Below are 72,089 nucleotides of genomic sequence, written 5' to 3'. Positions count from 1 at the left end.
AGAGAAGCGGGAGGTTATAAATATGATTCAAAGGGGACCTTTTGTGCCCACAGCATGGGACTTCCTAGTAACCTTGACAAGGTTATACCGGTAATTACAAATACAGTTAGGTCCAGAATTGTTTGGTAAATGAAAGCTTTCTGAAGTATCTTGCCTATTTAATTAGTTAATTTGGCAGGTATGGTCCCTTCCCTTCCAGTTGGCATTTGAAAGCTGTGGAACCTGAGGGGAAGTGAAGAGGACTAGTCTAAACTAAGATCACAGTTGAACTTTCACTGTTTATTTGTGCAAAAACTTTTCTTGGTTGACAGAAATGACAGTTCATTTGCCTGTTTTAACCTGACTGTTTTCAATCAAAAGCTGATTTCACTAACTTGCAGAAACTCCCTCTGAACACAGAGGCTCAATGTTTTACTACCACTGTCAGAAAAGTGTATATTTGTTCAAAAATGATCTCTTTTAAAGTCTAGACTGAGGTAGTGATAAGAATCGACAAGGCTCCAAACAGGCAAAGCCTCCAGGCAAACAAAAATAAATGATAAAGAGCTGGAAAAAAAGGAAGGCTGAGTTTCAGGCATCCATCTCCAAGGACTTCTAACAGTGCAGATTAGTTTGGCAGTTGCTAGCTTAACTGTGTTATTGGTGAATCTCACTTTCCCCAAATCTAATGTATTGTAGATTGATCTTTTTTCTTAAATTATATTGAGCACATATAATCATCACAATCCTTAAAACAAAAAAGGTCTTGGTGAAATATACATATCTTTATGACGCTTCTGTTTTCATTTCTCTGTTTGTTCATTGACAGGCATTTCTTCCTGTTAAAGGGAAGTTTTTTATTTCCAAGTTGCCTGGTGCTTCTTCAGGACGGGGGATGGTATCGAAGAAATGTTTGATGCAATCTTTTTTTTTTCCTTGATTCACTCCTACCTACTCCAACGCACCTGTTTCACCAAGTCTTTTTTAGGTGTGCATCAGCCTCCATACCTTTACTGATGCAATCTTTTACAAAGCAATACATATTATTTTATTAACTTTGTGTTAACTGTACTGTTGAAGTGCCTTTAGATGACTTTTATCATGATTTTGCACAATATAAATAAGGCTTGATTGAATTTTGTGCAACATTGCGCAATCGAGGAGCATAATATCCGCATGCCTGTCTGAGCCTAGCTCCAGTCCTCATCCATAAAGGCTTCTCCATCTGCCATTGAAGTTTTAGGTCAAGTCTGTGTATGAATGTGCCTGCCTATGCATATGTGGGTTGAGGAGGCTGGCCTACTGCCCTCTGTAATCCTGTTGAGCACCTGGACAATGGGGGAACAGCTGGCTTGGTCTTCCTGCACTCTCAGCATGAAGTGGAGGAGAGGACGTTGTGTATTGCAGAAACCTGAAATAAGTAGGGCTTTAATAAAATTTTGTTATCTTTGAAGGGATTTTGCGTGCGTCCGCTGTGCCTATGTGACTCCAGTGCATTTGTCTTACTTATACTGTATGCCTCCTCCCCCCTGCTGGTGGCCAAAGGAAGCACGTCAGCCCCTGGTGCTCAATCCATCCTCGACGCGCAATACTAGCACAGATGTTGTGGAAAGTTTAAGGGGCCCACTTGTGCCATTAGTACAGCAGCAAGGCCTGGGAGCAACAGGGGAAGACTCCTAATCACTTTTATTGTAGCTTGGCTATAGGGTTAACACAACGGGGTCAAACCTGGAGCCCAGCGACACTCCAGTGTTAATGTAAGTGTGAGCACACAGGGGGAATCTGTGTCGCTTCTGTAGCCTGGAGCTACAGCATGGATAGTAATGTCTCTCTGTCTTTTTTATGCACACATATACACACACTCCATGGTCAGGGTGAAACCTGAGTCTCAGCTGTGTGGCAGCGGTTTAGATGCTGTGATCAAATGACTGCATTACTGTACCGGACCTTAAGGAGAATTTTAGTTTCATACAATAAAGCGTATTTCCTTTCAGTCTGGCAGTTGTGGTAATAAGTATTACGTTTTACAGCCAGATCTAGTAGATGGAAGAGGCTAAACTTCTCTGTATAACGACAGACACATGGATACAGTAACAATGTTTTTTGCGATAAAGTGAAATTACCCTAAGAAGAGACACCATCTATATGTAAAAACAATATTTATGACCTTTTGAACTGGAATAAAACCTTTACGCTTCATAGGTTGGTTTGGAGCCGGTATTGTGTATTCATGCTGCTCAATAGTCAAAGTGAAGCCGCTGCAGGAAATGTGAACCTGTGTCCCGGTGCCTGAGGACAACTCCACCCTTCTGGGCTACGTGACCCTGCATGGCTGACACGGTGTGAGGTCAGCTGGTCAGACGCCAGGATGGCTGCTAGCTGATCGAGTACAGAGCCTGTCACGGTTTCATGTTCCCCGTGCTCATGCTGCAGGTTCTTACATATATTGAATGATCAACTCAACTGTCTGTCTGGTCGCAGAGGTTCAAGAGGGTTCATGATACTGTATTTGCCTCTTTTAACACCTTTTGTGGGATAAACCCCTTTTTTAAGGAGTTGCCCTGGTTTGCCTTTGTGTGCTGGCTCTCTGAAGAAGACCAAACCAAGTCTAGGCTTTAAAACAGACTTGCATATCTAACAAATCACTAAATAAGGGATTTTTTTTTTTTTTTGTACAGCTGGCATTCTGCAGTTCAGGAACAAAAGATCTCCTTGTGTTTTGCTGAATGTATCCCAGTTTAGCTGCTTTGTCTTTTTCTTACTTGTGCAGATTAGCCACCTTTTGTTTCTCTCATAAAATGTTCATAATTCAATAATTGAAAGAGTGGGATCACTCAGTCTCTCTCTCTTGTTTTAAATAGCCTAGACATTCATTTTGCTTCGACAATTAGGACCGGGAGACAATGAGTGGAAGAGCAGCAGTCATTATGAGAGCTGGATCTGAGCGCTGGCCTCCTGCAAAGTAATTAGACAATAATGAATAGTTAAAATGTGATTACTTGAACAAAAAACAAAAAAAAAAAACAGAAAAGGACGCAGCTTTTCAATTACCATCATGGACCATTATTTGTCCACGGTATTATGCTTCATGCTATAAGCAGTCCTGTAATTGTGTTTTTAGCGATGTGAATGGTTCAGACTGTTAAATAATGGATTAGTTATGGCTATTAAGCGCCCCGGGTGGGTCGCCTCTAGGTTCAAGCCAGTGGCTGAGAGAGGTCCAGCTGCCTGAACTAGCTGAAATATTGCTATTTTATGTTGATCTTTCTTTACATTCAATTACGCCTGTCAATTTTAACAGTCCCTTTAACAGCTAATTGAGGATCTAATCTAATAACCCTTTACTATGAGCTAAAAAAAACTGGACAAGACAGTCATTGCCTTGGGGTAACTGTCAAGTTAGTACATAAACAAAAGCTTAACTGTGTTGCATTTCTTAAATATTGAGTATTATGCCAACATCTGTCTGTTTTCTGTGAGTGGTTTGAAATAATTTAGCCTATCCCATGTGTTAGTCCCTAGGTGAGAGATTTTATCTTAATATTTGACAGAGATTGTAAAGTACTTGAGTTGCTTTTAAAAGCATGATGAGATGGTTAAAAGTGATGCATTTTGAGTAAAGACGAATATAATTGCTTAAGGAGTTTTAAATGTTTATCTGAAAATTGGAATGGGTCAACTGACCAGAGTTTAGTTCAAAGACTGCTTGAAAACAACTGGACAAAACCCTATTCTGTGTGTCCCTACCACAGAAGCGTGCTTTTGAGGGATCTTTTTCATCTCTCTGCACTCTCATGTTGGAAGAAAATGACAACCCCAACCCCGGTTAATCCAAAAATGGGAAAAAGGCAGAAAGACCAAACCTGGAGCAAATTAGCTATTTTAGCTTGGCATAGTTCATGATAAACTACGAGGCTAACTAGATCTAATCAAATCTTTCTGAACATCCTAATTTCAGATGACTACTGAAACAATATCCAGTACGAGCACTGACAGAGCTGAAACAAACACTAGCCCCCAGCTTAGGCCCTTTGTTGGCTTGGCAAAGTAGTCACTTCTGGCCTTAGTGACCTAGGTGACCAAGAAACGTTGGCTAGTGGTCCAGTTGGTGAACTTGGAAAGGGTCTGATATGGTTCTAGGTGAAGGTCCCCTTGGCCGACGGACCAGGCTGGCCCAAGAGGAAGAAGCTAATCAGGTTGAAACGGTTTAGCTGGAGTCCTCTGGTTAGCCTGGGGTAGCAGCCTTCAGCCAAGGGTTGCTGAGCTTGTTGTTGACTTATCGTTTCTCTTTAATAATAAAATATGGACACTGGGAAACTAATACATGCCCATTTGGACTTGAATCAATCCATAAAAACATGCTATGTTCTGTGTTTTCAGGTCAAAAGTGATACCTTCAGCTCACGAGATCCATATAAGAAGCAATATGGAAAGGCTACAGGAATCTTGGGTCTTAAACACCAAAATACAACAGGTAATTGTCACAGTTTTGGTATTTTTCGTTTCCTGTTTTATTTTAAAACCCCATTCCCGTCTTTCCTGTGTCTTGTCAACCCTTCTGTGTATATCTTGTCTTTCCCTTGCTCCCTGCTGATCCGTACTGTTTCGTCCCTCCATGTGTCAGGTCATGGTTTTGGATTTTGTCAACGTTAATGCTACTGTTTTGTTTTTTGCAATCCTGCTAAGCAGCGCTTTGGTTTTGTTAGAATTAAAATAAATCACTATTTTTGAAACTCCTGGTCTCCTGCATCTGGGGCCTATCCACCACATCCTTGACAGTAATAATGAACATGAAAACCTTTGACAGTGTTGGCTTTTAGTTTCCAACCGTGGTAATAACTAATGTGCCGCAAGTAGCACAGCTTTGTTTCAAACATTTCAACTGGCTTAAAAAAACAGGGGGGGGAAAGGCACTCCATGAAGGACACTCTCAGATCCCCACATCAAGAAGATATGAGCCCTGGAGCTGTTTTCTGTCAAAGATTAAAAGATGCCCTTCGTCATTATCTTCACTTTCTGTCTACATCTACGTTCTCTCAGGCAACTTTGTGGGAGAAAGAGAGAATGAGAAGTTTGCACAGGTAATCTATTTATTGGCAGTATTCTGAAGGCCTTTGAGCACAGCCATGATTATCGTTCCTGATTAGGTGTGCACCACTACCCACACAGCACTCTCCTCCCGTCGTCATGCACGCTGTCGCCTTCTAACAGCTCGGTAAACCATTGACACAGCTGTCATTGGTCGAAATACCCGAGTGCTCTTCTTGAAAAATTGACACCTCACCATACGGTTCAGAACTTACAGAGAAGTGTCGGAAGTGGCCCATTTTCTTTCACTCATAGCCCTATAGGAAATGATGCTAATTTGAGGTTACACATTGCCATTGAAGTGCAGCACTTTCCTTCTCCAGGACGTTATTTCTGATTAACCTTTGATGGACTAAAAGATCCTGCTGACAGACATAACCATGAAATATAAAATGACCAGTGCAGTCGTTTAAAATCACCTTAGCCGTCCTTACCCTCCTGTTACCCCACCTGTCATAAAATCTATTGAGCATGCAATCTTACAGGTATGACACCACGTTGCTGCTGTTATTGCCGGTGCTGCATTCACACATCAAAGATGAAGTCATATTTTGTTTAAGAAAACCTGTCATTTATTTTCCCCTGGGTCGAAATTCCACATTTCTGCATGTAATGCAAGTATTTTCAGTTTTTACACGAGCATGGGCCCGTCCAGCATCTCATCATACGAGATCAACAGGACAGGTTGATGAAATGTAAGTGGAGGCAAATTCTTGGTGTGATGGAAAGCAGAGGACACGAATGAAAAGAATTTACATAAAGATGAGGCACCGTTTATAAATATTTACCTGAATCCAAAATGCTGCTCATATGTTGGGTTTAATATTACATCCCTACACGGAGGCCCCAGATGGGCTCAAAATGGGCTGCAAAATGAGTCCCTCATGAGTTTTTCTGCAGCTTCTATGGTTACCCCCTACTTGTGTTTTCACATGCAATCTGAGTGGGATCCACCTGGTGTTTTAGGTGGGATCCAACTGGTTAATTCTCTTACGTGCAGTACTCGAGTTGAGGGGGGATGAGGGGGGATGGCATCCCCCCCTGAAATAAAAACGGTGTAACTCATCCCCCTGAAATAAAAACGGTCAAAATCATCCCCTCTGTAAAACTGCCATCCCCCTTTCCATCCCTTATGTCATTTCATCAATGAATATGGTTTTACTGCTATTTCAACATTTAGAGTCATCACCAGAAAAATAACTTATTTGACAATTTTCACCTGTTTCAAGTACATTTTCACTTGAAATAAGTAGAAAAATGTTCCAGTGGGACAAGATTTATCTTCTTATTCCAAGCAAAAAAATCTTGTTCCACTGGCAGATTTGTCTGCTAATTCTAAGTGAAAATCTACTTGAAACAGGTGAAAATTGTTGTTTTTTCTAGTGATGAGTCTTGTTTTAAGTTCACCATCCCCCCTAATTTGTTTTTTACAACTCGAGTACTGCTTACGTGCGTATATGTTCCTAACACTATATGGGAGCCAACACACTTTTTTTCCCCTTTTTAGGCCATCTTCTTCACTTCTATCCCTAAGGGTCCCATATATTTAGCCCATATAGGTTTCCAACTGCGGATTCGTAATACTGAAACCACTTAATTCTGATGGGGCTTCTCTTTTATTTACCATGTTGTTAATTTGTTTTGTTGTGACTTGTGACATTTAGTTATATTGATGGACACCATGGAAGAAGGGCCATCCAAACCAGCATATCTTAGTGTATCTTGCTGTTCAAGTTGTTCTTTGCAACGCTTAAGAGCTCTTTTGATTCATTAACATTCTAACTGCATGGACTTGAATAAGGATGCCACCAAACCTTGCAGCATGTCTCAGAGGAACATGGTACGATCTTTGTCTTTGATCAGAGTGTACTCGATTTTATCTTTAAGGTATCAAAACGTCGTCAGGTTTGTAAATCGGCAGCACCATGTTTCACTGTTGCCTAGTTGCTCTGTGGAATCAGTCCCCCCCTCTTTTCAGCCATAAATCCAAAACACGTGTGCTTCTCATCCCACCTCAAGCCTCTGGCCTTGTTTCCCTTTCGGCAAAATTGGTTTAAAGATGCAGTTTATCCTCTGACACCACAGCTTGACATCATTTTCTTGCAAGGTGATTAGAGTACTATTTTCTTTATCGTCACAAATACTGTAAATGCTGAAGCTGCTGTTTTATCTAAGTGAATAAAATCTGATGTATTGCTCTTTTGATAGTGGGTTCGGCCGATAGTCTGCCTGACTACCTATTTCTGCAAAGCACATCAAGAAAACCATCACACTTTGACTCTTGAAAGGGCTCTCATGGTTCAAAATAACAGTTTGACTTCTGACACTCACTTATGATGATGCCATACATCACACTGTTACATTGGTGCACGGAAAGCGAAGCCCTGCTGAGAAATACAGCAAGACGCACATTTCAGACCAATATAGGGGCAGAATCCTTTTATTCATGCTGATGGGCACAAATTTTGCTTTACTAGCACAACTTTCAAGTAATACATTGCAGCAGGGGATTTCCTTTATGCCTGCAGCCTGATGGTGCCCTGTATAGAATGGGGGGGGGGGGTTGCTTAAATATAAGTGATAACTATATCTTTGGCTTATACAAAAGAGTCTACATGGTTAGTTTATTTGAATATGAAGGCTGACTGACATTTGTTTATTATCTATTTTTCATTTTACAGGTAACAACCCTTTAAATATAGAAATGAAAACATTTGAACACCACTTTGTGTGTGTATGGTCTGTATGTGTGATAGTGGACAGTCATGGACTGTCAGCAAATCTGAGCTTACGGAGGATCACGGTGGCAGTCGAGCCAGAGTCTGGTAATATTTGTAATCCCACACCCAGACTGCAGATATCAGCACTCGAGAAACTAGCAAACGCTTTCAGAAAGGAAGGGACACAAAAAGCCAACATGAAATAGCCAAAGAAAAGAACCCTGAGGAAGCTGATGACGTCACCCCAAAGAGTGGACGGCAGAGGTCGGCGGAGAGGGCAGTGACCTCATCACAGAGCAAGACGAGACAAGAGGGACTCAAAAGAAGAGTTAAGTGTTATCAGGGAGGCTGTATCTGGACCTGCTCTGACACCCTTGACTGAACTGTCCTGATCCCTGAACCTCAGTGACTGCTGATGGAGAGGATGACGCATCTGCGCTCTTGGTTTTAGCCGTGGCAGCTATTCATCATTCAGACGCAGCTTCCTGACTCAAGATTCTTGCCCTATTATAGTACCAGACGTGTCAAGTAACGAAGTACAAATACTTCGTTACCTTACTTAAGTAGAAATTTTGGTTATCTATACTTCACTGGAGTAATTATTTTTCAGATGACTTTTTACTTTTACTCCTTACATTTTCACGCAATTATCTGTACTTTTTACTCCTTACATTTTAAAAACAGCCGCGTTACTCTATTTCATTTCGGCCTTTAAAAAAAACTATCCAGTTAAATTGCGCCGTCCGGATAGAGTGAATTTGGTTGTGGTTGTTTCAGATGTTCTTGTCCAGTTTTGTTCTTACATCCGTTCCCTCAGATTCCTGCAACTAAACTTGGATGTACATTCCAATAAAGGTTAGGATAAATGATTACATGCCTCTGAAGTTTGACTTTTTGCACCATTACAATACTTATAGGCAACTAGTCATCATATCTCCTGCTCTCTGAAACACATGTTAATGCTCAATAGTACACATATATGGTTCTTTAATATATTTGCATTATACTAAGATGCATTCATTTTCAATGGCTTTTGTCCTTCATGGCTTTTTCCCCCCTTACATTTTACATACATTTTACTTTTATACTTTAAGTAGTTTTAAAACCAGTTATTTTATACTTTTACTTGAGTAAAAAACTTGAGTTGATACTTCAACTTCAACTTCTACAGGAGTATTTTTAAACTCTAGTATCTATACTTCTACCTGAGTAATGAATGTGAATACTTTTGACACCTCTGTATAGTACACTGCATGCTGTTTGCCAGTTTGAAAATGTGCATGTCAGAGAATAATTGTTTAAGCTGCGTTAACTGTACTGGCACAGAGGCTGTCCATCTAACGGGGAACCTTGACAAAACTTTGGCGTTTTCTTTAACAGCAGATTCATAACAGCTTACATAAAAAACCCACATGATGATATGATGGGTAATCACCATGGTCTACGCTTGTTGTGCCAATCTGCAAAAGAGTGTAAGTCTGGCCAGAAAACAGTAGCCTGTGCTAAATCTAAAAACAAACTCCATCCAGCTGGCTCATCTATCACCCTTTCTGCTAGCCAGTAGTTGCTTCCCATGGAGCTTCTGCCATCGCTGCGTTTACTGTTTCACTCATTGATTACCGGCCCCCAGACAACAAATAACGCTCGCACCTTCTGCAGTTTTCTTTGGTCCATATTTGTCCTTGACTGATGGCGTAAACCCAGGGTGAATGTGACTGCCAGCACTCGGCTACATATCCACCAGACGTGACCCAAATCTTCATTGTCTTTGGACCTTTAGGAAACGTCTCTCCCCCGCAACATTTGGTGCAGCCCTTGTGACAGCCAGCTTGTGGCCCCTGCGACACAGGCTCATGACCTCTGGGCATGTCTGGCCCAGATAACGCTCGCCAGCAACGTATCTGAACCACAAGTGTCAAACGTAGTCCCGTTTGGGATGCCATTATTCTCCTTGGTTAAAAAAAATGCGACACTGGGATGCTCTCCCATAAGGTCTGTCTGTATCAACACATTCACTCAGTAAACACTTCTTCTAACCTTATTAAATTAATAAAAGCTCAGTGGAGTAAATGGATAAGTAGTAGTAACAGAATAATATATGAATAATTTGAATATGTGTATAGATAAATTATTGTGTCTCTGATCAGATCAGCTTTGTGTAATTTTAGAGCATTTAATGTACTAAATACTAAATAATAAGAGGATATTTTTCAGTCTGCTAGCTCTTGTTTTAAGACAGATGGCATCGGCCTGAAGGTAATGGGTCAGAAAAGTGAGTGTTCAGGATGGGAAGTGTCCTGAGAGATTTTTGGAGCTCTTGGCGATTCTGGAGTTTGCAACTTCTAATGGGGGAAGATCACAGCCAATGATGTGTTTGTGCTGCATTAAACACTTTATATAGAGCTGGGGGTTGATTACAATCTTTTTTTAATGCTCAATAACACCGTAGCACAGTGCTTGAGAAGCTCTCAGTGGAGCGGTAAAAGAGCGCAAGCATTTTTTTCTGATTTACTAATTTTGAATCTTCATTTATTTAGAGTAGCCTCGGGAAGCGCAGACAGCGCTGCCAGTCTACAGGCGAGTCTGTCAGAGGCCAGACATCCCAGAACTGTGATGATGTGAACTCTGTCCACCTGGTTCCTGTTGATTGACACAGAAAAGGGAGTCAGCGCTACACACCCTGAAGTCTGCATCACAATGAGGCCGACTCATCCCCCCTCGTGATTCATCCGACCATCATAGTGTAGTCAGCTAACTTTATAATGGTGTTTGGGAGAGTGGAGTCATGGGTTTGCACTGAGCGTAGCGATGGGACCAGCACATAGTCCTGAGAGGGAGCTGGAGCTGAGTATGAGGGTGGAAGATGGGTGGAGCTCCAGCTTGTTATGTTATGAATCTTTATTTCGGCTTGTACAGAACAAGATGAAAAGGAAGAAAAAAAAAACAACAACATTTCTTTTGCCGAAAAGGTGTAGGCTGAAGCCGTAGCTTATAGTGCCTACCCTTTTTTCTTATGATCAGCAAAAATATGAGACATTAACTTTTACTCAGTGGAAACAAACAATACATAAAGAAGAAAAAAAATAAGTAAGACAAAATATAAAATTGACATTTCACATCCTAGAATGTTTTTGATAGTATACTTTATAATTATAGTGTTTTATATTTATTTACAATATTTTCTTTAAACAATTTCTTAAACTTGACGATAGAGCGACACATTTTTAGGTTGTTATTACAACTATTCCAAATTTCTCTAGCCTTAACTGATGTACATCTCTTTTTAATATTAGTTCTTGCTGCAGTCGTCTCAAACATGAGTTTCCCCCTCAGGTCATAGCGGGTTTCCTTTATCTGGAACAGGTCCTGAATGCAGTTTGGAAGCAGTTTCTACTGGGCTTTAAAGGCAAATAAAACAGTTTTCTGCTCTACTATATCATGGAATTTTAAGGTATTATATTTAATAAAAAGATTATTTGTTGGTTCATAATAGTCGGTTTTATTAATTATCCTTAAAGCTCTTTTCTGTAATAGAAAAATAGGGTTAGTATTTGTTTTATAGGTGTTACCCCATATCTCCACACAATAAGTCATGTATGAAACAATGAGTGAGTTATACATTAAAACTATTTGACTATTAAGGCCCAGCTGGTGATGAAGTCCACGATCCAGCAGCAGATGTGAAAGCAGAGACTGTCGTCAGGGAAGTTTTTGATTAGGATCTCCGGGATGGTGGTGTCCAATGCCAAACTGTAATCAATGAAACTCGTATAGTTTCCACGATATTCCTGGCGGCTCAGCGCTGTGTGGAGAGCTGTTGCAGTCTGACGTGGATCTGTACTCCCGATATGGAAGTTGGTCTGTGCTTTAATAGCACTCTCTCAAAACACTGACTATGTTCTGGGTCTTAACTGGCTTTAGCGAGCTGGTTTTGCTATCACCTAATATCTGACTGTAGTTTTGAATGTTTCAAACCATTTTCATAAAGGAAAACATCTCTTAAGGCAGTGTCTCCCAACCTGGGGTCCGGGCCCCCCCTGGGGGGGCGCAAAATTTTGTCTGCTTTGAAATTATGCAATTGTAAAAATTATATTTGCGAATGAGTCATTCATAAGACATTGTTAGGAATAATTTATGAATGTCTTGAATATTTTTTGTGTTTTTTTATACACTGGTGACAAACACAGGAAATGATTTAATTCCTTATTATTATATAATTACTCAACATTTAATCCACTCCGGCAGGTTGTTAAAGGAACAATGTTAAAAAATGTTGGTCTCATATTAAAAGAAACATTTTATCAGAAATATTTTTATGTCCTTTTGTGTCCTTTTGTGCGTATTTTATACATTGGTGACATTGGAGAAAAACAAAGTCATATGCATACAGATTAAACCAAAGAGAAACGTATCAAAAAAACTAAATTAATGTTCATTTTTTCAATTAAAGACTCTTTTGGTGCTAGTACGGGCCGGGGGGCCTGGCTGGTCTTAGACACAAGTAGGGGGGCTCCAAGGAAAAAAGGTTGGGAACCACTGTCTTAAGGGACAAAAAAAATAATGAGCATCCTGTCCTTCTGACCATTAGATCATAAGCTTTGTGCCAATATGTAGCCTGATCTCGACCATTACTGAAGTTAATACAATCAGTTGACTTTTTGTTTTTATGAATTATTGACCCTACCTAATAAGAAATCATTCTGAATTCTGAAACTAAAAAAATGTAAATCATTTTCTCCAAGCATGTTTGTTTGGATCTTTGGATAATATCAAGGAGATGGTTGTAATAAATGCCATCACTGCTCTTCTCGTGTATCGTAGTCCTATTTCAGCCTCTTCCATCCTTCCTCCTCCTCATCTTTCCATCGCTCTCGTCCCCTCCGTCCCCCTCACCCCCGTAGAGATGGGCTAGTATGGAGCTGGGAGCTAATTTGAAGCCAATCAATATCAGTCTGTGTTTCTTCCTGTGTGTCAGCCAGGTCCGATGCCCTTGTCCAACTGCAGCCAGAGAGAGGAAGCATCTGTTAGGGGACCATCGCCCTCTGACCGCGCGTCCATGGCACCCACCTAACGCCGCTCGTCCAAAAGGCTCTCCGTCTGGATCCAAGTGAAACTGACTTCCATGCCAAATCCAGTTGTCAATGCGCGCGGACAAATCGCCCTCTCGCTAACTGGATTTAACTGAGGCCGTTGCATTTTAAATCCTGTTTGAGGTTTTGTTGGTTTTGGATCGAAATATATAGGAGATGTGGGTTGTTTTTGCAGAATATGTACACACGGATACCAAACAGCTGCTCTCTTGAGCATACAAACACACATGCAGGCGTGTCCTTCACCTGCCTCGCACGCGGCCACGCCGATGTTCACTCAATGAATCTTCACAAGTTAAGATGAGTGCCTTCACACCCACCCCACCTCCCTCCTTTTTCTCCCTCCTTCCATCCTTCACTTAAACAGCCAATGAGGGTGCTGTGTATTCATGAGCTGGAGTGGGAGCAGGCATGTGTAGGCAGCCTGCCACAGGAGGAGGTGTGTCTCTACGAGCCAAGACTGTGTACGGACGAGAGAGTGCTCACACTGAGAGAGGAGGTGGTGGAGTACAGAGTGTGTGTATGGAGGCATGCAAGTGAGAGCAAGGGGAAGGAGTGACAGCAAAGAGGGAAAGAGGAGCCAGGTGCATTTTTACTTAGCTGATTATTGTCTGATACCGTCACTAGAAACCCACACACAGTGACAACCTCCACTAAAATACTGTGCTGAGACACGTGTGGCTGTAAGTGTGTGTGTGTGTGTGTGCGTGTGTGTGTCCTGCTCAGAGCGACAGAGGGGGATCTCTGAGGATACACGGATGAGAACGAGGAGCAGGGGAGCCAAGGAAGAGGAGCCCGAGTGTGTACCGCCCTGGGGGGAGCTCTCACGCACCGCAGACAGCGCACACACTCCAGCGGGCGCTCGGCACCGTTTCCCTGACAACTAGAATGGGCTGCAATTTGTGCACCTTGCAGAAACGAGAGGAACACTACAAACTGCTCTATGAGATTGCACAGGTAAGACTCGAGGGTGGAGGGAGTAGTACCTATGTAATAACAGCATAGGTGAGGGTGTAGATCCGGGTTTGGGAAGGTCTGGATTTCCCTCCAGTGAGCCAGGAGGTCAGAAGGGAGACGGTACATCAGAAAATCAGGAAGGAGCTGAGCAAAGTCAGAGAAAATGCAGGACATGAGAGAAATGTAGAAAAATTTGTTATTTCCAAGCTGCCAAGCACCAAGCCTGTGTGTGTATGTGTGTGTGTATGTGTGTATGTGTGTGTTCCTCCCATCAAAGTGAGTGGAGCTAGTTATTTTTCCTCGGTGGCAGGAGATGTGAGAGGAAGTTCAGCTCCCGTTCCTGCGCCGGCTCCAGGGGAATTCATCACATCTCCTCTGCTCGATGCCGTAGAAGCAGAGCAGTTCAAAGGACAGCCAGCAAATGCGTTCTGCTGTTTTCCTTTGTGTTGTTTGTCAGGCGTGGACTTACTGACCTGGAACAGGATCCAATCCAGCACCTGAAATTTTGATGCTTTTCAATCAATTTCCTTTTTTTTTTTTCCATTTGTGTTTGAAGACTTTATTGACCTTAGAGGAAAGTTAGAAACGTGCTGTTATTATTGGCATTTAAACGTCACGCGGTGAACAAATAACTTTTTTTTTTCTCTTTTGTCCAAAACATTTAACATACGTCTTCTTTGGCTTTTCTCTGAAAATCATCAGCAGTGATGTTTTCACAGGTTTCAAACTTTAAACGCGATAATTACAGGGTACACTTTTATGACAGCAGTGTGGTGACGTGTGAGGCTAAATGTGAGGAAACACGTGCGCTGGGTTTTTCTCTGTTGTTGTTGGCGGACATCAGGCTTGGATTCATTCATCATTCAGTATCTTCCACTATTACAGACAGCAGTGAAACTGGATATGGCATAATGAGGCTGAGCGTCGCTGCTGGATAATTCTGTGATGTATACGCTGTGACCGGGAGCCAAAGAATCCTATTACATAACGTGCAGATATCTTTTTAAACATTGTTGGTTAATCAGTAGGAGTTAATGATGGTGATAAACTGGCAGTAAGTCGTCTTGTTATGGGTTCTTAAAGAAATTCAACAAACATGTAATCTCTCTCCCGTAACCTTCCATTGCTGTTGGATGCTGTTTTTATGAACCTCGTTCACGGAGCTGCAATCTCAAGATCGTTCCACTGTCACGCTACACGTCTCCGTGCATTAATAAGACCACAAATGTCTGCGTGCGTGCCCGCTCTGAGCACGAGAAAATTATCCACGTCAATTTAACGAAACTCTAGGAGGTCTTAGCTTCTTTTTGTAATGCTGTAGTAGTGATTGGGATTTACTTGTACTAACAAAGGCACAGGTGCCTTATCTAAGCGACTGGAAATGAACGCTGATGAGCTGCTTGAAGATGCATTCAAAAGGATTGGAAGCAGAGTTTTAATGAATAGGTGTTTTCAGTCTCTATTGAATTAGGTTTAAGGATTTTTGTGCTTCTCAATGTGCGCTTGATTCAATAATGGTGGAAAAAAGAAGTCTATTTTAATTGTATTTGCAAGTTTCAAAGTAATGAAGAGCAGTTACTAAGTAAAAAAGAAAAAGTTGACAGGTTAGGCTCCGCTCCGGAGCTTTTCACTGACTTTGCAGCCAGTGAAATTTAAATTTCAAAGGTGGATGTTGTCTGGAGCTGAGCAGTCACAGCAGACTGGGCTTTCTGAGGGCGTGGTCTAATTATGTAGACGTGAGTGTGTGAATAACAGTCAGATTGCCATGTCAGTGTCACTCTAAAGGAACAATCTGGCATTTTTGAAAATGCACTTTTTATTGCCAAATGTTCCCCCTTAAGTTTTTAATAAAATATAATCATAACAAAAGGTACAGTATATAATAACCAGCCTTACCTTTGTAACTAATGCTTTTTTTTTTCAATTGTGAAGCACATGCTCCATATCTTTTTAATCACACTCGCTGTTAGTTTCCAGTCTATTCGATCATTTAAATGCACAACATTTACTACAGTGTTATCATAATTCCTCAGCTGCCGCGAGGATTTGAAAACCCCTCAATGTTCTGTTTGGTATCTCCTGTAGTTGCTTCAGTCAACAGCAGCTTTCAAAACTGCATACATTACTGATATTAATGCATACTGATCATGTATGCAAGTAGTAGCTGGATGGTTTGGTACTTCCAGGAACATTTCTAGTCTGCAGCCGACCAGTCTACTTCACGTACTATACAGGGCTATAATGTGGCTAAAGAATAGATATTACAGTATATGTCTCAATGTAGAGAGGAACAATGCGTCACCAGAATAACCTCCTTTTGAGCTGAAAATATGAATCATAAGAAAATCAGAGGGTCTACCTATCTGCAGAAGTCAGAACAGCTGATTCACAACCTTCAAACATAAGCCAACCTAGCTATCAGGAATTTAATCGCATTTTTAAAGTGATACCAAGGACGGTTTTTGTCATTATGTTCAATGTCTTTCAATGGTTTTTGGTGTTTTTTAAAAGCATTGTACAGTACTTGTAGCTTCACAGCCAATATGCCAGCAAAAAAGAGAAAAAAAAGCACTCAAAGTAACTCTGCACTCCTGCCTCAGTTGTCTCTTATGACAGTTGTATTGTATAAGTACGTTGTAGTGTATAAGTACGATCAAGAATAAGGACGTTACTGTAGCTACGGATCTGCAGTGGAGATCACAATAAAATAAGACAAATAAAACACTCAAGAAATGAATGACTCAAGAGAAAACGAAAGAGCTTGTGATCAAACGGGTAAATCTCAGACAGTGTCGTAGATGACCCGACCTCCATGTAGGAGGACCCTGAAGGCTGCAAAAGTTCCTTTGAGTGCCTTGAACAGGAGCCAACATCTCGACTCCACTGGATTGAAAGTATTCAGAGTAAACTTGGTTGTTTTTATTTCGTCTTTTTGAGGGTTAAAGCTCATTGACCAACTTTTGCTAAGCTAAAGGCTGCTAACATGTTTGCAGAGTCCCATTTCAAGATATTGAGGTGTTCAAAAACTTAATCCTGAGTCAGTAAGTGTGAGCATATTTTTGTTACAATGAAAGATGACCTTAGCTGGATGGCGCTGGGAGGGTAGTCGGGTTACGCTGATAGAGCTCAAGAGCTAAGAGGTGTCTGTGCTGTTGATGCAGCAGCAGCAGCAGCAGCTCGTCTCCTTAAAGCCGTGTCCAGAGATGTGTGATGTTGGCTAGGCTCTGATGCGTTTAAATGACACTTGGTGCAGCTGAGCGGCTTTAGCCATGACTCAAGACAACTCCATTATTAGTCGATGCTTATAGCATTGACCTTCTTCCTGGAGAACAGAACTTGGTACGTTCTTTCCTCTAAGCCCTCTTTAGTATGAAAAACCAACAAACGACTGGTATGGTAGTAACATTCAGGCAACAATACAACTTCTGTCTGTTTTGTCCAAAACTTTAAACATTTATGTTTGCATGGACAGACATGCACAAAACCTTCTTGGCTTCCTTTTGTTTCCGCGTCAGACTGTAGGTGTCTTGGCAACCAGGCAGATTTCCAAGAAAACGGCACACGTGTGTTTGTAAGTGAGCACATTCACTTCCTGTTAAACCTTTTATTGTGTGCGTGTGTGTGTGTGACAGTCAGTGGACACCTACAGTTCTCATTACCAGTGTGAAAGAAAGTGAAGAGAGCGAGGGAGAGAGGGAGAGAGAGAGGGAGAGAGGGGTCTCACCAGGCAGTAAGTGTGTCAGTGTGACTTTGTCCTGAAACTCAAAGCTGAGGGGTTTCTTCAAATCCAGGGAGACTCCCTCAGCAATCCCTCAGTCTCATTTTTTCCTTTTATCAATCTTTTCTCTTCTTTTTCATACTTTCTCCTTCTCTATAACCTTCATTAGTTCCACTCTGTGTGTGCCTCCCTTCTCCCGTCTTACTTTGGCACACACACACTCGGAGCGCGTTTGCCCTGTTTAACTTCCAACCGCACCACACAATGGGACACTCCGAGCTCATTACACCGACGGAAAAGAAATATGCTGATGAATTAGCAGGAGGAGGGTTGAAGCAGGTGCGAGCGTGGCAGTCCTCGAGACATATTAACGCTCGTCTAAAAGCTCTGAAGCTGTGAGTCTCTTACTTCTTTGTGTCATGGTTAATGGTCGTTGGCGGTGTGATTTCTTGTCAGAAAAAGACAGAACAACTATTTACATTTGTTAATTCAATAACTTATTATCATCAAGACAGAAGACTGAAAGCTCATCTTTTTGAATGTTGCATTACCAAACAAAAGCAGAATTCTCCTATAAAGTGATCAATGAACACACCACAAAGTCAAATCCTTTGATTTAAATGCCCCATGACAAGTTTAGTTATTTCTGGGCTTGTGCTGAAGCAGATGTCCTGGCAGCGCTGAGTCTTGACGACGGACCGATCTGGTTCGGGTACCAGATGGGTTCTGGGTCGTGCCCCTTAATTGGCTTTGGTGTTAGTTCCAGCTCGACGCATCGAGGGACTACCTTTTATTTTAGCCCGGGAGCTACTCCCACGGACTTGATGTGTATGTTGTTGCTTTGTTGCTGAGCGTGGATGCAGCTGCAGGCTGAGGTGTCAACTGTTGTGACAGGACGAGCAGCTACACTGTCCCACATTTGAACAGTTTGCCCTGCTGAAATACATTTGTGGTTGTTGTACATGTATATTTGATGTTGGAGTTCGCCTGGAGTCAATTATTCAGCTACTACATACACAACATTTGTTCCATTTTCTGCTGTCGTTTAAGCCCTTGGTGTTTTTGTTGTTTTTTTTTCTTTTTAAAAGGTGTTAGATGTCTTCTGTAGAGGAAATGCACACAAAATGGATTGCATCCATTTTTGGAGTTAATGCAATGGCTCTCCCTGTAACGATACCATGTATTGTGAGGGACATACTCTCATTTTAAGAAAGTAACAGAGCATTTCAGAAGGCAATTTGACTTTTCAGCCTGCAGGCCCGCCTGTCCCATACATTGCAGTCTATCTCTGTTCACACAGCTGCACCTTTCAGACAGGACGACTAGCTGCTCCATCCCAGCTGCCCAGCGGCCACTGAGATATTTATGACTCCCGTCAGACCATTTACATTCAATGTTTCATTTGTGATTTGGTGTGTGTGTGTCTGTGTGTCTGCACACACTCTCTCACCGCAGGGCTCCATTCAGGCTGTAGCAAATGCAGTTCCATGTATTTCCTTGTGGTCGTGTTAAATTGTCCCGCAGCCTCTGGCCAACAGAGTCTCACGGGACCATGTGTTTTCTGCTTTTAGGTATTAACAAAATCAGCGCTGTTGTGTAATCTCTAATGAACAAGAGGCAGATTATTGTGGATTATGATGGGATCTGAAGAAAATCTAAACTCTGGTCAAAATCCTTGAACTTTTCCCTGATAGTAACTCGATTCATTGTGTTTCTCTACAAAAAAAAACTGAATGTACAAAAATTTTGTTAAACCAAATCTATCTTTGCTCTCAGTTTTGTTTTTTATTGCTACAACTGCCAGAAATACTCACAAATACTAGCAAACAAGTGCAGATGAATTGCATGAAGGAGTCACAATGTGAGCATGTGTACTTAACATGCACATAAAGGACAGGGCATATTTAATTGTCACCACTCTTTATGTGCATGCTGCACACCGTTAGAACCAAAAGATCAACATCAAAGGTTTTGTGAAAATGGATAGAAATCATAGTTTTGCTTTCAACTAGATACGCCTCACCTTGGGAAAAGGTGACACTGGTTTGTCTGATGTAAATATAATTATCTTACATACTGCGCAGATCGTTTCAAGAACAAACTATGGAAACTGGATTGTCCACCGTAAAGAAACTTAATTAATACTGTAAGTTACCCAAGGGGTCCCATTCAGGCAACGCAGGGCCGTATTAAGACTGTGAGACCCTTGCTGGTAAGAGTGTTCCCACCAGAACCACGCGGTGCGTTTCAGTAGCAACCTGCTGCTCTGCTCCATTAAACACTTGATTTTGGTTGTCGGGCACGGCTGCATCAATTTACACTGTAGGGATCGAGCTCACAGGAGGTCAGAAAAAACAACGAAAACAGAGACTATTAGTTGACTCTGACTCGTGTTTTGAGATTATGTAATGGTTCTTTTTAAATGTCCAGGGGACAGCATGATACTGTGATTTTTTTTTTTTTGCACCATCTTAAAACCTTTTTTTCAATTTCGTAGTCTTCCGAATTTATGGAATTAAGAAACACCCTGCTCCTGAAACACTAAGTCAAACGCGCGGTGCAGCCTGAATGCAGCGCCAGTAGGACCGAGCGCTAAGGCGAATAGCTTAGTCATTTTACATGCATTCGGTCTTTCATCCAAATACAAGCACAGCTTAGCTGTATTTATACTTCTGCATCAAAGCTACGGCGTCGTTACAGCGTCTGTGTGAACCCGATGGCGTTGTGGCCGTGAGTAACCTACGCGCAAAGCATAAATCAAAGGTTTTTTGCGCAACTGAGCACAAAACTTCTAGGGTCACACTTGCCGAGTCGTACCATGGCCTGACACGACTGGCCCCTCCCCCTTCCACATCTTCAAACCTTGCCAGGGACAAGGGATTGTGGGCAGATTATTCACAACTTCAGGGGTCAGCTATGCTCGGGAATGATTCAAATATCCTTGTGTGGGTGCACCTTGAGAAAATTACTCTCATGTTGAAAAACATTCATTGATATGAAGACAGGGAGAAGTGCACTGTTTAGCTGTGCCCTTTGTTACCTGGAGATGGATCAGTAATTCTAGCCACCGTGACTCTAACAGCCAATCATAGCAGAGCGTCCCACCTATTTCACCCTGATCTTTGATCCGGTCCAGAAAAAGATGGGTGAAGTAAAAGCATGTGTGTGTAACAGTTCTGCGGCGTTGGTGTTACTGCGGGGTGATATCCCTTTACATGTGCAAGGTTGAGCACTAGTGCGGTTACTGCCGAGACAGATGCTCTGCCTCATGTCCAGCCTGTTAGACACCACGGAAGGGGCTAGACGGACAGTCCTTCACCTCGCCACCACCTACGGTGCACAGGGAGCGCCACGCTGAGCAGCGGAGGCTGTGGTCAGACTAACACAGCCGTCACCTCCATCTGGTCAGATCAGACCTGGACCATGACTTCATCTGCAGAGATACTCCATCTCTAGCTCTCTTTTTGAGAGTGTAATGCAGAACATGGTAAATACCGTTATCAAAGGACTGCAGAGAATCCCTTTCTCCCCTCTGCTTGATGGGTTTGGGTTGTAAAATACTCTGCAAAGGCCAAAAAGAGAAAGGAAATGGTCTGCTTATCAGAGAAGCACCACACTTACTCGTCTTTTGTTCCCGTCTGCCTCGGCCTCCGGTGGGATTTTTGAGCTTTGGAAAAAAAAGAAAAGCATTGAAAGATCTGACCTTTTTCCTTTTTCATGCATTTTTCAGCCCAACAAGTGTTCTGCTCAGCCGTGCGGGTCAGTGACTCTGACCTTTTCACCTGTGAGCGTAATTCCTCATGCACATATACACGATAAGTGCGTGCCGTTCCGAGCGGCAGTTTGTATGGTAGGAAAAAAAACAATCTATTATTTTTTGTTGTGCAGTCAGACAGCTACATTTTGCATATTTACCAGGGTAAACCATTAAAATGAATAACTACATCACTTTTCTTCCCTAAAATGTTAATTGAGCATTATGGAAATGAACTCTGCTGCTTAACAAAGATCATCTGGTGTCTTCCATCACGCTTACGGTTGCTCATTGGAGCACAGCGTGGCGATAATGCCACATGATTTAGAGGTGCATATGGTCTTGTCGCTGGCACCGCGGGCAGCGTGTCTCCTGGTTGCCGGCCCAAAAATGGAAACAGGAAATGGGTGAATATTCAGCGTCGGCCTTAACGCGTGAAATGTGTGATCCCCAGAGGAAACAACAGAGATAATGTGTGACAGCTTTGCCGTAGCCTCGAGTTTTTATCTGCATGTGATCCGGAGCCACTGGAGAAAAGTATCAGTACTGCTGAACGCTCCTACAGTCTGTTCCTGCGTGCTGTTGGATGGGGTGGAGGGAGGATGGGGGGAATCAGGGAATCAGGGGAAGACTGGTCCAGTGCCGGAGAGAGGGGGAGGTGAGGGCAGCAACAATCGCCATCGTTTCGCTCCACCGGCCAACAATCTCCCCCTGCGTTGGCTCTGATAAGCCCAGGATGAAAGCGCTTTCACTGGGCAGTGACACCCCCACCACCCCCCCATCCCCTCCTCTTCTTCACCTCCACACGGAGGAGGATGCAATGTACACACAACTGCAAAAGTAGATGCGCATATTTGCGCTCACTGTGTTCCTCCACCACGTGGAAGGATAATCACGCAGAGGTCGTCCATTCATCAGTTTTACTGTGGGCTCTTTTCTTTTTTTTCCTTTCCATTTTTACTAGCGTGTAAAAATGCCATTCAGGCTCTTAGCAGCTGACAGGAGGATTTATCAGCTGTTATCAACCTCCCCCTGATTTCTGCACTTACATATCACCCGAGTAGCCTTGACAAAAAAAATGATACAAGGCGGGAGAGTGAAAAGGGGAAGAGGGGAGGTGGTGCGGAGGGAGGGCTGGGCGATGGAGAGCGAGGGGGGTGAGGAGGAAGAATGAGAAGATGGTAGAGGAAGTGGCAAGCCAATAAAAGCTTGAAAAGATGAGTTTTCACCATCAATGAGTCTTTCACTTCAACTCGTTCTCGGGATTTCTCTCCCTCTTAACCCCTCCGAAACAGCACCTCCTCCTCCTCCTCCTCCTCCTCCTCCTCCTCCTCCTCCTCCTCCTCCTCCTCTGCTTCCTCCTCCCTCCATCACTTATCAGTCACCAGACACAGTTTCGACTTCGCTCCATTTCACTGCTCCTGTCCGTCTCTCTGCCTTTTCTATTCAACTCATTAATAATACTTAATGATAAGCCTTCCTTGGAGTTGCTTCGGATTTGATATTGGGGAAAAAAAAAACCTTGGAAAGAAAAAAGATTACATTTCCTGGCACAGAGGTGGCGTTTCAGTGATGTGTGGCAAAGAGAATCAGTCTTTTATTTGTCTAGAATTGTGTTTGTGTTGTCACGCACGCTGACGCCGCCGTCGCACCGGAATAGACCAGTAATGGTCCTCGGGGCCGCGCGCTGCAGGCTGTGTTTTGGCAGGTTAGACGGATGTTAAGACGAAGCGTTTGGAGCAGTTATGGCTGCGTTGTAGGTATTTATTGCTACATAAATGTGCACATTCACATGAAATATGTGACCAAATATTTCCCGTAAAAAGGTTGCGAAGGTACAAAAACACAACTTGAGACCTAAAACCCTCAGGGAATCACAATATTTACATGAACGGTCTCCCAAGTGAGATCTGGGACCAAGTTTGAATTTTATAATCAAAAGCAAAACTTTTATTCAAGCATTTCTACGTAATGCATAATAATTTAAAGTGCCTTGTTTAATGCTGACGGCTGATTACTTGAATCGTCAGCTGCTCTTCTTTGTGCCACTATCAAGTATGTTTTGAACCTTCAGCGTGTGTCTCAGTACCAGGTGGTCTGAAGGGAGATTGGGTTACATTAGAAAGCTGGTGTTGAATTCCCACTTAACCGACGCGGGTTTAGGAGTCATTAGGCCCACTCTGAGTCCACATTGAGTCCAGTTACAGATAGAATAACATTAAACCATCTGCATGGTGGGGGGGTGAATGCATTTAGGGGTAGGTGTAACTATAAGCCTTTTGCTTATGGGAAATACCCTCCTAATGGTTTTTATTTTTTTCTTCCCTGTTTGTTTTTGGAAATATGCCGCACGGTTTCATTAAGGGTTTTCATTTCAGGTTTGTGTTTCCTTGCTTTGTGATGCGTTAGCCGGTCTAAACCCTAAACCAGGGGTATTCAACTAGATTCGGCCGGGGGCCACATCTGCAAAAGGACTGTATGGAGAGGGCCGCACAATTTGAAAATGTGGGGGTTTTCAAAATGTATTTTGCACTCAAAGACGAAGACTTATGTAAATATAATACATTATACATTTGAATATATCTAGTTTACATATGCTTTTTCCCCACATCCAAGTAATGATCTGACATGCTGACATGTTTGCTGCGTTTAACACTGCTCCCTCACTCCAGCTGTTATTAACTGTTCGGTTTTTTCCCCACTTATTCCACCGAACATCGAAAGTGTTTTTTTTGCTATTTTCGGCCGAACATTCAGTGCATCACTATTATTAAAAAAAAAAAAAAAATATATATATATATATATATATATTTTTTTTTTGATATATGACCAGGGGCCACATAAAAGCTTAAGCATAAAAGCTCCTGGCGGGCCGCATGTGGCCCGCGGGCCGCCAATTGAATATCCCTGCCCTAAACAGAACAGTGGACAAAAAAGTTTGAGTGGAAATGAAAGACTATTTAACCAGAAATCATCCCAAAAATATTCAGGTATAATGAACGTAAAAGGAGCATAAGATTTGAATGAAACCAAAAATGCTACGCGCTCAAATTCAAAACACTTCTGTGTGCAATTGAGGCTCCAAACTCAACAGGCAAATCATAAAAAGTGCCAGAAGCTGTAATGTGCACTGCTCCTCTCCTCATCAGCATAAAAGGATGACTTACAAGACCTTCAATGAGAAATGGAAGTACCACACAGGCATGAACACCACGAAAACATGACAAAATCTGTCAGATTATCCAGCCATGTTACCTAGAAGTCCGGACAGATCGGACACATGGCCCACTGTGAGGATCAATGCTCTGATTTAATGAGCGCTATAATCAATCACCCCGCCACTTATCGTTATCAGATGTGCCGTATAAAACTTTGGAAGATTTGATTAGCAATTCACGCTCCGATACTGTACACTTACACTCGCTCACTGAAATGTTGAATATGGTGTAAAGTATTGATCGAGTCAGGTTGAATGAGGGGAAAATCGTCCAACAGCACGTCTTGCACCCGCTGTTGGATTAAGGTGTTTTTCTTTACACTGGATGCTCACATTCTTACTTACTAAAAGAGCAGACGGTGATAGCGTCACGTTTTGAATAATGCTAATGTGTTGGGTGCTTCCAGTGAACGTAAACATGCATCAATCACTTCCAAATGAAGAAGTTTGGTGGGAAGATGGGAAAATGTTAAGTTTATACTCCACGCGTCTATGACAAGGGAGAGAAAAAAAGGGATTTATGCAAAAAGCAGAACATAAATCTTTAATTTTCCTGCTCCCCAGTAAAATGTTTTCACTTTCCAGGCTTCAACATTTTTGCTAATTATGCCCTCTGCTTCAAGAGCTGGCGTCTTTTTCTTTTTTTTGCCTTCAACTAAATCTGTGCTCATGTGAATAACTAAAAAATGTTATAATACAGCATTAAACAGTGCTGCCTTCTTTTAAATTGTCTTTAATTTTTTATTACATTTTTGAGAATGCATATATTTTTTTCCTGCTGATTTCCTGAGCTTCAGATCCATTCGTGTCAATTTTTCTGTTTTTTTTCTTGCTGGTAACTTGGTTGGTAATTTCCTGTTTTTCAGTCAGCAGATATTCATACTCAGTCAACCTTTAATTTCTGTTCCTTTCGCCTTCGATATTCCATTTGTTATAACTTTCATAACCCTGTTATAGCCCTGCTCGTGTATGGAAACGTACAGTCAGTCATTGGTTAGAAGAACAATGAACACACAAGTCAGCAGGTGACTGACTTGATCATGCTCTCCAAAGGGCAGAAAATGTGCTAAATACAGCATGTTTTATAATGTTTAAATATTTACTATAAGTGTATAGTATAAGTAAAGTACATCATTTTTTTCTAGGTCAAATAAGAACTGAAATATTCCTCTGTTCATCCCGTGCAGCTGCCTCTTCCTTGTCCTCTTCATGCTTGAGGGGAAGCTGGATTTTTTCCAAGCAATCAGAATTAAAATCTTGTTGCTTTTTTTTTTTTAAGAATTATCAGGATTTACCAAAGCAAAAGTGTAGACCAAGTGATTTGTCTTTTATTTATTTTAAATGTTAGCATACAGCTACGGATTTAAAGCCCTCTTTACTGGAGAATAATCGCTTTTGATCAGCCGAGAAATTGTCAGACTTGGTTCGGTCATTTTCTTTACTCACTTCAATCCTGTTCAGGGTCACAATCATTTCAACCAGCTGTAATGGTGGGAGGAACCTTGAAGCAAAAGCAACAATGTGGTTTTAAAAAAAAAAATTATATATATAATTCCACAATCAATGAACTCAACACACAAGTTGCTTGGGTCTCTGTACTATCGCCCTCACTGCCTGCACAGTCACTAGTTAAGCCACATTTCCTTTTAGTATAAATAAATTGAATTAAAAAAATCAGTGCTTCCCATTGTGATGGAGTTGATGCCCCTTTTATTTGTGATTGGTTTTTAATTCCCTCCATTATACAGATTGTGCCCCCATTGTTCAACATGAGGAAATGCTCTCCTGTCTTTACACGGAAAGCAAATTTGATCAGGTTTACCACTGTTTTTATACATTTGCATGAAGTTACTGCAGCAGAGGAACTACACTAATGATCATTTTTGTCAAAAATGATGATGGAAAGAGGCAAGACCCATGCACGAGCTCGAGCTGTGCATTCAACAGCTTCTCATTATTTTACCACTGATGTTGGCTGGGTAGGACACTAAAGATTTCACTTCAAAATACATATAAAAGCTCTTCGTTAGTGTATTCACTGTTTGATTTACCCAACTCCCTGACACACACAAAAGATAAGTTTGTTAATTAACACAACTCCACACTATTTTGTCAGCTTTTAACACTATTCAAATAATTTAATCATTAGACTGTTCATAAACAATAGAATCATTTGCATTTGAAGACAAACCTGTATGTTGCTCATCTTTCTCATGCAGAAGAAAGGATCCAACCTCTTTGTGAACTCAGCCATCTGGATGAGTTATGCGGGTCTAATCTGTGACCCCCGAGAGCCTAATTCAGACTCATTGCCATTGTGTGTCGTGGGGCGCGAGTACGGAGCGCGCTTTTGTTAAACTCAGCTCGCTGGCTGTTGTTTTTAATGGCAGATGAGAGATTAATGGCGATATAATGACGGCGGGGAGGACAGCGCTCGACAACGGAATCATGTCGATGCTCAGGCCAATTACATTAGTCAGTCAAGGCAACTATCTGCACCAATGCGCATAAACACAATTATGCGTGCATAAAATGTACGTTAAAAAACATGCAGATAATCCCCCGACACGACGTGCATTTGTATGCGCAGAAGTAAAAATGAAAGTGTAAATGATTGATTTCTCATTGAAGAAGTTTTGCAGTCATTGAGCATTAGTAAGAGCAAAACAAACTGAGCTAATTCTCAACCCGCGAGCTCCCCTGTTGTGACAAAAGGAGGCTAATTTATGCATTGGTGACATGATGTGCGAGGAATAAGAGTGTGGCAGCGGGGCCGGATGCCCACTTTTGGATTGCGGTAATTGTGATTTGGTTGCTAGGATGTTGAGGGTAATGAATGTCTTGTTGATGCAGTTTGTCATAACCCGTGCCATCAGTGGCTGCTTGAAGACACAGAGCCTATTAGTTAGATGCAGCCCCATGATGTACGAGCCCACCAGGCAGGGGGCATTACTCATTTTATGAAGGAAAATAAAGAAAACCACAAGGCTACAGTAGATATATCAACAAGATTGTGAACTACACAAGGACGGCTCTTCACTTTTGCTATGTTATCACGGAGAAGGATAATTATCAGCACATCTGTCTTGTGACAAAAACAAAATACTCATCGTAAATCCCAAAAAAGGGAACTCCAAGACACATCACGTTGCATTCCAAGCCTGTAACAGTGGGAAACATCTGTATTCATGAAGACTAATTGAAAGGAAGGCCGCGTTGCATACAGAAGTGGCACAAAGAGCAGGAAATACGATGGTTCCTAATGCATTCACTGACAGACGATAACCTTTGATTTCCCCCCACTTACATCAGAAATGGCTGCTTGGAATGACAATCACGAATCAACAGCCTCTGATGTCTTTGTGCATGTTTCTACTGTCTGCGTCGAAACCAAGAAAGGAAAAGACAGACATACTATATAGATGTCTTTGTCTGTTTATGGATGTGCTTTGGTGGCAGAATGCATTTTACTAACTAAAATAAAATGTCTCATGCACGGTAACGGTGGTCTGAAGACACTCCTGGATAATCAGAAAAAAATTTGAATCTAGAGAAGAATGTGAAGAATGTAAGCATTGAGATCAGCTTTTATAATAAAAAGATTATGAAAAATGCCTCAAACATAGAAGCTAATTATGTGTGAAACCTTTTCAACATGAAACAAAAAAACAACACAAGAAGCAAACAAAAATGATGACAAATATTTGCTGCAATTTGTGTACTTGCTGTGCGCAAGAAAGGACTGTAAAGAGCATTTATCAGTAAAAATCACAAATATATATAGGTATTCATATCTGAGGGTCTGTACAACATCTATCTATAGTCTCAATCTGCACATAAACCCATCTCAGTTTGCCCAACTCAGCCTAAAGCCACTTTATCCTGCAAAACCATTTCTGACCACGTGGTGGCAGCATTTCACAAAAAGGTTAAATTATAAGTATTTCGCAGAGCACAACAGTAGAATGTATAATTACAGGGCAAACAAGCCGTGATGTCATCCATAAACTTTGTGGAGAGTATTTTTGAAGCCTCTTTTTTCTCATAGCGTGCAGCGCCATGTTGCAAAGGTGCAGAACGAACAGACCTGGGAAGCCGCTGGAACGCCCTCACATTGTGTCACTCGGTTAGACATTTTTGCTAACTGCGTATTACTTTAAGTGTCATAAGCAAGACAACCAAAATGAGTGCTGCCAGAGTTGAAACGTGGATGAGCAGAGCTCTGCTGGGACCCTCTTTCACAATGGAGATTGACTCACTTTTGAAGTCTACCCCTAGTGGTCACCTGATGAACTGCTTTTTTAAAAATACTTCCTGAATGCATTTAACTGGGATGTTAGGATTTCCGCACTCAGATTGATAAGGCATGGCAAAAGTTTTATTTTATTTTTTTAATTCATCTTATTTACAAGTGTATACATATTTCATACACAACTTTTTTGATTAATGTACCCAGGCAGTACCCCTCAGTTTGTCAATGAAACCTTTCTTTTGGTAATCTCTATTGTATCACCTTACTAATTTGCATTACATGATTTATTTATTGAATATCAGCATTTTATTTCAGACTTGTCAGTAAATCAGAGTATAAGCCTGTATCCTATTCCTGTGTCCCAGTCTCCTTAGTGTCATGACACATAGTCTAGTTTGTTTGGGTGTACCTGCAAAGCTTATTTCCAGGTATGGCGTACAGCTCAGCAGTTTGGATGTTTGAAAATTTCCCTCAGCTGAGTCATTTCTATGTCATCAGTTTCTGGTCAAGGGTGTTGATTTTGCCTCAGGTTGAAATTCATGCAGGATTCCTGCTAAAACAAAATGAAAGAAAGAATGGATTAACATTGAATTATGACTGAAATTGACAAACAAAATTGTGCAAATGGACTGACTTTTAAGATGACAGATGGACTATTGAATTTCTGTCAGTCGTGAGACAATCTGACGTTTATCCGGCATCTACCAAAGGCTTTCATATTGGTTACACCATGAGCTCTTCCGCCTGATACCCTTTATACACAGTTTCTGCACAAATTCAGCTGAGACGTGATCACAAAAAGAATCAGACGGATTTCGCCGGCAATTTAATCCCAAAACTTTGAACATCCAGAGCTCTGAAAGAGCTCCAGGAATTAGAGGAGGTGTTTAGTTTTAGCTTTACACAGCTAACGGCATACGATCAGCTGCGGAGCAGCAAAGTCAATCTCACTGAAGGACACTTCAACAGTGCACATCTTTCACGATGAGAAGCCTGAATGCAGGATAACCAGCTGAAGGACAATACACTTTAAGCGAGTATAATTGCAGAGACATGTGGGATGCACTGGTTTCAGCTTTTTTTTGCTGTGATACCTCAAAAAGCATGCCACTTTTCAGCTGAAAGTCCTCAGAGTTTTATCTTTACAATCCCTACTGACTGCAACATCGAACGGCTAAAGCGAGCCAGCTCTGTGAAGAGCGATTTCCTCGAGGAAACGGGCTAATCTGCTGCACACAGATACTGCGAGATGTAGTAGGGATTGACCTGAGCGGGTCTACTTAACATCCATCCCGACAGCAGCTGTTAAATCCATGTTTCATGTTGTCATGCTGACTTCCTCATGCGGAACTAATTGGCTGTTTTCGCCTGTTGTGCAAGAGCTGATGTCTGCCAAAAAATAAATAAAGTAAAGGAATAAAACTCAAGGACGGTCTCGGCAACTTGAGTATGCACTCATAGGCATGGACGTCGATGCAATCATGGTTGAAGATGAGCACAGGTGAGAAGAGCTGGACTAAATTTCAACCACGAAGGGTCCTAATAAGAATAATGAGTGAAATCACCTTGAACTCGTTGCCATAGCTAATCATACACACAAACAGCAGCTATACACACACCCAGCAACACAAATCCTCCCCTTTCCGCGCTCTTTCCTCGTCTGATTTGCATTTCGGTTAACGCTCTAATTGCCTCTCATTAAATACCTTGTCACTTTGATTAATTGGTGTGATACAGAAATGTAAAAGAGCAGAGGACGATAATGCACAGCGAGCTGTTGATGATTGGAAAATACAGTCAAGCCTGGCTAAAGATGCACAACAGAGGTGAAATAGCATTAATTCAATAAAGAAAAAAGAAAAAAATCGGGTAAAAAAAGTCGAGTCAGGAATTTTACGGTTTCACTGGTGATAAAAGTCTAAAAACGTGAGAAGCTGCTTTTAACAGTTTGCGGTGTAATGAAGAAGTGTAATGAAGAAGTTCATGGCTACCGTCTTTGTGGCTCGAGGCGAGCAGCCTTAAATTAAGATTTTTTTGTCTTCATTTTTTTTAGTCTCAGTTTAGGAAAAGTTGTCAGTCCCTGTTTTCAGCAGTGGTAACTGCACTCAGACATCCTGCACGTTCTTTCGCGGTCTCAAAAGTCGACACAAATCTTCTTCGTCTTATTATAATTTAAGATGAATCATATCACTGCATAAGAACCACCTACTCCAGAGTGTCATCATTGTCAGCTGGAAATGGGTTCTAATTGCAGTAAATTATATCAAGTCCCATATCTTTTGACAGGGCAGGTGTAATAATTGTACAGTGAAAATGAAAGATTGAAGATTGAAGTGTTTTTTTTTCTTTCTAACTTCAAAGCACTTTGATTTACACTACAAGTCCTGATTCCAATTTCTTGGCTTTTTTTAAAATTCCAAACGAGTCGTCTACATCATGTAATAAAAGGGATCCCTATCCAATTTGCACAGCATTCACTGGTTACCAGCTAGAAAAACAAGGTGTGAGAGAGAAGGGTCTGGGTACCGACCTGGGGAAATTTTGGCAACAGAAGAAACAAACCAGCATCGTTTTCTATCAGCACAGCCAGGTAACATGAATGAAGTAAGAAAGGACACACTTCCTTTAGCACATTGACAAACGCAACAGAAAAAATGATCCAAGCCAGTGCTGGAGGTCAGCCAAGGATTATGCATACTTCAAAGTGGAGAGCCTGTTACATCACTCGCCACTGTTGCATTTTCAAACACATCCAAGTCGCATCAACTGGGAAAATCCGATCTGTCCGCCTAGAGAACAAATGCAAATATATGTATGTGATTCGTATCTGAGTTATTTCTACATATCTGACCTTAAACTGATCCGAGAATACCCAAATCCATGCGCTTTTTGTTTTTTGCTGCTTACACGTCCTCCAGTCATATCCAATCTGTGCCACACAGGACAGAAAAATGTTGTAATTGGGTCACTTGAACCTTGCAGCGTAAATGCAGCTTTAGTTAGTAGTGCAAGGTGAGAAAAGAAGAAATTATAATGTTTCACCCTTTATTGGGTATTGAAAACCTTGAACTCCTGGAAAGCAGTATATAATAAGTTATGAAAGACGACTAAAGCCCAAAACTGCATTCCCTTAAAGGTGATAAGCTTGAATATTTCCTTAACTGACCCCTTCACACCCTGTGCTAACTTGGGCTAGCTGAATTATTTTTGAAATGCAAACAAAAAGTCTAATAAAAGGTTTATTTCCATCCCCACTGATTTATTCTGCTACTTTTCTCAGGTTACCAGTCACAAAACAATATATCTCTCATTCTGCCTGAGGTTTGATCCATCTGACCGAGCATATAGACCACTGGTTGCACAAGCTGCCACTCAATGGTATGAAAACATCACCGTTCCCTTTGTTGCGCTATATGATATCGCGTGTCGGAGACTTTTATTATTGAAATGAGACATTTGACGGTAAGACCTCAGGAATCATCTCAATGCAGCGAGGAGGAGGAAGGGAAATGAGATTTGGCAGATTACTGGGATCCACCACCTGCGCATCCTCGCTCTTCGCTTTATTCCTATTTCTATAAATGTGAAAGCACTCTTTTCTAGTATTGCGCTGAAGTTCACAAAAATCACAATGTGGAGGAGTGGGGTGAATATAAAGACGGAGGTGCTGAGCGCTGCGTCTCCTTGGGGCAGAAGGGTCAGTGCTGAATAGACGAGGGATCTCGACCCGGCAGCGTATTGTTTCATGAACCACAGTCAGCCGCCTCAGCATTGTCAGAAAAATGTGGTTCATGCAAACGACCACATTGTTCACTGTTTTTAAGTCCGTCTAGGGATGATGTAAGGCTTACACTATACATGAACGAGTGTGTGTGTGTGTGTGTGTGTGTGTGTGTTTGCTTCCATTTGCTCACAATGACACCAGGTCTGTCAGATTTGGCTGTGAAGCTTAGTGGTTTGCTCTTATCTCAGTTCTCAGAAAATACACCTATTCACAGATACACACTAAGACAGACAACACACAGCACTTATTCTTATCTCTGGGGTTTTCTTATCACTCCTGTTTGAACTGAAGAGTGGAAACAACATTTAGCCATCTTAACGATTCACTGATAAAAACCCTGACACATTTAAAGGTTGACACGAGCAATATGCCCTATTGAATATATTGAAAGCTTCAAGCTAAGCACTGAATTGGCTTTCACTGTCACTCAAGCCTATCTTCACAGCCCTGACAGCCATCTCCACATGGGCTTCACATGCAAGGGGTTACATCCAGCTTGGTCTGTGTCAGCTGGAGACAAAATGTGCAGTTTTTGACTCACCATTAAAGGCAGGCTCTGAAACTGGTTATGTTAAACGTTAAAATGTCCAATTTTGCAACAGAAATATACATGTTTAAAGCCTGGTAGAAAAAAAATTGGCTTTGTTTTCCACAGCTAGACTTGATGACAGCTGTACAGGGAGTGAATGTTTATGTACCAAATAATGCAGTAAGAGTGTTGCTTTATGACTTAGTGAATTGATACCCAATTGTGGAGCCCGCTACATGCTGCTGGGTCATATATAGTTCTTGTTTCAGCTCCAGCAGCACTTGTTTGGGAGGTTGTTTCAGTGGCCGCACATGAAATGAAGAAATAAATGTAACAATAAGGTCCTATTTTTAGCGTGAGCTGCGCCATGCTAAAATTGCTAAAGGTTGTTACATACTGTACTCTGCAAGAAGAGAAAAATGTATTCATGGTGGCGCTAGCAAGGACAAAGTTTGTTCTGGCCGGGACATTTCTTACTTGACGAGAAACTTAAGCAGGTTTTAAGTTGATGGAGGAGGAGAAAGAGAACATGTTTGAAGCGAGGGAGGAGGATTTGGTGTCACTGTTTTTTGCAATTGCAGAGGAGACGGACGAAAAGAGTTGTGGCACAAGCTCGTTCTGCACTAGCGGAAAAGCGAAGATGAGATTTCCACTTGTCCACAGTAATCCCGCCCACTTCAAATTTCTGCCCAATCACACAATACTTCTCGGACGTCACAAGAAAAAAAGTCCTGCCCAGATAGTGTGGTGAGAACTCCCAAACCAGCACTGCGAGAAAAGAATGACATCACTTTTTTCCTGCGGCACTGGGAGTGTCAAAGTCAAAGTTTATTTAGACGGGACAATGCATATTAATGCACACTACATTAAGCAGTAGAATACACCGGGTTTTAGCAGTAATGCTAGTTTCCACCCGCAGTCCCCACACACTCACACTCACACTCACACTCACACCTATGGGCATGCATGTTTTTTGGACTGAGTGAGAATACAATGCCTCTGTTCTTGAGGCGTATGTGCACACCTCAACTTGTGAGAGCTGAACTCAGGTAGCTGTGTTCTAGTCGGCCTCCAGGTTTGCTCATTCCCCCCATTTACCCACTTTTGAATCGATGGGATTTGGGCCGAGTCGCTCCAGCCAATATATGGTGTCAGAGACTCAGAAGTTTAGGCTTCAGGCAGACTTTTCAAGAACCCATTAGTGACATCACAGAGGGTTTGTTCAGTTCTTATGCCTGCTATGTTCATAAGCAATGATGTGTAACGGTGCATCACTGCTAGCAAGTAAACCATCAAATCATACATGACCAGCTGAATCATTTTGACCACACAGTTTGTTACAAAAAACCAGAACAGGCACTTAACAGGTAGTTGGAATATAAATATGAGTGTCTTTGGTCAAACCTGAAACAGTCAGGCAAATGAGCTCCACAAACAAAGCTAGTCAGCTACTTGAAGCTGCCATTGTTGATTCCTAAGAACTAATCCTAAAGTTTCTAATGTGGGTAGAGTCAGAATACACCAGAAGTGAATTTGGGCTGGCAGTTTGGGTAATACCATAAATACACAATGCTCAACACTGGTGTTGGTGCAAGTTAGCCGATAACGGCAACGCTGACAGTTTTAGTTTTTCTTCACAGTTTCCAGGAAGTCTAAAGCATGATTTGAAACTTTGGTATGACATGACAATTGCGCCAAATATACCCAATGCAAAACATGATACCTGCTATAAGAGTCTCGCTAAAGAAATGTTAGCAAAACCTTCCACTCTCAGGTTTACGAAGTTCATGTAATTTGAATTTTTAGATCCATTTATTTTTTATTTGGATTTAATTGAAGAATATTTTTTGGATAGTCCTATCCCATTGGGGTCCAATTCTTCTGACTTGAGCTCATGTTGTTTTATGTCAGAATATGGACTTGTGCTTCATTTATCAAGTTTCTCACCATCAGAAAAACCTTTTCTGTTGATTTCCCCCCCCCCTTCCCTTGTGTAATGATGTCAGCAACTAGTCATAACTGCATTTATCCCAACACTACATTGGTGTGGCATCTTTTATCTCGTATATTCAAAGTATTACTGCACAAACATTCAAACTCTTCAGGCAAAATAAATATCACAAGACATAGTCCAAAACCAGCCATAATACAGTTGGATTAAATGTAATGGTTTTTTGATACTGAACCACCACACTGCCCTCACTGACACACTGACAAACTTGTAAATAAGGACGGTATAGTCGTTCTTCCTGAATTGCAGCACAGCATCTTGAACCTCAACCTTTACGAAGGACTATTTGAACAGACAAGAGGCTTTGGCTTAGGACTACTGGGAACCAATTTTATTGGCAATGATAACCTTTAACTTGAGAGATATATGAAGGCTCCGCTATATTGTTGGTTCATTATAGCCGTCCTTATGGGCTGCCGTGACCTCAGACTATTTTAGTGCTCCTATGGAAGTTTCATGGGCGATATCAGGTGATGTAATGCGGTGATATTGTGTCTTTGTCATCTTAGTCACAAGAGCAATGAGAGCATGGAGTAATGAGAAAGGGGTCTTGTAATCAAAATGGAATTACCGCTCGATATTGATGGAAAACACACACCTCTACATCTCAGCGCATGCACTGCACTTGCATATTAGCACTCATGCATGCTGTGAAAGCCACACACAGACAGATAGTGTTTACACAATGATTGTTTCCTTGTGGGAGCTGCTAAAAAAAAAAAAATCAGAACAGCTATACATCTAATATATCAATGACAGAAAACCACAGGATCATCTGGTACAGAAAACAAAAATGTTTTTCAACTGTGTGGATAATCTTTGTTTGCGTGGCTCGCTGGGGACGGAGAACTCAGCAAAAAAATGATTAATATACGCTGAATAAACTTTCTCACTCAAACCTTTTTTGCACATCTTGGTTGAGTCAAACTTTCACGACCCCCATTTGTATTTTAATTATCATTTTAATGTCGTACCGTTCATGATGAACAAAGTAGTTGATGCGCAGAAACGCCCTCGCACAGCTAAGGATATAAAACTAACACGTTCTGAGCCATTATCCTTGCTCTTTGTCACATCTGCTGGCTATTAATCAGCTCCCAGTTACCTCATCAACAGCCAAATTGGATAGAAGCAACAGCAGGTAAACACGAACACAGGTGTACTCTCTACAACGGCGTGCCGTCCAGAGCGTTCCCGCTGATTGAAGATTAATATGTCCATCTGGCACTTTGCAACCTGAAAATGCTGAAGAACTTTCTCTGTGCTTATTTTTGAACCATGGGTTAGTTAATTTAGTCTACATGAATGTGAGGGTATTTGTGAGGGAAACAGAATAACAGCAGAGGTTAGCAGCCATCATGCACATGTGTGCTGATCAGCAACTTCCTCATCTTCTGTCAGCCCGAAACCATCAATAAATTCAACCTGTATGATTCAACCAGTAGTTCAATAGTAATAACCATAATGCCTTCCAAAGATGCGATGTATAATTGGGCAACTCCTGAGCGGCTCCCGGAGCACTTCATTACCTTTTCATATTTCAAAGTTATTTGACCAATAATGATGCAAACAATCGACATGCATGTCCACATTTTTAAGCCCCTGTCAAACAGTTTGGCACTTGCAGGCATCCGAAATCAATGCAAATAATCATTCTGAGGGTGTAAGACGCTGAAAATGAGCGCTAGCAAAAGCTTAGGCACAGAAAAAAGCAAGTAATTAGTTGGAACAAAGTGCCGGTGTGTCAGGGACAGATAAATATGCTGATGGATTTACATGCTTTCACAATGAAAGCAGTCAGTACAATGTCTTCCATAAACATGTTGGTTCTCAATTGATTCCTGTGTGTCACAGCTTTTTGTGATCTACTGCATGAGGAATTAGTGGTTTGAACTGGTTTTACAAATCATGCAAGGTCGACTTAATGATGCTTCTTCTCCCTTTGTCTGAAATGGAACATGGAGGGAAACCAGAATAGGATAAAATGTTCCCATTTAAATATGCTTTTAGGTTGTTTTTTCTCCCTCTCCTTCAGCAAATGCTGAAATCTGATTCATTTTATAGTTGCTTTAAATTTTCTAGTAGCAACAGTCAAGATGTCTGAATGTGCAGGGAAAATATACCCTTAAAATAAATTTAAAAAAGAGAGATAAGATGTGAGAGAATTACAGACAAAGTGCCCTTTATGAAGCACTTACTTGATCTGCTTCATCTGCAGTTATTCAACGCCTAACCGTGGAACTCATAGTGGTCAATATAAATGTGAGCATTTTGAAAAGTCTATGCATGACTTCCAATGCATCTATCAGGTGTCCTTCGTCTTTTCAATCTTCTGTTTTAACATGAGCAGATCAATAGATGCAGAGGATCACAGTCTTTGTTCTGTGTTACCCCAGGTGAACGGTCGGGACTTCTCCAAAGCTGAGCATGACGAGGCAGTGGTGGACGCCATCAGACGGGACCCCATTGTTGTCCAGGTTCTGCGACGGACCCCCACCAGAGCCTCGGCTGCAGCCGTCCATAACCACAGCGGCTCACCGCAGGACGTGTGTGTGGTTGATGTTTGCACGCAAACAGACATCACCTTTGAGCACATCATGGCACTGGCCAAGCTTCGTGCCACCACCCCACCGGTCCCGGACATCTGTCCGTTCCTGCTATCCGACAGGTGAGGAAGGATAACCAACGGTATGATTACAGAGCACTTATAGCATTCTGTTATTATTCACTGAGTGTTAACACTTTATAGTAAGATTATACAGATAAACTGTTTTTTTTTTGCTAAATATTGTGCGTCAGTTGGATTCCAAGGTTTCCCAAGGTTGCCCCACCGTTCTCCTTCTTTTCATAGTATCTATTTCGCAGCCATACCACAGCAAGGAACCCCTGGCAAAGCTAAGAATCGTGTTATCATTATGCACAACCAAAGTGGGTTGCAATAATTGCTTCAGTGTGCTCCATCCATTTTCTTTAATGGGGACTTTTGCACTGCGATTAAAAGCCAATGGGCTGATAAAGCTCGCATCGTGATACTGCATCCATTCTTTGGCTATTTGTAGGGCTTTCCTGGGCAGCAAATGAAATAAATTTGTCTCATAAAACCACCAATCTGCCAGCGTTGGTCAGTGATTATGGAGAGGCAGCATTAGTGACCACTTTACAGAGGTCATGGCTATAATGAGGATGATGATTGACACGTCTGAGATTTTCTTGCAAAATGAGAACCATTGTTAAGACCTAGCAGTATTTGGTTCACAAAATGGTATGAAAAGGAAGTCGTCTCATTTGGCAGGGAATGGTGCTATGAAAGAAAGATGAGAACAGAGGTGGCAAATCCGGCTTCAGAAAGTAAAAGTCCTACCATGTATTTGTTCTGTCCATTCACTCAACCAGCTGATTCTAATCAGCACAGCTCTTCAGCCAGGTAGATGAGCTAATTAGTGAACTCACCTGGTTTTAGTGAATGGACAGAACAAATATATGGCAGGACTTTTACTTTCTGAAGCCGGATTTGCCACCTCTGGATGAGAACACTTGCAAATTGGGACGTGCAGCAATTAAATTACCCATAACATGGTGTAAGTGATTTTCTGTTCATCTCTTTTTCTCTGTAGCTGTAACTCCATCCAAACCATGGAGCATGAGTTTTATGAATGTCCAGAGTACCTGTCTAATACCCCAGCAGAGCTGGAGAGGACTGAAGAGTACGAGTATGAGGTATGGCTATTAAATCATAAATGTACTGTGTTGTGGATGTTTTTCTCTCCCTTTCATCACTGGGTCAGTTTCTCTGGGCTGGCATTCATAGTCAAACTCTGCAGCACCATTAAAGCTTGACTCCAAAAATCCAAACAGCTCATCCGTGCTGTGCACTGGATCTCCTTTGTGGCAGATGCATCATACCAGCCACCCAGTGTATCTCCAGGTCCAGCCAGGTGACAGTGATGTGTGATATTTGCTGCTGTCAGTGATCCTGCCAGGTTTAATAGGCGCTCCTTGGTTCAGTAAACTACATTGTGGGTCATTAGGATCCCCATGCTGCCAGCTGGGGCCTTATACCTTACAGCGTCATCCGTATGAAAGGTCCTCCTGCGTGGGACGGGGGTGGGGCGGAGCGCAGGCCTTGGGTGTGCTATTAGCAGCAGTATCAGAACAAGTTCAGATACAGGGAATGCACACACAAATCTCCACCCGCACCTGCCAGACATACACTCACCAAATCAGCCATCCTCCCCTTTCCCTGTCCATCCATGTGTATCTAACTGAAACAAGAATGGCTTTCCTCTTGGATGAAGCAGAATAGGGCCGCCGTTCCCAGGAACATTACTTCTGATTGACAGCTTTAGCTTCACTTCAAACTGATTGCCCCCACGGGAATGCCTGTTGTCATAATACTGCTGATACTCTTGCCAAATCTACCATAACTACAATACGTCCAGGTAGAAGGATGCGAGTTTAACTTGCTGCATGGATGATTTGATTGCTATAGAGTCAAAAGAAAATATTAGCAGTGGAACAGCAGGTAATCCCTCTTACAATCTCAATCCCTAGAGTTTAGATACATAACTCCTTTCTTGGCAAAGAATTGTTGGAAAATTGTAGGCTTTAAAGAATACTTTGTTTGATGACGGTTGCACTGTGCAGGTAATGAAGTGGCAGCAGTGCACCACACAGCAGCCACTTACCCGTGTGCTATATTGGTCTTGCTTTAATGTCCTAATTATAGATTATCCACAGGTGCCAAACTTGAAATGCTGGATTCTTTTAATGTCCTATACCGAAAACAAGAAACAAACGTTGGTATGCAAACACTTGAACGAGAACAAAGGCTCCTGCTGAGCTTTGAGCAGCGTGAGTGTGAAGCAAGGTGAATTAAAAGACCTGGTAGTGCTAGTTTCAGCTTCAACTATACCCTGAAAGGCGGAGTGCAGCGATGCAAAGTTCAGGCTTTACATCCACAGTCTCAACGCAGATGCCATTATCGAGTCTAATTTGCCACAGCATCCTGGAAACAGAAAAAATGCCTTGTGCTGAGCTTGTCATCTGCCATGTTCCCATGGGTGTCGCTTTCATTTTGAAATGGTTTTGGGAAGCATTAAGCTGGGGATCAGGGGTTCCCACAGGAAATATTGGCCTTCCAATTATTTATTTACTGGATTCTGCGGGAATTCCTTCTGGTGAAAGTGTCTTCAGCTGTGAAATATGTATTCTCGTAGATTAACCGTCGTCATTAAAGGACACACATTCTGAACTTTAAAGAATGATCATAAAAAAAACAAATACGAGTAAGTAAAGTTTATTTATATAGCATTTTTCACAGGTTAAATGCCACAAAGTGCTTTACAAGCCACACATAAAAAGATAAGACACAGGCATAAAAGAGAGGAAGCATAAAACGTGAAAAACACAAGAAGCAACATACACCACATACTACCAAGCCCAAGTCTAATTAAAAGCCTGGCTAAATAAGTAGGTCTTAAGCTGCTTTATAAAAGATTCAAATTGAGCAACGCGTTGTACAACCTAGGGACCACTGCTCTAAAAGCTGTCACCTCTAGTCCTAAAATGAGCGTGTGGCACCACCAGCAGCCTCCGACCAGATGACCTGAGACGGTGAGAGGCGTGTGGAGCTCTAAAAGGTCAGAGATGTATGCAGGAGCTTGACTGCATAACGCTCTGAAAGTTAGAACTAAAACAAGAATATGAGACATTGATACCATGAATGATGGCAGTAAAAGTAAGATACATTTTAAAACCTTAAAGTTTGATGTAAAAAAAAAAAAATCTCCAAATGTCATCCTGAAAAGTGAATTACATCTTAGTGTTGTGATGCTAGACGGGGTCAGTGAGAGGTTTTTCACTGATGAATGTTTTGTAGTGTGTTCACACTCACAGAGGAAACTTGACTGATGTCTCATTCATTCATAAAGGAAAAGGGATAGATAAAAATGATCCGAGCTTGCCAGATCCATTATTGCATCCATATTTACATACATAAGTCTTCTTATTTGATGTTTTTATTGTTGTGTACAGATGCACAAAAAGATGGCTAAAGAACTTGGCTGCATGCTTTTGAATACAAAAATGGTTTAAAAACAATCATTAAACAGGAAGCCTGTCATTGCTAATTACCAAGCTTTACCTGAATGACCGAATTATCATCATTACGCCTTAAAGATGTTTTTTCCTATCAGATGAAAGAATCTCATCATCTGTAATGGGGAAACAATGAGCCACTGAACATTATGTTTTGCTGTAATTACTTTGGATGAAACATGAGGTATCAGTTAAGTGCATGCCAAACAAAACTGCTTCTACCAGATGTTTAACGTGCTCCTGAAAGACTGAACGCTGCTTATTGGCAATACATCTTTATTCCTTTTACACACATTCCCATTAAAACTGGTAAGTCACATACCGCAAAGATACATTCCATCCATTTTAACCAGAAGAAATTAGCTTTGTGGTGTTTGCTGTGCAGAGATTATGATCCAATCATCACTAATCAAGCCATGAATTCCAGTAATCTACTAAAAACCTAGCAAACCACCTAGTGTGCACTGACATTACCCTGTCTAATCTCATTTGCGTGCTGCTGTTATTTGTTTGTACAAATCAGCCAGTGTACTGAACTGACGAGGAGTTGTAAGAGAAGCAAATGGTGTTAAAATATCACAAACCTCTAACATACGAACCAACCTTTGAAGGTCAGGCCTGTTTGCACATGGGGTTAAATGCCGCAAAAATTAATTTCTTCCCCTGTCAATCTCTGCTATCGGGCTTTTCCATGACATAAAGATGGGGGGTGAGGGGGGGTTAATCCTTGTATCCCCCTCCTCCCGCCACCCTCAACATCTTTTTACCCCCCGCTCTACCCCACACCCTTCCTTTCATATCGCTGCAGCGATGAAAAGGATTTCAGCTGTGGGAGGTTAATAAAGATTACCCCCAGAGTTATCTTAATATGATTACCTTTACACACCGCAGAGATCAAAAGGAACCAGTGGTGAGTCGGAGCAGATTCGGAAAAATGTCCTGTGTGTTGAAGGGGGGCTTACTGTGGACATTAAAGACGACCAGCCCTGAATGTTTCTAGACGTGCTGATATGTACAAGCTTGTGAAAATCTCATGGTGGACCTGTGGTTGTCTCTGTATGTTTCTATATCCTGTTTTGATTCTAATTACTAAATTAGCAAATAGTGTTTATACTGTGATTTATACTTTGTCATGGTTCTGTGTTTCCTCTGCAAAGTTGTACATTTTAACATTGTTCTTGATGGGGATTGAGTCACTTTTGGAAGCAGCACCCTTTGTTCTTGTTGTGAAATGGTAGGTTAAAAGTAGGTTAAAAATAAACTTTCAGAAAGGCATTTCTGATGATCTGGTGTCCAGTACTCACTTTAAAGGAGCTTGAGGCTCCTTTTAAGAAAGGAGACTCTCTAGCGCCACCCTTCACCACGACGGCCGTTGGGGGTACTGCAGCCAACAGTGAAGCCAGTGTGGGTACCAGAATGTATCGGGCTGCAATATTTTCCCCGGAAGTGTGCATTTTTTCCCCGCGATGGTATTTTAGTCAGAAGCAGCAGATCATAGTGGAGGTAAAAGGGAGAAGAAACATATACAAGGAATTATCAGAATTATCAGTGATCTTACTGCCATAGGCTAAAAAAAATATTAGAGTTAAAATATTTATTAGGGACTATTTTCATTAGACAATTGGAGATTCATCAGTGAGCTGAGAACAATAATAGCCTACTATATACAGTATAGGGTAAACAATCTTTTGCTTGCTGCATAGCAGTAAGCAGTTAAATATTTTGATCTTAATAGACATTTTAAATTATCGATTTGCTTTATTACATTTATTAATCATCAGTTTTCACAAGACGGAACGTCATCACGTACGGTCAAAAGCCAATCACAAGACGAAACGTCATCACGTACGGGGAGCCGGTAAAAAAAAGCAGGTGGGAAAAAAAAGCACCGACACCGGCACGGGAGAACGGGGAGAACGTGCATGCAGCGTCATGTGACGTCACATCCGCAGCCCAGCGCGGGAAATTCGGGACCGAATTGCAGCACATTTTGCAGCACACAGCCTGTTCAAGGCAAAGGAGAGATACACTAGAGGGCTCATTCTTTTGGGTTTGGAATGCTTCATCTGACATTATTACTAGAAAACTTAAAATGTATACGGATTTTTTTCATAAATCCTGCCACAATCCGGCCTCAAGCTCCTTTAAATGACCCTACAAGAAGCCTTATGTTATCAACCAGCAGCATAACCAATAAGGGTGTAACAATATATCGTGCCACGAAATTTCGCGATACAAAAATGTCACGAAACGTGTCGTGGAGGTGACAAACTGTATCGCGATATTGGGTTATTAATATTAATCCATTGTGTTGACTAGTAACGCGCATCCGACCTGCGGACCAAAATATTACTACGCTCAGAAGAAACTAGTCCCATTTTGCGGCCCCGTTTTGAGCTCTGAACTTTTACTTATGTAAGTCTGGTGTAGAGTTAAGCCTTACCTTATTAAATTAAACCTTTTTCAGGTCGTGAGTAGGAAAAACACGGGGACAACTTCTGCGTGAGTTCGAGTGTACTTTAATGTCCGCTCAACAGTGTAGGTAACATCAACACAGCACCTAGTACTGTATCACTCAGCCCAATCTAAAACATACTAACAACTACAGATAAACTGACTAGTGTAATTATAGTCCCTGATTTACATCAGAATATAAAGAATATATTTATAAAATAATGAACTCTGAATTACCAAAATAACCTTCTTAACAAAAATAAATCTCCTCTTACACTTATAAGGTGAGCATGAATCAATCTTTTTTATGATGTAAAATTGTATGTATTTATTTACTTGTATTTATTTATTTAATTTTAGTTGTTAAATTTCTGGAAAAGAAAAAAGTCAAATCATACATGAGAGAAACTATTCAGTTTGTGGCTAAATATTTTTACTTGTATGAAACTGAAGATGCATAATGCAAACCTGACATTTACTTAAAACTTAGACAGTTATAAAGCAATACAAACTGTAACAATAGGGCAAACGTACAGTATTGTTTTTTATTTTGTGTCTTTCAAATAAAGACAATTTTTTCCAGTCATATGTTCCTCATTCAAGGTTGTTAAAAAAATACTGCTCTAATATCGTATCGTTATTGTGACCTCAATATCGTGTATCGTACCGTATCGTAAGATTAGTGTATCGTTACACCGCTAATAACCAACCAAACCAAATATTTTGTTTTGTGTATATTTATGTAACTGCATGTAAGCTTTTGAATCGTATGGAGAACTGATGCATGACATTTTTCTTTTTCTTTTCTGTTAAAGATAGAAGTTTTGTTTGTGTTTGACAGGAAGTGGAGCTGTGTAGGCAGAACACCCAGGAGAAGCTTGGTCTGACCCTGTGCTACCGGACCGATGATGAGGAGGACACGGGCATCTATGTCAGCCAGGTACAGAAAAACTCGTCGTATGTCTCTGTTGGCATAGCCGACCATTTCTGGTTGGGTATTAATTGATTTTTAAATGCTCCAGTGAAACAGTTCAAAAGTCCAAAAGACATTTCCTAGAAAGATCTCAAAAAGACAAAGCAATCTGTTCATTAAATTCCCATGATCAGTGTCCCTGGTGCAGAAAGTTATTAAAAGATGTCATGAAATGTCACATTCATTGCTGTCTTTGCATCCTAAAGCAGAAAGCAAGTTGGAGCGAAAAAGATGAAGGAGGGAGGATATTTTCCAGTCAAATATCAATTCTAAATGAGACACGCATGGCCAAAGAGGAAGCCAAGTTTGAATTGTGATTCCCTTCCTGCCGTTCTCATTACTCCTCCTTTAACATGTTCTAATTGATATTTTTAATTAGTTCTGAGCAACAGCCTTCTCTTTGCCCACACAATAAGTCAAATGACACATTCTCCCGTTTAGCAGAACCAATCTGAATACCAAACACGCAACACACAAATATTGGACGAATATTGCCCCAGAAAAGAGAGACTTCCTCTTGCAACACTGGTGATAATGCAGAGTCAAAACCAAATCATTAAGCTATCCAAGACAAACCTAGTTGAATGAGGCAATTCTGAGGAATTAAAGCAACACAAGCTAAATTACGAAACTGTTCAGTCTGAATGCTGTTGCAGTTTCAATCCCATTATCAACACAAAAGCAAGACTGTGAAAAGTAAGAGCTACGCAGAGGATTATCTTCCCAACACAAGGGCATGCATAGCAGGATTACAAAGACAGAGAATATTTGGCTCTTTTATAAATGCTCGTACATTAACTGTGAACTCCTGAAAAAACGGCAAGCTTTTCCTCTGGTTTTTCACCTGTTCCACATGAACCAAAGAAAAAGCACAAAAACCGCCAGCACCACGACGACCCCCCACCAATACAACGTATCTATTTTTGTATATTTGATAAAGCGATGAAAATGGAAATCCTCCTCATTAAAATGCATGTGTGGAAGTATTGGTGCCACTCTGGGCTCCAAATTCTGCTCTGTTCTGTTTTTTTTTTGTTTTTTTTCTACGTGCCACTGTGTCTCTTGATCTTCAAAGCTCCAACAACAAAGTTTATGAAATAATTTTTGAGCTTTGTTGTAATGTATATGCGTATCCACTGGGAAGTGTTTTCAAAAACAGGAGGTGTTGATTCATTCAGCCAAAATAGAACCGTGCCCGTGCCACAAACACTAGCAAATATTCATGATTTGTTTTTTGTTTTTTCTCTGTCCTCCATTGTTTTGTTGTAGTCGTGCTTCCAGCACGAGTCACATGCCCTTTGTTGTGTAAAGACTTCCATGTAAGATCAAGTCAAGTCTATCATCCAACAGCAAAACGTGAATAAAACCCAGCACTGAGAATCTGTGAAACACAAAACAGACCTTCCTCCTAACAGCAGACATGGAAAGTGCAGGAAGAGTGTGATGCATTGCCAGTGGTTTTTTGTTTTTTTGTAGAGTTCAGACATGCATAATGACAGGCTGTCAACCTTGACTTCTGTGCTCTTTTGTGCTCAGGTGGAGCCAAACAGCATAGCAGCAAGAGACGGACGCATCAAGGAAGGAGATCGTATTCTCCAGGTGAAAATTTTCACGAACAAACTGCAACAACACCAGGTTTTGTCATAAGCTTACATAGCTTTTAAGATCTCTGTTTTTCTTCTCTTTGTCTGCTTTTAATCCTTTGTACATTTCAAATAACTGTCAGACAGGCTTTGTATTCAGCCTTGGACTTTCAAAAAGGAAAAAAAAAGAAGTCTTCTTTTCTTTTCTAATTGTACAGAAACATGTCGATAGATCCTCCTGCCTGCTTGCAAGACAGTCTTGTAAGAGAATACTCAAGCTGCTGATATCTTTGGTCCGAGCTAGGACATGTATATTTAATTATCTCATTTTACCAGGGAAATTAAAGTCCTTAGTTGCAGTTATACCAGGCACTACATCATCTCTAGGACCACTGTCTGTATAACATCCTCTCATTATGCAGAAACCCCTATGGGGTCGGAGAATGAACATAGCTCTCTGTCAGCCAAGGTCTCTTTTTGTGAGTGGAACAAATAAAATAGAGGCAGATTGAGTGAATGTGAGAAGGATTCATGGTAAATAGATGCAATTATATGTTCAACGACACGATAAGTTTGTTTTTTTCTTAAATTCTAAGTTCTGTCCTCTTGTTGCCAGGTGTGATTTGTTAAATGTTAGAAGAAAAAGCCCAGCTGAATGTTTTCCCTTGCATTTCTACACAATCACTTGCATATGCAGTGATGCACGGACATTATTTTGTTAGATAGCAGCTAATAAGTTCAGAGAAGACTTCCACTTCTACTTTGTTTGTGCGTACAGGAAATTGAAACGGTGGCCTTTGTATTATTGAGCAAATGGGTTGTTGGCCTTACGAGAATCTGTTGGAATAGTGGGTCAGCGGGAAAATGGATCGTCAGAGGAAAGAGAAGTCAAACTAGAAAACTAATTTTTTTTTTACCTTTTGATGCTAAATTAGATAACACGGTCTCACACTACAAAGAGTAAGGACTGTTTAAGCCAGCTCTTCAGTCTTATTACTTATCTCAGTATCTCTAGTTTTCAATCCTGGCAACAGCGTACCTTGCCTCCCTGCGGCACTTGGAGTGCCTCCATTCTCTCAGTGTAGTGTTTGTTTCCCTGTACTATGAATGATTGGGAGTGGGGGCAAGGCCTGCTGTACTCCGGCCCTGTTATCTTCCCTTTGACAGCCCCATTACTCCAGTGACAAAAAGATGAACGCCACCTGTCAAAGCACGGTTAATTGTACGTCTGGCTGGCTGTGGAGAGAACTAACTCTCGCAATTGACTCTGTGGCGAGCGTGCAGCTGGCCCATGCCTCTGCTATGTATTTGTGGAGTTGGAGAGGCCAAAAGGAAGAAAGGCAGACAGCAGAGAAAACATGCTAGGAGATACACAAAGAGAACTGGTGGAAAAAGAACTTGATGGCAAAAGAGAAATTCTTGAAAATATGATCAATGAGTTGCATTGTACACTACACCCCTTCACCTCCCTGGTAATTTAATGGATGAGTTGGCATGTTGACCTAAGACTAGCTCTCTCTCAATAAGATCACCGTCTCTGTCTTCGATGTACAGATAAATGGCTGTGAAGTGCAGGACCGAGAGAAAGCAGTTGCCTTGTTGTCAAGTGAAGAAGCAAGGAGCATCACGCTACTAGTGACGAGACCAGAAATCCAGGTAAACACACGTACACACTTACACAGCCCTCCTGCCCTGTCTTGACAGCTCACATCATGTCAAATAAAAAGAGCTGCCAGCTAAGAGCTTTTCCTCCTTTCTCTCCCTATCTTTCCTGTCAGTTTGATTGCATTCAGTTCAAGCGCGCACGCGCACACACACACACACGCACAAACACACACTCACATAGGTATGACAACCAGAAAGACAGATTTCTGACAAGATCTTGTTATTGCAGCTGGAGGAAGAGGCTGGATGGCTGGATGATGAGCAGCAGGAGTTTGTTGAGGAGTTGAAGATGGAGATCCTGGAAGAGAGGAGAAAGCAGAGAGAATATGGACTTGACAGGGGAGATCAGGTGAGGGTGTACACTAAAGCAAAAAATGTCAGATAGCAAAGGAGGGATGATTGGAGCATTGTATTTGATCTATATAATGATCATAGCATCCCAAACAAGAGTGTAGGAAGTTGGGAAACAAAGGAAACATTTATTTCCACACTAAACATCCTTGTACCATTATTGTTTTTATCTATTTATGACTGTCTCTATATTACTTATCTTTATACATTCCTAAAACATTAAAATAAAGCAAGCAGCCATGAAATGTGGTAGGATGTTTATCATTTAAGAAGACAGGAAAGACAAGCACATATAGTGAGGCATTTAGTGGGCAACTTAACTCTTAAAATATCATGTTTCCTTAAGATGGAGAAAGAAGCCTGGACTCTGATAGAAACGGTACTTTGTCCCACCATTATGGTGCATAAGCCTTTATGACTTAGCTTGAAGTCTGAGTAGGTAAGCATCATTGATTTGAATTTGATTCGTGCAGCCATGGATAGCCAGAGTTCAATGAGTAAATAAGTGGTGGGTGCCCTTTCTGGTTGATCAACCACAAGAAAGGCTTTTACTCTTCTGACCATCTGCTTGGGTTTTACTGTGTGCTGGGAGATCTGCTGAAAGAATTTTGCTCCCTGCCCCCCCTACAGTTCTGAAGTGGTCCAGTACTGTTGTAAAAGCAAGATGTGAATTGCGTCCTTTCCACAAATAACAATACATGTGAATTTGTTTCCTACACAAAGCCCATAGAACCAAAAGATAGTAAAAGAAGAGGTTTTTTTGTTTACAAAATCCAAGCTTTCAATGTGGCATTGTAGCTTTCTGTAACATTGCAAAGCATGGATGTTTTTGTAGCGATAAGGCTCCAAATAAACAGGAATCCTCTAAAAGTTTTTACCCTTGCTGCAGTTAAAGTGCACAGAAAGCACTTTGACTTCCATTAGCTGTTGGCACCCATTCCCCGTGAAGATAATAGACAAACAAAACAGCTACTTAATTCAATTTACACTGCAGAACTACGAATCACACGACACAAAGTTAAACTTCTTCGACAGACTGCAGCCTACACAGTTTGACAGGAACCCACGCACTGTCAAGACACTAGTTTGAGTGCAAGACCTTGCACCAGATGGGCGCACTTTGTCAGTGGAGTGGACACATTCAACATCCATCCATCCATCCATCCATCTTCTTCCGCTTTATCCGTTACCGGGTCGCGGGGGCAGCAGCCTCAGCAGAGATGCCCAGACTTCCTTCACCCCAGACACTTCCTCCAGCTCTTCCGAGGGGAGTCCGAGACGTTCCCAGGCCAGCCGGGAGACATAGTCTCTCCAGCGTGTCCTGGGTCTGCCCCGGGGTCTCCTCCCGGTGGGACATGCCTGGAACACCTCCCTAGGGAGGCGTCCAGGAGGCATCCGGTACAGATGCCCAAGCCACCTCAGCTGACTCCGCTCAATGTGAAGGAGCAGCGGCTTGACTCCGAGCTCCTCCCGGGTGACCGAACTCCTCACCCTATCTCCGGAGTTCGGGTCCAGCCACCCTGCGGAGGAAACTCATCTCGGCCGCTTGTATCCGCGATCTTGTCCTTTCGGTCACTACCCAAAGTTCATGACCATAGGTGAGGGTAGGTGCGTAGATTGACCGGTAAATCGAGAGCTTCTCCTTTCGACTCAGCTCCTTCTTCACCATGACGGTCCGGTACATCGGCCGCATAACTGCGGACGCTGCGCCGATCCGTCTGTCAATCTCACGCTCCATCGTTCCCCCACTCGTGAACAAGATCCCGAGATACTTGAACTCCTCCAGCTGAGGCAGGACTTCTCCACCCACCCGGAGAAGGCATGCCACCCTTTCCCGATGGAGAAACATGGCCTCGGTTTTGGAGGTGCTGATTCTCATCCCTGCTGCGTCGCAATCAGCCTCAAATCGCCCCAGCACATGCTGGAGGGCCCGGTCCGATGAAGCCAACAGGACAACGTCATCCGCAAAAAGCAGAGACGAAATCCTGTGGTTCCCAAACCGGATCCCCTCCGGCCCCTGGCTACGCCTAGAAATCCTGTCCATAAAAATTATGAACAGGACCGGTGACAAAGGGCAGCCCTGCCGGAGTCCAACATGCACCGGGAACAAGTCTGATCTACTGCCGGCAATGCGAACCAAACTCCTGCTCCGATCATACAGAGACCGGACAGCCCTTAATAGAGGGCCCCGGACTCCATACTCACTGAGCACCCCCCGCAGAATGGCACGAGGGACACGGTCAAATGCCTTCTCCAGATCCACAAAACACATGTAGACTGGTTAGGCAAATTCCCACGAACCCTCGAGCACCCTGCGGAGGGTATAGAGCTGGTCCAGTGTTCCACGACCGGGACGAAAACCGCATTGTTCCTCCTGAATCTGAGGTTCAACTGTCAGCCGTATTCTCCTCTCCAGTACCCTGGCGTAGACTTTCCCGGGGAGGCTGAGAAGTGTGATCCCCCTGTAGTTGGAACACACTCTCCGGTCCCCCTTTTTAAAAAGAGGGACCACCACCCCGGTTTGCCACTCTAGCGGCACTGTCCCCTTCCTCCATGCAATGTTGCAGAGACGTGTCAACCAAGACAGCCCTACGACATCCAGAGACTTGAGGTACTCAGGGCGAATCTCATCCACCCTCGGTGCCCTGCCACTGAGGAGCTTACGAACTACCTCAGTGACCTCGGCTTGGGTGATGGATGAGCATGTCCCCAAGTCCCCACCCTCTGCTTCCTCAATGGAAGGCATGTCAGTCGGGTTGAGGACCCGCGGGTGGTTGACCTACAGGAAGGCGGGCCCTTTCGGGCTGAGCCCGGCGGGGTCCCACGGGCAAAGACCCGGCCACCAGGCGCTCGCCTACGAGCCCCAACCCCAGGCCTGGCTCCAGGGAGGGGCCCCGGTGACACCGATCCGGGCGACGTGGCAGTCCTTGTTCTCTTCCTCCTCATGATAAGCTTTGTGAACCGCTCTTAGTCTGGCCCGTCACCTAGGACCTGTTTGCCATGGGAGACCCTACCAGGGGCGTAATGCCCCCGACAACATAGCTCTTAGGATCACTCGGGCACACAAACCCCTCCACCACAGTAAGGTGACGGTTCAAGGAAGGGCACATTCAACATATTAGTGATTAAAATGTCCAAAGTATTTTGCAAATATCATTTTAATTTGAAGATGGAAAATTACTAAAGAGTACTGCAACAGATAATCATCACCTGCACCTGTGTTTGGTGTTATAATAAGTCATATCCAACCTGATACAGTAATTCTTTATCATTATCAATTATTTTAAGCATAAAGTGTCATGACTAAGAGGTAGGTGTGGCATGATTGCTTAAAAAAACCACGAGGTCATCAAAGAATGATACAGTTTGGTATTATCTGCACAGAAACAAAAAAGTGATGCAAGGAGGCGAACAGGGCCAATGAGGTGCTGTGTTTTGTAAAAAGAAGGTATCTCAACATAGAGCTCTGGGGCATCCCAGTAGAGGGATGGTCAGAGGACTTGACATGACTCCTTGACAGAAAGCCCAGTGAAATATGATTATTTGTGACCCTTAAAGGTTAGGAAATAGTACGGTTTTGACAAAAATCAGCAAAATAATAGTATTTTTTATCTTTATACTAGCTTCAAGCCGAAGAGGAGATAACAACAGACACAGCTACCTGTTCATCCAACAATCAAGACAGTGGATTTGGGCGCAGTACAGACAGTCCAGAGCATCAGCCCCTTCTGGCCAGACTTCGCAGGAGAGGTCCAGCCCATTGCCTAAGGAATAAGTGGCGGTCAGAGAATCCACACATTAGGCAAGGGATTGTTATACCCCAGGAAAACCAGAGTACAAGAACAGGCCATGAAGGAGTGAGTATTCGCAATGGTGGAGGTGGGATTTTAGGTTTAGAGAACTGCTTCCAGCAACTCCTAGAGCTCAAATGTCAGATCCGGAATGGGGGTGAGTGTGGGGTGTACTCCATTCGACACAGTATAGAGTGTAGCCTCACTGAGCAAGGCGGAGGGGACAGAGATGGTGAAGACGATGTGGGGGAAGAGGGAGGGGTAGAGCAAGAGTTGAGGATGCTAAATGAGGAGCTGCGTAGCATTGAGTTAGAATGCCAGAGCATCATGCAGGCCCATCAGCTCCGCCAGTCCCACCACCTGGAGCACTCACAGCCTGCACCCAGCTCACCAGGAAAGAGCCCGAAGGATGGACATAAGCGGCTAGGCAGGCTGGCCGACATCCACGAACACCCAGAGCGATCCGATAGTGATAAATTCCGTGAAAAGGACAGCTCCAGTGCCTACAACACAGCAGAGAGTGCTAGGTCAACACCGCTGGGTATGGAGAAATCCCCTGACCATTCTCTACAGAGACACATCAGGATCACCAACCAGAAAAACCTCAGACTGGCTTCCACCACACCATCCAATCCCATTCCTATTCCTAAGCCCCAAGGCACAACTAGGAGTTGCAGACCAGCAGATCCAGGTTCGGTTATCTCGAGCAGCCCAGACCAGACCAATCCCTCCAGATCTGAGTCGGACCCAGCTCTGCCAGCAGATGACGAGAGGTGTGAGAAAAAGGGGAGGGCCAGAGACTCCAAGAGAGGGCTTCCATATGGTTCTTCATATCAGAGTGCCACCTATCATGGCCAGGGAGGATCCAAACTTCAGGTATGCAGCATCAAAAATACATGTGCATGTAATGCTGATGTGCTTCTGTATAAGGTTGCATCCACATTAGCACATTCGTTTTAAAATGTGAAGCTTTTGCCTGGTGTTATACGAGCGCATGCAATCCTTGAAAGTGAAAAACCTTTGATATATTTTCAGTTTGTTGTATTCATATCAAATCATTATCAGAAAATAACATACCGGTACATGCACCCTAACAAGGGATTAAGAGAAATCTGTGACAAAGGCAGAGTTTTCAACTCGGTTTCATTTGCGTGTAGATCCCCGGCGATAATGGATGCCCTATGACATGTACTTACGGTGGTGTGACATGGATAGATATTTTTTCCAACACAGCATCAAAGCACCTGAAATAATGTTTTAAAACAATAGCAGACTAATGCGGAGGCAGCGTAAAGCATCAAATCAAATCAAAGTTTATTTATATAACACTTTTCATGCTGAGTATTGCAAAGTGCTTTACATAATAAAATCAACACCAACATATAAAAACTGACACACTCATTTAACCATGAGTGTGTCAGTTTTTATATGTTGGTAACATACATCATTGGGGCGGCAGTAGCTCAGGTGGTAGAGCGGGTCGTCCAATGATCGGAAGGTCGGCGGTTCGAATCCCGCTCTGTCCCAGTTTGCTGTCGTAGTGTCCTTGGGCAAGACACCTTACCCACCTTGCCTCGTGTGAATGTGTTTGAATGTGTATGAATGTTGGTGGTGGTCGGAGGGGCCGTTAGGCGCGATATGGCAGCCACGCTTCCGTCAGTCTGCCCCAGAGCAGCTGTGGCTACAGATGTAGTTTACCACCACTGGTGAGAATGTGTATGAATGAATAATGATTTCTGTAAAGCGCTCTGGGTGCCTTGAAGGGCGCTATATAAATCCAAGTCATTATTATGGGCATGCCAAGTAGTGGCATGACCATATTGCAATCGTCCAGAATGGCCCAAAAGGCAATGTTGCTAGCGTTTCGCTAACATGCTAAAGTTGCAAGGGTCCCACTGCGCACCAGCGGGTGTAAAGCATGACCCCGCACTGATGTGGGAAAAGAAAATCTCCAAAAAATGAAACACGGCCGAGAAAACCTGAAAAATGAAGGCGATATATTAGTATACAGAAAGGTTTCCCTTTTTTTATTATTATGGGCATGCCAAGTAGTGGCATGACCATATTGCAATCGTCCAGAATGGCCCAAAGGGCAATGCTGCTAGCATGCTAAAGTTGCAAAAGTCCCACTGCGCACCAGCGGGTGTACAGCATGACCCCGCACTGTTGTGGAAAAAAAAAATCCCCAAAAACTAAAACACGGCCGAAAAAATGAGGAAAAACATGAAAATGAAGGCGATATATTAGTATCTAGAAAAGGTTTCCCTTTTCTTATTATTATGGGCATGCCAAGTAGTGGCATGACCATATTGCAATCGTCCAGAATGGCCCAAAAAGCAATGTTGCTAGCGTTTCGCTAACATGCTAAAGTCGCAAAGGTCCCACTGCGCACCAGCGGGTGTAAAGCATGACCCCGCTCTGTTGTGGAAAAAAAAAATCCCCAAAAAATGAAACACGGCCGAGAAAACCTGAAAAATGAAGGCGTTAAATTAGTATCTAGAAAGGTTTCCCTTTTCTTATTATTATGGGCATGCCAAGTAATGGCATGACCATATTGCAATCGTCCAGAATGGCCCAAAGGGCAATGTTGCTAGCATTTTGCTAACAAGCTAAAGTCGCAAAAGTCCCACGTCACACCAGCGGGTGTACAGCATGACCCCGCACTGATGTGGAAAAAAAAAATCCCCAAAAACTAAAACACGTCCGAAAAAATGAGGAAAAACATGAAAATGAAGGCGATATATTGGTATACAGAAAAGTTTCCCTTTTCTTATTATGGGCATGCCAAGTAATGGCATGACCATATTGCAATCGTCCAGAATGGCCCAAAGGGCAATGCTGCTAGCATGCTAAAGTCGCAAAAGTCCCACTGCGCACCAGCGGGTGTACAGCATGACCCCGCACTGATGTGGAAAAAAAAAATCCCCAAAAAGTAAAACACGGCCGAAAAAATGAGGAAAAACATGAAAATGAAGGCGTAAATTAGTACCCAGAAAAGGTTTCCCTTTTCTTATTATTATTATTATTATTATTATTATTATTCTTATTCCGCACTTTTTTTCGTCCGTTAATACGGCCCGAACCGCAACGTGCACCCATGCATGGCATACATCGTTGGATGCGTCTCCATCGTGATTCGATGGGCATTACTTTTCTCCGTAATAGGGGTTACCGTGGCAACGCTAGTTGCCAAAAAGCAAAAAAAAAGGCGAAAATTCCCACGCTTATTGCTCGGCCGAACTTTATCGTAGAGACATCGTTCAAACTTTCAAACACTCGGCCCGATAGTCACTAAAGGACCATAAAACTTCATTATGCTACTTATCACGGTTTTTGCGATATTTAACTTTCAATTTAAAAAAAAAATCTATTTTATTTTGGACGCTTGTTGCTAGGCAACGGTTTATCGTACAGACATCATTACAACATTGACAAACCCGGGACGCTTTGTACTGCAACATATTTTAGTCTCGTCATGCTTGCTATTACGGTTTTTGAGATATTCCACATTGTTCATTTTGATGCTAACGGAACTTCGGATGCTTGTTGCGCGGCAACGCGGTATCGCAGAGACTTTGATTCAACGTTAAAATACTCAGTTTGATGTGGACTACAACATACTGAGGTCTCATTACGCTGTTGTTTACAGCTTTTGAGATATTGAAGCCAAATTGTCCCATTCTATCCTATGGGGCTTGTTACCATGGCAACAAAAACCAATGCATTTGTATGGGGGAGCATGTGAATAAACAATCTGTTAATGCTGCCTGAACCGGAACGTGCACCCATGCATGGCATACATCGTTGGATGCGTCTCCATCGTGCCTCGATGGGCATTACTTTTCTCAGTCAAAAGTGTTACCGTGGCAACGCTAGATGCCATAAAGCAAAAAAAAAGGCGAAAATTCAGACGCTTATTGCTCGATCGAACTTTGTCGTAGAGACATCGTTCAAACTTTTAAACACTCGGCCCGATTGTCCCTAACGGTACGTACAAGCTCATTATGCCAAGTATTACAGTTTTTGCGATATTTACCTTTCAGGTTTTTTTTTAATTTCCGTTTGACTTTGGACGCTTGTTGCTAGGCAACAGGTTATCGTAGAGACATCGTACAAATGTCCCCTGACTCGGCACGCTGTGGACTTCAACTTACTCAAATTTCATGAAGCTGGGATTTAAGGAAATTTTATGTCAAAATCCAGGCCAAATGGCCCCATTCATTCGGATGGGGTTTTGTACCATGGTGAAAAAAAAAACCTATCCGTTAACGTAGCCTGAACCGGAACATGCACCCATGCACGGCATACATCGTTAGATGCGTCTCCATCTTGCCTTGATGGGCATTACTATTCTCAGTCAAAAGCATTACCGTGGCAACGCTAGATGCCAAAAAGCGCGCCCCATTAATAACTATTGGGAGCACAAGAATGAATGAAATACAAGCGTAAAAACACCTCAAACTGACATAGAACCACCCTAAACACAACCACTACAGCCCCAAACCAAAGCAGCGAGAGGGGACGAATGGGCGGTAGGGCATGCCCATATCAAAATTTCCAGAAATTTTCTAGTTATTCTTATTATTCCGCACTTTTTTTCGTCCGTTAATACGGCCCGAACCGCAACGTGCACCCATGCATGGCATACATCGTTGCATGCGTGTCCATCGTGATTCGATGGGTATTACTTTTCTCAGTAATAGGGGTTACCGTGGCAACGCTAGTTGCCAAAAAGCAAAAAAAAAGGCGAAAATTCCCGCGCTTATTGCTCGGCCGAACTTTATCGTAGAGACATCGTTCAAACTTTGAAACACTCGGCCCGATAGTCTTTAAAGGACCATACAACTACATCATTCTAGTTATTACGGTTTTTGCGATATTTAACTTTCAATTTAAAAAAAAAATCTCTTTTATTTTGGACGTTTGTTGCTAGGCAACGGTTTATCGTACAGACATCATTACAACATTGACAAACCCGGGACGCTTTGTACTGCAACATATTTTAGTCTCGTCAAGCTAGCTATTACAGTTTTTGAGATATTCCACGTTGCTCATTTTGACGCTAACGGAATTTTGGACGCTTGTTGCGCGGCAACGCGATATCGTAGAGACTTTGATTCAACGTTAAAATACTCAGCTTGATGTGGACTACAACATACTGAGGTCTCATTACGCTGTCGTTTACAGCTTTTGAGATATTGAAGCCAAATTGTCCCATTCTATCCTATGGGGCTTGTTACTATGGCAAAAAAAACCAATGCATTTGTATGGGGGACCATGTGAATAAACAATCTGTTAATGCTGTCCGAACCGGAACGTGCACCCATGCATGGCATACATCGTTGGATGCGTCTCCATCGTGCCTCGATGAGCATTACTTTTCTCAGTCAAAAGTGTTACCGTGGCAACGCTAGACGCCAAAAAGCAAAAAAAAAGGCGAAAATTCAGACGCTTATTGCTCGGTCGAACTTTATCGTAGAGACATCGTTCAAACTTTCAAACACTCGGCCCGATTGGCACTAACGGACCCTACAAGCTCATTATGCCAATTATTAAAATTTTTGCGATATTGACCTTTAATTTTTCTTTTTTATTTCCATTTGACTTTGGACGCTTGTTGCTAGGCAACAGATTATCGTAGAGACATCGTACAAATGTCCCCTGACTCGGCACGCTGTGGACTTCAACATACTCAAATCTCATGAAGCTGGTATTTAAGGAAATTTTATGTCAAAATCCAGGCCAAATGGCCCCATTCATTCGGATGGGGTTTTGTACCATGGTGAAAAAAAAAACCTATCCGTTAACGTAGCCTGAACCAGAACGTGCACTCATGCATGGCATACATCGTTACATGCGTCTCCATCTTGCCTCGATGGGCATTACTATTCTCAGTCAAAAGCGTTACCATGGCAATGCTAGATGCCAAAAAGCGCGCCCCATTAATAACTATTGGGAGCACAGGAATGAATGAAATACAAGCGTAAAAACACCTCAAGCTGACATAGAACCACCCCGAACACAACCACTACAGCCCAAAACCAAAGCAGCGAGAGGGGACGAATGGGCGGTAGGGCATGCCCATATCAAAATTTCCAGAAATTTTCTAGTTATTTTTATTATTATTATTCTTATTCCGCACTTTTTTTCGTCCGTTAATGCGGCCCGAACCGCAACGTGCACCCATACATGGCATACATCGTTGCATGCGTCTCCATCTTGCCTCGATGGGCATTACTTTTCTCCGTAATAGGGGTTACCGTGGCAACGCTAGTTGCCAAAAAGCAAAAAAAAAGGCGAAAATTCCCGCGCTTATTGCTCGGCCAAACTTTATCGTAGCGACATCGTTCAAACTTTGAAACATTCGGCCCGATAGTCTTTAAAGGACCGTACAACTTCATCATGCTAGTTATTACGGTTTTTGCGATATTTAACTTTCAATTTAAAAAAAAAATCACTTTTATTTTGGACGCTTGTTGCTAGGCAACGGTTTATCGTACAGACATCATTACAACATTGACCAACCCGGGACGCTTTGTACTGCAACATATTTTAGTCTCGTCATGCTTGCTATTACGGTTTTTGAGATATTCCACATTGTTCATTTTGATGCTAACGGAACTTCGGATGCTTGTTGCGCGGCAACGCGGTATCGCAGAGACTTGGTTCCAACGTTAAAAGACTCAGCTTCATGTGGACTACAACATACTGAGGTCACATTACGCTGTCGTTTACAGCTTTTGAGATATTAAAGCCAAATTGTCCCATTCTATCCTATGGGGCTTGTTACCATGGCAACAAAAACCAATGCATTTGTATGGGGGACCATGTGAATAAACAATCTGTTAATGCTGCCCGAACCGGAACGTGCACCCATGCATGGCATACATTGTTGGATGCGTCTCCATCGTGCCTCGATGGGCATTACTTTTCTCAGTCAAAAGTGTTACCGTGGCAACGCTAGATGCCAAAAAGAAAAAAAAAAGGCAAAAATTCAGACGCTTATTGCTCGGTCGAACTTTATCGTAGAGACATCGTTCAAACTTTCAAACACTCGGCCCGATTGTCCCTAACACTACGTACAACCTCGTTATGCTAATTATTACAGTTTTTGCGATATTGGCCTTTCATTTTTTTTTAAATTTCTGTTTGAATTTGGACGCTTGTTGCTAGGCAACAGGTTATCGTAGAGACATCGTACAAATGTCCCCTGACTCGGCACGCTGTGGACTTCAACATACTCAAATTTCATGAAGCTGGCATTTAAGGAAATGTTATGTCAAAATCCAGGCCAAATGGCCCCATTCATTCGGATGGGGTTTTGTACCATGGTGAAAAAAAAAACCTATCCGTTAACGTAGCCTGAACCGGAACATGCACCCATGCAAGGCATACATCGTTAGATGCGTCTCCATCGTGCCTCGAAGGGCATTACTATTCTCAGTCAAAAGCGTTACCGTGGCAACGCTAGATGCCAAAAAGCGCGCTCCATTAATAACTATTGGGAGCACAGGAATGAATGAAATACAAGTGTAAAAACACCTCAAACTGACATAGAACCACCCTAAACACAACCACTACAGCCCAAAACCAAAGCAGCGAGAGGGGACGAATGGGCGGTAGGGCATGCCCATATCAAAATTTCCAGAAATTTTCTAGTTATGGGCATGCCAAGTAATGGCATGACCATATTGCAATCGTCCAGAATGGCCCAAAGGGCAATGTTGCTAGCATTTTGCTAACAAGCTAAAGTCGCAAAAGTCCCACGTCACACCAGCGGGTGTACAGCATGACCCCGCACTGATGTGGAAAAAAAAAATCCCCAAAAACTAAAACACGTCCGAAAAAATGAGGAAAAACATGAAAATGAAGGCGATATATTGGTATACAGAAAAGTTTCCCTTTTCTTATTATTCTTATTATTCCGCACTTTTTTTCGTCCGTTAATACGGCCTGAACCGCAACGTGCACCCATGCATGGCATACATCGTTGGATGCGTGTCCATCGTGATTCGATGGGTATTACTTTTCTCAGTAATAGGGGTTACCGTGGCAACGCTAGTTGCCAAAAAGCAAAAAAAAAGGCGAAAATTCCCGCGCTTATTGCTCGGCCGAACTTTATCGTAGAGACATCGTTCAAACTTTGAAACACTCGGCCCGATAGTCTTCAAAGGACCATACAACTTCATCATTCTAGTTATTACGGTTTTTGCGATATTTAACTTTCAATTTTAAAAAAAAATCTCTTTTATTTTGGACGTTTGTTGCTAGGCAACGGTTTATCGTACAGACATCATTACAACATTGACAAACCCGGGACGCTTTGTACTGCAACATATTTTAGTCTCGTCAAGCTAGCTATTACAGTTTTTGAGATATTCCACGTTGCTCATTTTGACGCTAACGGAATTTTGGACGCTTGTTGCGCGGCAACGCGATATCGTAGAGACTTTGATTCAACGTTAAAATACTCAGCTTGATGTGGACTACAACATACTGAGGTCTCATTACGCTGTCGTTTACAGCTTTTGAGATATTGAAGCCAAATTGTCCCATTCTATCCTATGGGGCTTGTTACTATGGCAAAAAAAACCAATGCATTTGTATGGGGGACCATGTGAATAAACAATCTGTTAATGCTGTCCGAACCGGAACGTGCACCCATGCATGGCATACATCGTTGGATGCGTCTCCATCGTGCCTCGATGAGCATTACTTTTCTCAGTCAAAAGTGTTACCGTGGCAACGCTAGACGCCAAAAAGCAAAAAAAAAGGCGAAAATTCAGACGCTTATTGCTCGGTCGAACTTTATCGTAGAGACATCGTTCAAACTTTCAAACACTCGGCCCGATTGGCACTAACGGACCCTACAAGCTCATTATGCCAATTATTAAAATTTTTGCGATATTGACCTTTAATTTTTCTTTTTTATTTCCATTTGACTTTGGACGCTTGTTGCTAGGCAACAGATTATCGTAGAGACATCGTACAAATGTCCCCTGACTCGGCACGCTGTGGACTTCAACATACTCAAATCTCATGAAGCTGGTATTTAAGGAAATTTTATGTCAAAATCCAGGCCAAATGGCCCCATTCATTCGGATGGGGTTTTGTACCATGGTGAAAAAAAAAACCTATCCGTTAACGTAGCCTGAACCAGAACGTGCACTCATGCATGGCATACATCGTTACATGCGTCTCCATCTTGCCTCGATGGGCATTACTATTCTCAGTCAAAAGCGTTACCATGGCAATGCTAGATGCCAAAAAGCGCGCCCCATTAATAACTATTGGCAGCACAGGAATAAATGAAATACAAGCGTAAAAACACCTCAAGCTGACATAGAACCACCCCGAACACAACCACTACAGCCCCAAACCAAAGCAGCGAGAGGGGACGAATGGGCGGTAGGGCATGCCCATATCAAAATTTCCAGAAATTTTCTAGTTATTATTCTTATTATTCCGCACTTTTTTTCGTCCGTTAATACGGCCCGAACCGCAACGTGCACCCATGCATGGCATACATCGTTGGATGCGTCTTCATCGTGATTCGATGGGTATTACTTTTCTCAGTAATAGGGGTTATCATAACAACGCTAGTTGCTAAAAAGCAAAAAAAAAGGCGAAAATTCCCGCGCTTATTGCTCGGCCGAACTTTATCGTAGAGACATCGTTCAAACTTTGAAACACTCGGCCCGATAGTCTTTAAAGGACCATACAACTTCATCATTCTAGTTATTACGGTTTTTGCGATATTTAACTTTCAATTTAAAAAAAAAATCACTTTTATTTTGGACGCTTGTTGCTAGGCAACGGTTTATCGTACAGACATCATTACAACATTGACCAACCCGGGACGCTTTGTACTGCAACATATTTTAGTATCGTCATGCTTGCTATTACGGTTTTTGAGATATTCCACATTGTTCATTTTGATGCTAACGGAACTTCGGATGCTTGTTGCGCGGTAACGCAGTATCGTAGAGACTTGGTTCCAACGTTAAAAGACTCAGCTTGATGTGGACTACAACATACTGAGGTCTCATTACGCTGTCGTTTACAGCTTTTTAGATATTAAAGCCAAATTGTCCCATTCTATCCTATGGGGCTTGATGCCATGGCAACAAAAACCTATGCATTTGTATGGGGGAGCATGTGAATAAACAATCTGTTAATGCTGCTCGGACCGCAATGTGCACCCATGCATGGCATATATCGTTGGATGCGTCTCCATCGTGCCTCAATGGGCATTACTTTTCTCAGTCAAAAGTGTTACCGTGGCAACGCTAGATGCCAAAAAGCAAAAAAAAAGGCGAAAATGCAGACGCTTATTGCTCGGCCGGACTTTATCGTAGAGACATCGTTCAAACTTTCAAACACTCGGCCCGATTGGCACTAACGGGCCGTACAAGCTCATTATGCCAATTATTAAAATTTTTGCGATATTGACCTTTCTTTTTTTTTTAAATTTCCATTTGACTTTGGATGCTTGTTGCTAGGCAACAGATTATCGTAGAGACATGATACAAATGTTCCCCGACTCGGCAAGCTGTGATCTTCAACATATTCAAATTTCATGAAGCTGTGATTTAAGGAAGCTTTAATGTAAAATCCATGCCAAATGGCCCCATTCATTCGGATGGGTTTTTTTTTACCATGGAGGAAAAAAACCCTATCCGTTAACGTAGTCTGAACCGGAACGTGCACCCATGCACGGCATACACCGTTAGATGCTTCTCCATCGTGCCTCGATGGGCATTACTTTTCTCAGTCAAAAGCGTTACAGTGGGGACGCTAGACGGCAAAAAGCGTGCCCCATTAATAGCTATTGGGAGCACAGGAATGAATGCAATACAACCGTAAACACCTCAAACTGACATAGAACCGCCCCGAACACAAACACTACAGCCCCAAACCAAAGCAGCAAGAGGGGACGAATGGGCGGTAGGGCATGCCCATATCAAAATTTCCCGAAATTTTCTAGTTATTAGTGCCACGGCTGCGCCACGTGGCACGCCTCCTCCATTGAGCTGCGCAAGCTCAATGGAGGAGGAGTGCCTCGTGCGCAGCACGAGGCACTCATACTATTGCTCAGGCTTATTTATTATTTATTTATTCCATATTCTTCCGTAAAAACTTCGGCGCGTAACTTGTCCCGCAGCTTTGAGAAAAGGCGAAAAGTAAAAACGTAGAAACGTGCGTCTTAATCGGGAATCGATGGGTATGACTTTTATTAGCGATCGGCGTGCACGTTTTTGCGCAACGTGCACAAACGTGCGCTTTTTGCCCCATCCGGAACGCATTGCGAGAAGTTTGGGGCCTCACCACTCGCACACCGTTACTCGAAAAATTCTGAACCGATTTAGAAAGTTGTAGGCCCTGAATTTAACTACAGTCCTGTGGATTTTCAGAACGATGGCACGAATAGTTTTTGCACGAAGTGCAAAAACATTTCCAAATTCCCAAACTAATGGGGACCATGTATTTGTATGGGGCAGCATTTCACACTGTGTGTGGGATGAGGTTAAAAAAAAAAAAATCACCTTTTTTCTGATTCACCTATCTTTCTCATACTTGCACGTAGAAACGTCATTCAAACTTCAAAACGGAGGAAAACTTCTCTTCTCTCTCCAAACCCCGGACTGTTTTTTCCTAAAATGTACACTTTTCAAGATATGAGCGCTCAAGCGAGGACTGGAAATCACTTTTTTGTCAAATCTTCAGTGCGGTTCGAATTCATTAGAGTGGAGAGACTTTCGAAAAATGATCATAATTTTTATTTGTAACTCGAGCTCACGGGCAAACCGTAAAAGCTAGAAAGATAATTTTTGGTCAGAATGTAGACATGGATGTTGAGATTCATAAAATGTGACTTTGACAGGCGTGGTGTGCACACAATTTTAACGGGGGGCCCAACAGACACGCCAAATCCTGTCTCGCTCTCCATTGAGTCCCATGTTAAATGAAGTTTTCTTCAAAAAAATCTCATTTTTGTTTTCGAATTGCCGTTACTAACACATTTTAAGGAATATCTGAATGAAAATAAGATTGACAGAATGTTCTGGGTTCTCCGTCTCTCACGATGTTTTCATTTTTCTGCTAAGAGCTACGGTTTGACCGCAAAGTGGAGTGATTTGAGGTTTGTCACAACCGAAAATCTAGCTGTCATTCCCGCTCCCTCTGTATCAGGTTCTTGTTGCCCCTAACAACCAGAGCACAGCTGTGCTGATTAGACTGACCCAGACCTTGTCACATGACACAGTCATTACAGACTTCATGTAATATAACCTGGAAAATGGAGGAATCTGAACCCTGACCTTTTGACCTTACATGATCCCCAGTCCTGCTGGGAACAGGTTCATTGGATATATATGTATATTATTATTATTATACATATAAATATTTACATTTGTATATTATATATACAAATTAGCCCCGCCCCTTCTTGTGATTGGCCGATACGTTATAGTCCAATATCTTTTGAATGGTTTGACATACAGAGACATGGGTGGTGTCAAATGACTAAGTATCGAGTCCCTGACCCTCATTGGTGACAATTAGCCACGCCCCTTCTTCTGATTGGCCGATACGTTATAGTCCAATATCTTTTGAATGGTTTGACATACAGAGACATGGGTGGTGTCAAATGACTAAGTATCGAGTCCCTGACCCTCATTGGTGCAAATTAGCCACGCCCCTTCTTCTGATTGGCTGATACGTTAAAGTCCAATATCTTTTGAATGGTTTGACATACAGAGACATGGGTGGTGTCAAATGACTAAGTATGGAGTCCCTGACCCTCATTGGTGCAAATTAGCCCCGCCCCTTCTTCTGATTGGCTGATACGTTAAAGTCCAATATCTTTTGAATGGTTTGACATACAGAGACATGGGTGGTGTCAAATGACTAAGTATCGAGTCCCTGACCCTCATTGGTGCAAATTAGCCACGCCCCTTCTTCTGATTGGCTGATACGTTAAAGTCCAATATCTTTTGAAATGTTTGACATACAGAGACATGGGTGGTGTCAAATGACTAAGTATCGAGTCCCTGACCTTCATGGGTGCATCCCGCGATCATCCGGCAGTAGTCCGTGGCACTTCAAAATTTCCCGGGAATTTTGGTCTAGTTATTATTATTATTCCGCACTCTTTTTTCGTCCGTTAATACGGCCCGAACCGCAACGTGCAGGCATGCATGGCATACATCTTTGGATGCGTCTCCATCGTGATTCGATGGGTATTACTTTTCTCAGTAATAGGGGTTACCGTGGCAACGCTAGATGCCAAAAAGCAAAAAAAAAGGCGAAAATTCCCGCGCTTATTGCTCGGCCGAACTTTATCGTAGAGACATCGTTCAAAGCTTGAAACATTCGGCCCGATAGTCTTTAAAGGACCATACAACTTCATCATGCTAGTTATTACGGTTTTTGCGATATTTAACTTTCAATTTAAAAAAAAAATCACTTTTATTTTGGACGCTTGTTGCTAGGCAACGGTTTATCGTACAGACATCATTACAACATTGACCAACCCGGGACGCTTTGTACTGCAACATATTTTAGTCTCGTCATGCTTGCTATTACGGTTTTTGAGATATTCCACATTGTTCATTTTGATGCTAACGGAACTTCGGATGCTTGTTGCGCGGCAACGTGGTATCGCAGAGACTTGGTTCCAACGTTAAAGGACTCAGCTTCATGTGGACTACAACATACTGAGGTCTCATTACGCTGTCGTTTACAGCTTTTGAGATATTAAAGCCAAATTGTCCCATTCTATCCTATGGGGCTTGTTACCATGGCAACAAAAACCAATGCATTTGTATGGGGGACCATGTGAATAAACAATCTGTTAATGCTGCCCGAACCGGAATGTGCACCCATGCATGGCATATATCGTTGGATGCGTCTCCATCGTGCCTCGATGGGCATTACTTTTCTCAGTCAAAAGTGTTACCGTGGCAACGCTAGATGCCAAAAAGCAAAAAAAAAGGCAAAAATTCAGACGCTTATTGCTTGGTCGAACTTTATCGTAGAGACATCGTTCAAACTTTCAAACACTCGGCCCGATTGTCCCTAACGCTACGTACAACCTCATTATGCTAATTATTACAGTTTTTGCGATATTGGCCTTTCATTTTTTTTTTTATTTCTGTTTGAATTTGGACGCTTGTTGCTAGGCAACAGGTTATCGTAGAGACATCGTACAAATGTCCCCTGACTCGGCACGCTGTGGACTTCAACATACTCAAATTTCATGAAGCTGGCATTTAAGGAAATTTTATGTCAAAATCCAGGCCAAATGGCCCCATTCATTCAAATGGGGTTTTGTACCATGGTGAAAAAAAAACCTATCCGTTAACGTAGCCTGAACCGGAACATGCTCCCATGCACGGCATACATCGTTGGATGCGTCTCCATCGTGCCTCGATGGGCATTGCTTTTCTCAGTCAAAAGCGTTACCGTGGGGACGCTAGACGGCAAAAAGCGCGCCCCATTAATAGCTATTGGGAGCACAGGAATGAATGAAATACAACCGTAAACACCTCAAACTGACATAAAACCGCCCCCAACACAAACACTGCAGCCCCAAACCAAAGCAGCGAGAGGGCTCGAATGGGCGGTAGGGCATGCCCATATCAAAATTTCCAGAAATTTTCTAGTTATTATTATTATTATCAGGTCATTTTCACGCACATCCTCACATTGATAGCCAAACAGCACACATATACATCCCCTCAACATAAACATCATAAACGTCTGACATGCCTGAAAGAACAACTCTGTGCTAACAGGTTGGTTTTTTTTTGCAGAGCTACATGCAACTACTACAACAGCACTCATCCCTCGAATATTCTCAGAGCCAACTGAGTCTCCTCAGCGTCTGTAGAGATTCCTCAAGCCGCAGCGGTCGTACTGGGGAACCTCGCCTGGAGTGGAAAGTCAAAGTTCGTGCAGACGGGACGCGCTACGTTGCACGGAGGCCTGCTCGTGATCGTATACTTAGGGAGCGGGCGCTAAGGATCAGAGAGGAGAGGAGCGGGGGCATGACGACAGATGACGATGCCATGAGTGAGATGAAGATGGGCCGCTACTGGAGCAAAGAGGAGAGGAAGCAGCACTTGGCACGAGCAAGGGAGCAAAGAAAAAGGAGGGAGTTCATGCAGAAGAGCCGCCTCGAATGTCTAAAAGAGGGACCAAGTGGAGCTGAGGGCAGGAAAGAGGTCAATATCTTAGAGCTCAGTCACAAAAAGATGATGAAGAAACGGAACAAAAAGATCCTAGACAACTGGATGACCATCCAGGAGCTGATGAGCCATGGGGCTAGGGTCCCAGACGGCTCTAAAGTACATAATGCCTTCCTTTCTGTCACTACTGTTTAACTGACAAGTTTTAATACTCCATGCTTGACCCTTGGGACCGAACTCTTTTATATCAGGTGGTCTGGATTTCAAAGAAACCACTGCTCATTTTGTGACATTATATCAAAAATGTCATTGGTGAGGACTTCTGTAGCATTCCCAAAACAACTTGGTATTTACCATTTTAAGAATGTTCAGCTATCAATACCACATCAGAGCCAATTTAAAACATAACTTTAATGTTTTCACACTGGCTTTGTTGGGACCGAATTGATATATAGTAGCATGTTGGTTCAAAAAGATTGACATAGGAGAAAGAACCAAAGCATCAGCTTTGTGTACACTACTGCATCTATTTTGTCTCCATACTTGTCTTTCATCAACGTTTCATAGCATATGAAGCGATTTTACTTGCCTCGTTCAAGGTGGCGTTTTTTTACGACAAAATTATGGTATTTTTCACAGTTTGTAATCTCAGTAACTTTTTGTATGGAAATTTTTACACTGAATGTCAATGTACTGTAAACATTTGATTCTAATTTATTATTTATATTTATATAAACAACCCATCAATGTTAAGGTCCCAGCCAGCACATTCATGTGAGTCCAAAGTGAGATAAAAATGGCCTAAGATGGTTTAATTGGTTTAAGAGCGAGCAGATGATAATGGGTCTCACACGTTTTCCGTTTCATGGGCCCCAAATGCAAAGTCTATGTGGTGCAAATATATAGACATATTGAACATGCAAATGGACTTAAGAGAGGGGAAGTTGTGTGGGTCCAATATTGTGGGTTGCCAGTAAACTCATGAGACGGTTGGGCTAGACTTAAATACAAGATAGGTCCTATTCAGATTCAGTATGGACAAATACAATGAGAACCACCACAGAACCTGCGGACAAAACCTCTTAGGATCCATATTTACAACCCACTTCTAAACTCAGATGGGGCCCATATATAAGTGCTGGCTGGGTGAGACTATTTGATTGTACTGTAGACCACGCTGCATGCTGGACTAGAGAGAAATGGGAAAAATGATGGCTGGAGGACAACAGCATGAATTTGCTCAGAGCTGTCTGGTCGACGTATGGGACTCTTTAAAGCACTGAAAATATCAATATTCAATCTCAAAGGCTCAAATATCTTTTTTTCCTTTTTTTTTTTTTGCCTTTGAGATGTTTTTACCTCAACTTGCAGTCAAATCCTACCAAGACCTTTAGTAGTTGGCAAATGTATTCCCTTAACATTCAACCTTTACTTTAAAGCATCAATCTGTGAATTATGTTAAATGTTAATCATATTTTTATTTATATTCCGTACTGTTTTTGTATTTACTGTAAATTAATTCTGATGGTCCCTCTGATTCACAATAAGTGGCTATCCTTGAGATGGGAGCCTTTTTTTTTCAAGGGGATTTGCAACTGTGGACCATATTTGCAGCCTTTCAACTCAGAACCGCTGCTGCTTTTTAGTGTAAAGGTAAATGAAGAGGCCTTGAGTTCAGTATTTGTTGATGGTGATGTTTGTAATAAAAGAATAAAAGCCACAGAAAAATGCATCTTGTCAGCAATGGCCTTTGCATTTTGACTCTGTCCTTATCAAGGTTTGTTGATGTTCATCTAATGAGTCCTGGTAGTGCTCCATCTGAGTGTGACCTTGCCATGTTTGAACTCCAGCAGTATGGTTAAGTGTTATTTTGGTGGCAACATCAGAAATGAAGATGTATAGACAGATTTGATCAGACTGAATGCTTGGTAACTTAAATTAACATCATAGCTTAGCATGAGCTAAGTTAAACTAAAACGTATGGGTGACGTAACAGGGGGATTTGTTAAGTTCTTTTAGTCTGTGGTAAAAGCCAGCATGCTCAGTCAGCTCCACACCAGCCATAATGTATTTTTACTATCCTTTCATTCAGATGACCAAAAGAACCCAAAAAGTACAACCTGGAGTTATCGAGCTATCGAGTTTGCATGTGAGAGTCATGCTTACCCTATTCCTAACAAACTTCATATATATATATATATATATATATATATATATATATATATATATATATATATATATATATATATATAGGGCCGCCGCAAGGGCTGTGCGAACCGTGCGGGGCCTCGCGCCCCAAGGGGCCTCGCGCTGTGGGCCGTTTTTTTTTTTTTTTTTTTTTTTTTTTGTTTTTTTGTTGTTTTTTTCGTTTTTTTTTTTTCGTTTTTTCCCTTATAAATATCAACAGTCACGTTCCATTACAGACCTAAATGTGTACTAGTCTGTGCATATCAATAAATATATGTGCAATGATGACGTGTGTCTGTTGTTCAATACAACTGCGTCAGACCAAGCGCAGACACAAGCTGCTCTGATCCAGACGGGTGGAGTGTGGAACAAACTGTCACACAATGTCGAGAGAACGAGACAGATTCAGGAAATTTCAATCGGGATGAAAAAAGAAAAAAACTCAAGAAAATGGAAGAGTTTAATGCCTCTCTGAAAGGCTCGTTTGATAAATTTGTTACAAAAATCACCGATCCGACCGGGTCTCAAGCAGCCGTGGGGCCCCGCGTCGAGGCAAGTCAAATGATGATGAGGCAGGGGAAGGTATGGAGTATTTTGCTAATCAGAGAGTTAAAATTGCGCATATAGACACCCGATCCGACCCGAAAAACCCCAAAATTTTGCGTAGCTAGCGCGCGAGGCCCCCCCCCCTGCCATTTCGCACAGACCCTCGCAAACCTCCCAGACGGCTCTGTATATATATATATATATATATATATATATATATATATATGATTTGTAACCATTAAAATGGTTTGAAACACTAGTTTGAAACACTTTTGGGGCACAGGTAGGCTATGTGTGAATGTGCCAAAATGTGTCAAAATGGACAATTTGGAATTTGGACCCTAACCTCAAAAACCTCTCTGAAACTCTGTTTAACAGGAATGGTCTGATAAAATGTTTATTCAGTTTTATACATTTGCAGTTACCTCATACGTGTTATCTTTATTAAAATACCAAATGTATACAGATACACCTTGTCGTTGCACAGACACAGTCATTTTGAATTAGGTATGTCATTTCAAGAAAGGTGTTCGGAGAAAAAAAAATGGAGGAGGTAGGAATGTCTCCGTGTAAGATGTAGTTGCATAACGGGCTCACAATTTGGTTAAAAAAAGTCCCATCAATTCAATTGATTTCTTGACATGATTAAACATGACAGCTCTTTTTGTGGCTCTGGCATTACAAAAACAGCATTAGCTACATTCCTTTATTAAGCTCTTTTCATAATGTTCATCCTACATGTTGACAATTGTGATCATTTGAGCCAAATGGTAACGAGTGCTTTCTTCTGACACCAAAGGGTTGATTTGAATATATTGGAAATAACTCATATAAACACATAATTAAAGAAAATCCTTGAGGCAACTGCTGCAAATGATAAGTGCAATCAGCTAAGAAAATAGAGAGATTATTGTGGATTATTTAAAGAAATGTCATATGATTACTTATTAAGTGCAATATTTCAAGACAAGACATCACACTAAGCCCTCCTGCTCTCCAATCCCATATTCACAGGAAATCAAAGTATTTTGATGAATCCCAGCTTGATGGTGCATGGTAATTTAGCATGTCACTTCAGTTTACAGTATTCATGTATTCATACTGGGAGGACCGGCTGACAGTGGGGGGGGTGCGTGTCTATTTAACGTTAAGATGCATCAAAGCTAAACTATGCTCCTATTTCAAAGAAATGAAGAGACACCGGTGCTGCTGCTCACCCCCTGTCAGTCTGCTGTGTCTGTCCACAGCCCACTGAACTGAGGAATTAATGAGACACTTCAGACCGGCATCATCATCGCCGAGGCCTTTATGCATAATATTAAATCAGGTAAGCAGCGCACCCACGTCTCTCAAAGCCTTCCCATCTCCCCGTGTTATATCCAACCGGTTATATCTGCGTGGAAGGAAATGTCATAGGGACCGAGAATTAGATTGTTGCAATCAACTTAACGTTATAAAAATTAATCCCAATGTGCAAAGGAAAGATAAGTGAATTTATTTCAGTGCTGATGTGTTACACACCAGTGGTATTGTAAGTGTAGACAGGAAGGGGCTTGGATTTCAGTAGCAGGCATTGAACACAATGTAGTGACCGAAATACAAGGTTTAATTCAAGGATTAGTCTGCATACACGCTTCAGGAGCAAAGACTTTTCCTTTAGCTTCCTAGAGGGAGCTTTTTATTGAATATGTAATATAATATGTAGTGAGGTGTGTAGTGAAGACAGAAAACACATCTCACCTTCAAAGAAAACTTTCACAAAGTTTTCTGACTTTCTTCTTATATGGAGCGCAGCTCCAGTGAGAGAAAAGAGCAGCTGCTTCTCCAAAAGGCACATTCAAACCCAGACACGGAGGCACCTTCAGCATGAAAACACATCTGCTGACGTTATGTCAGACTGCACTCCACATTACTGCTCATTAGCTCCTTCTACGTCATTTCAATATGACGAACTTGTGTGTTAATTCTTCACTAAAACTCTTTAAAGTGAATAATAGCGCCCATCAACACTCTTCATCGTCAGAACCACTTCTGTTCATTTTATGTCATCTTAAACAGCACGTTATTACTATTTGTTGTTCTATATCACCAGAGTTCCCTGTACAGGGGCCACATGTGATTTGAAAGCAGAAGCCTGAGAACAGGCTGGTAAG

At 42.1% G+C, this 72,089-nt stretch overlaps 1 protein-coding gene across 1 annotated transcript; it reads left to right on the top strand.

Annotated features, from left to right (window-relative positions):
• The first annotated feature begins 13,408 nt into the window (after positions 1–13,408).
• pdzrn4 (PDZ domain containing ring finger 4) lies at positions 13,409–68,917 on the top strand. Its single transcript, XM_061714305.1, has 9 exons — positions 13,409–13,834; positions 37,496–37,767; positions 38,714–38,816; positions 44,491–44,589; positions 46,159–46,221; positions 47,760–47,861; positions 48,100–48,219; positions 51,845–52,888; positions 66,829–68,917. The coding sequence occupies exons 1-9, from the start codon at positions 13,766–13,768 to the stop codon at positions 67,396–67,398; spliced, it is 2,442 nt and encodes an 813-aa protein (XP_061570289.1). The 5' UTR covers positions 13,409–13,765; the 3' UTR covers positions 67,399–68,917.
• The last annotated feature ends 3,172 nt before the right edge of the window (positions 68,918–72,089 follow it).

The sequence above is a fragment of the Cololabis saira genome, chromosome 23, assembly GCF_033807715.1.
Source record: "Cololabis saira isolate AMF1-May2022 chromosome 23, fColSai1.1, whole genome shotgun sequence".
NCBI classification, from domain to species: domain Eukaryota; kingdom Metazoa; phylum Chordata; class Actinopteri; order Beloniformes; family Belonidae; genus Cololabis; species Cololabis saira.
This window is presented reverse-complemented; position numbering and strand designations above follow the sequence as displayed.

Coding starts and splice junctions, on each gene's coding strand:
- pdzrn4 (XM_061714305.1), top strand. CDS start 13,766: ATGGGCTGCAATTTGTGCACCTTGCAGAAACGAGAGGAACACTACAAA. Junction 46,222..47,759: donor AAGGAGATCGTATTCTCCAG/GTGAAAATTTTC, acceptor TTCGATGTACAG/ATAAATGGCTGTGAAGTGCA. Junction 47,862..48,099: donor TGACGAGACCAGAAATCCAG/GTAAACACACGT, acceptor TTGTTATTGCAG/CTGGAGGAAGAGGCTGGATG.